At 33.6% G+C, this 72089-nt stretch overlaps 5 protein-coding genes across 14 annotated transcripts in view; 4 read left to right on the top strand and 1 right to left on the bottom strand.

Annotated features, from left to right (window-relative positions):
• The window catches only part of LOC140862206 (putative late blight resistance protein homolog R1B-23), a 2626-nt gene extending 1443 nt beyond the window's left edge, over positions 1-1183 (top strand). Inside the window, exon 1 of the mRNA XM_073265212.1 lies at positions 1-1183. This exon is cut by the window's left edge and continues 1443 nt beyond it. Coding sequence (XP_073121313.1) covers positions 1-1183 — 1183 coding nt within the window.
• Positions 1184-22267: 21084 nt separating this feature from the next.
• LOC140866555 (putative late blight resistance protein homolog R1A-3) lies at positions 22268-25384 on the top strand. The gene has a single exon (XM_073271571.1). It carries the CDS (start codon positions 22490-22492, stop codon positions 25355-25357), a length of 2868 nt encoding a protein of 955 aa, XP_073127672.1. The 5' UTR covers positions 22268-22489; the 3' UTR covers positions 25358-25384.
• A 3446-nt stretch (positions 25385-28830) lies between these two features.
• LOC140866349 (putative late blight resistance protein homolog R1A-10) lies at positions 28831-32329 on the top strand. Its single transcript, XM_073271328.1, has one exon. It carries the CDS (start codon positions 28897-28899, stop codon positions 31618-31620), a length of 2724 nt encoding a protein of 907 aa, XP_073127429.1. The 5' UTR covers positions 28831-28896; the 3' UTR covers positions 31621-32329.
• A 15814-nt stretch (positions 32330-48143) lies between these two features.
• Positions 48144-54476, top strand: LOC140863751 (putative pentatricopeptide repeat-containing protein At3g15200). Of its 10 annotated transcripts, XM_073267381.1 has the most exons (9): positions 48144-48335; positions 48425-48536; positions 48727-48796; positions 48891-48944; positions 49543-49656; positions 50446-52257; positions 52494-52672; positions 53663-53784; positions 54085-54476. In XM_073267381.1, exon 6 carries the CDS (start codon positions 50610-50612, stop codon positions 52167-52169), a length of 1560 nt encoding a protein of 519 aa, XP_073123482.1. In that variant the 5' UTR covers positions 48144-48335; positions 48425-48536; positions 48727-48796; positions 48891-48944; positions 49543-49656; positions 50446-50609; the 3' UTR covers positions 52170-52257; positions 52494-52672; positions 53663-53784; positions 54085-54476. The 10 variants fall into 10 exon arrangements, with proteins under 10 accessions (XP_073123482.1, XP_073123479.1, XP_073123477.1 ...); XM_073267378.1 differs by lacking the exon at positions 48425-48536; XM_073267376.1 differs by having other exon boundaries at positions 48425-48796.
• Positions 54477-62005: 7529 nt separating this feature from the next.
• On the bottom strand, positions 62006-65099 carry LOC140864663 (TORTIFOLIA1-like protein 3). Its single transcript, XM_073268956.1, has 4 exons — positions 64139-65099; positions 63954-64062; positions 62936-63411; positions 62006-62734 (listed from the first exon to the last, which is right to left on the bottom strand). The coding sequence occupies exons 1-4, from the start codon at positions 64946-64948 to the stop codon at positions 62390-62392; spliced, it is 1740 nt and encodes a 579-aa protein (XP_073125057.1). The 5' UTR covers positions 64949-65099; the 3' UTR covers positions 62006-62389.
• Between the last annotated feature and the right edge of the window lie 6990 nt (positions 65100-72089).

Here is a 72089-nt window from a genome sequence, read left to right as displayed (position 1 = left end):
GTTTCCTAAATTTCCACATCATGTTTTAGAGCTTAGGAGCATACGCTACATTGCTTTGACATGTAACGGGGATGTACCTGCATCAATAACAAAGCTATGGAATCTCCAAACACTGATTATCATTCGAAATCGGTCTGGAAGAAGTAAATATCATTTACCAGTGGAAATATGGAACATGACACATTTGAGGCATCTAAGGTGTGACAGAGCTCATTTGCCAGATCCAGCGGGTGTTCACATTGAACATATAGTTTTCGAGAGCCTCGAGAATCTTTCAGGGCTATTGAATTTGATATTTACTAAGGAAGTGTTGCAGAGGATTCCCAACATCAAGAAAATCGACGTTGTTTATGAGTATCGCGGTTTGGGAGTATGGTCGGACTACCAGCTTGAGAATCTCGGCAACCTACATCAACTCAAAGCATTGAAGATACGCGTGATTCCGGAAATAGGTTTGTTCCCGGAATGGATTTCACCCACAAGGTTTGACTTTCCACTTCCGCGGTCGCTTAAAACTCTGACCTTAGCTGGGGTGGGGATTCCTTGGGATGATTTGGCCGTCATAGGCTCACTACCTTATCTACAAGTTCTCAAACTGATGGATCATGCTTGCATCGGGACCGAGTGGAAGCCGAATGAAGAGGAGTTCTGTGAACTAAACACTTTGGTACTTGAAGGCCTGAAGTTGAAGCATTGGGAAGCTGATTCTTGCCACTTCCCAAGCCTCCAGCGCCTCATTATTCGACGGTGCGGTGAATTGGAGCAGATACCATCTGGGATGGGAGAAAGCCTGTCACTCGACATGATCGAGTTGCGTGGTTGTAAAGCTTCTGTCTTTGATTCAGCAAAGAATATACAGAAGCAGCAAGTAAGTAATGGAACTAATATTGGTTTTCGAGTTATTTGCCACGAAACATCGGGGTGGCACGAAGTGTCTCAAGTGGTAAATGAAGTGGTAAATGATGTTCTTTTGCCCCAACCACAGCTTGCATTGTATTGCTCCTATTCTTTTACCAGCCGTTGGCACCGTTGGCGGACGATTAGGGGTGTGATGATATACCTTTTTTGGGCATTTGGTACATGTTCATTCGTACATTTATATGTGGAGCCAAGTATTGTAATTTGGCTTGGATCCATTTTGTTTGTTTACTGTTTTAGAGGCTGTTTAGCTAAATTTATTTAAAATAACTTATAAACAATTATGAATTTTCCTATGTACCTTGTTAATTTAAGTTAACAAATTATGTATGTTGGGTGGTTTTTAGTTAACACTTGATACAACATGCAACGAAAATATTTAAAGTCTAAATAAAAATAAAAACAAATAACAAATTACTTAGATATAATTATGCACAAGTACTAAATAATTGCGCGGTGTACTGAGTCAAAACTTTTACTAGAAAAATTGCAAATCCATAATGTAATTTTTTAAATTTTTTTACCAAACCCACAGGCCAACCCACGCTTGCCTCGGGCTAACCCGCCTATGCCCATGACCTATGAGTTGGAAAATTTTAGACCCAATCGATTAAAATTGTGTTGTCAAGTTAGTCGATTCAATGGTCTAACCCAAATTAAAAGCTCTAGCTGCCAGCATATTTTTAGTAATTATTATTTCATCATTGTATAATTTATTAAGTCGTTGAGTGAAACAACACATTAATCAACAAAAGATATTTGTTCGAATATCTATACTATTGTTGTATTATAAAAAGAGTTATTTGCATCAAACATCCCCGTAAAATATTGAAAATGCACGTTTCTCCCCTGTGAAATTTTAATAGGCATCTTCAACCCTGACCTTTTAAAAAATTAGCACACTCGCCCCTTCAGTTGAGTGATTGTTGCGCACGCGCTCCTCATGCGACTGGGCAAATATTTTGATTTTTTTTTTTGCACCAAATACCCTGTGAAATAATAAAAATGCATATTTTACCCCTATGAAAATAATTTTTAAATCTATTCAACCCATAATACACAATTTTTATTAAAATATAATCATAAAATATTTAGCAAACACTTTTTGTTTTATTAATTTTATTTTTAATTTTTAATTTATTATGATTATATAATTTTTTCTTAAAAATATTATTATTTTATCTTGTTATCATTATATTAGTAAACTTTCTTATTGTTTTCAACTTCTCTATATGCATTCTTAAACGAGATTTAAATATCTAAAAGTATCAAAATATTAAATGAAAATGATAAGTTCATTCATATTACTTTTCAATTTAGGATTATATATTTTTGAACCAAAACCTAAATTTTTTAAAATGGATTGCAGAATTTACATTAAATAATAATACACAATATTTATTAAGATATCACTATAAAATATTTTTCAAACATTTTTATTTTTTTAATTTTTTATTTTAAATTTATAATTTATAATTAATTTATTTCTAAAAAAATTATTATTTTATCTTGTTATCATTATTTTATCAATTCACTTCGTGTTTTCAAATTTTCCATTAAACATGGTTCATAAATAAGGATTTAAATATCTAAAAATACCAAAATATTGAACCAAATGATAATTTCATGAATGTTATTTTTTCGATTTAGAATTATATAAGCATGTTATTTTTTATTATTTATTACAAATTGTGTAATGCATATTATCCAAAAATTTAAATTTTGGTTCAATAATAAATAGTTCTAAATCGAAAGAGCAATATGTTTGAACTTATTAGTTTAGTTCAATATTTTGGTACTTTAAATTATTTAAATACTTGTTTATGAATGCATGTTTAATGGAAAATTTGAAAATACGAAGTGAGTTTAATAAAATAATAATAACAGGATAAAGTAATAATATTTTTTAGAAAAATTTATTAATGATAATAAATTTAAAATAAAAAATAATAAAACAAAAAATGTTTGCTAAATATTTATAATTGGATTTTATTAAAAATTTTATATTATGGGTTGAATATTTAAAAATTATTTCATAGGGGTCAAATATGCATTTTTAATATTTCACAGGGGTATTTGATGCAAAAAAAAAAATATCAAAATCTTTGCTCAGTCGCATGAGGGGCGCGTGTGCAACAATAACTCATTTGAATGGGAGAGTGCGCTAATTTTTTAAAATGTCAGAGTTGAGGATGTCTATTAAAATTTCACAGGGGAGAAGTGTGTATTTTCAATATTTCACAGGGGTGTTTGATGCAATTAACTCATTATAAAAATTAAAAAGCGATTGTAATTACCTTGGTATCATGACCACCCTAAAACCACTTAATTATTTCATTCAAAATTAATCCAGAAAATATTACCCTTTAAAAAAAGGGTAAATTGGAAATAAATCCCTAATTCAAACCTCATGTTTGTGCTCAGTCCCTAGATCAGAAAACCTTAGTTTGGGATCCCTGACACTCTTGAAAAATTATTTTAAGCTCCCTAGCAACTAAATCACACATATTTTCCATTTTTTTAATAATTTCTCTTCTCCTTTTTATGTTCTCTCTCGTTCCCTTTCTCTTCTTCGTTCTCTCTCCTTTTCACTGTAACAATTTCCCAATTTTTTTTCTCTTTTCATGTTGAAGACAGAAAACTAAATCCATAGTCACAGGCAACGTCGACATCCACCGGCGTAGTTGACATCCACTAGCGGAAGCCAAGGTACGAGGAACACCAACGTATTCTTTTAATTATAGGGGAAGTTGCTGAAACCATTTTGATTTTCATCTAAGGTTTGAATTTGTGGTCGTGATTGTGCGATCCAATCGATTAATTGAATAAATTTTCTTGAAATCAATATCTTGTTTTCAGAAAAAGAAGTTTTGTTAGCATTACGTGTTCTGCTATTTTTTATGCCTTTTGGGTTGATTTTTCATTAATGGTTCATCTTAATTGAACGAAAATTGAAGTGAGTTTTAGTTTTTATAGCTCAGGTTTGTTGTGACTGGGAGCTAAATCGTGAGATTTTACTAAATCTTTTGCTTTAGTTTGTGATATATTCAATTTTGTGGATTATTTTTTATTAGAACTCTTTCATGGATGTATTTTATGTGCTTTTACAAATTAAAAATTTTGATATGTTAAGTGTCTCACCCATTTTGTTGGCGCGTATTCTGTAATCAAAATCATTTCTTTGACTACAGGTTGCATGTTATGGAGTGTGAATCGATGTCATTTTCGGTTTGTAGTTGGTTATGTATTGTGACTCTTGCGGAAAATTACAAATTCTTATATTTTTAATGGTATATGTACGCATTTGGTGTTAATCAATTGCCCATTCCAGATGTATTTATTTGTTTGTCATGATGTATTGGGGAGGACCGGGAGGTAGCTAGACAAGGAAAGGGCAACAGGACTAACGACTCATTAGAACTAATTATTATGTGGAACTTGAATTTTTGGGGGAAAAATAACATTTCGATTTTACCATTAGTTGATGCGCATTTGATGCATCAATTCTGTTTCCCATCAGAATTTTTAATTTGTTGAGTTGAATGAAGATAATTAAGATAATTTTATTCTTATTTACTCTGAAGATTCTGTTTTTTATTATGTACTGAGTATTGATTTTTTTCTATTGAATTTTTATATCCAATCATGTGACTTTGATTTTTGCTCAATCTCTTGTAGAAATGGAATCTGGATCTGGATCTGGATCTGGATCTGGATCATAAAAATTTTCATTTCTGGGTAGCTGCGATTATAAAGATGACCTTTATATGATTTCAATTTGTCATGGATTCAACCTAATGGAGTTGTTTCTGAATCTTGAGAGAAAATGTAAGGAGATTACTCCACAGATTGTGACATTGAAATATCTAGCCCCTCATCAGAAGAAGTATGTTACATTGAATGAAGATGAGGACGTCTGTATTATGACACATCTTCATACAGTAAAAAGTGTACTCGGTCCTACGGAAGTATTAGTGTTGCCTCGTTGCCTTGACATTCTTGTTATGTTATTATATTTTGTTCAACTAGTGAGTCATATGTTATTTTGTGGGATTGATGATTTTGGACTTGATTTTTTAGCCAAATACTCTGTGGTGTAGATCTAGTTTCTTGTTAGACATGAATTTTCATGTTTTGGACAAATGATGTACAAGAGATGGTATTACCGAAATATATGTCGAAATGTACCACGTCCTCATGTGTATTATACCACAAATTAGTTTATGTTGTACCATATCTTATGTTAATGTATACCACATAATTTATGATATATTACACCAAAATTAATTCGTAGTTTTCACCAGTTATTATTATTTAACAAACTATGATGATTAGCTCATGTTGGTTTAAGCGTTACGGTACCATGTGTTTGGAACAAATAATATATATGAGATGTAGCACATGCTGGTGTTTATTGTACCACGAAGCAGATTTTATTATACCAGATATTGTTTGAAATAACACCAAATATTCATGCGGATTTTATATCATCAGTGGTGGTTAACACATGTTTACACATTAAATGTATAATTTCATTTTCAAGCAAAAATGTACTACGCATCATTACAAATGGTACTGCGTTTCTGATCACGCACCAATATCACAATGTAAACCATGTAAGATGTTATTATACTTCATGTTCAAGAAAAAATACTACGTATTGTTACAAATGGTACTGCATTTCTGATCACCCACCAACACCACTATGTAAACCATGTATGGAAGATATATCAAATTTAACAAATTCTCATACCACAATTAGACGTTATTATACTTCATGTTCAAGAAAAAGTACTATGTATTATTACAAATGGTACTGCGTTTTTTATCACGCACCAACACCACAATGTAAAATATGTATAGAAGATGTACCAAATTTAACAAATTCTCATACCACAATTAGAGATTATTATACTTCATTTTCAAGCAAAAGTACTACGCATTGTTACAAATTGTATTGTGTTTCTGATCACGCACAAACATCATAATGTAAAAATGTATGGAAGATGTACCAAATATAACAAAATCTCATACCACAATTTGATATTATTATAATTTATTTGCAAGCTAAAGTACTACGTATGGATATAAATGGTACTGCGTTTCTGACCACGCACCAACACCATAATGTAAAATATGTATGAAAGATGTACCAAATTTAACAAATTCTCATACCACAATTAGACGTTATTATACTTCATTTTTAAGCAAAGGTACTATGTATCAATACAAATGATACTGTGTTTCTGACCACGCACCAACACCACAATATAAAACATGTATGGAAGATGTACCAAATTTAATACATTCTCATAACACAATTAGACGTTATTATACTTTATTTGCTAGCTAAAGTACTACGTATAGATATAAATGGTACTGCGTTGCTGACCACTTCATTTTCAAGCTAAAGTATTTTGATTTATACTACAAAATTAGACATTTGATGTGTAAACATGTGTTAATCACCATGGATGATACAAAATTAGGACATTAGATGCATATACAAAGTTGTTTTAATCATAGATGTTACAAACATATACAATAGATACATATACATGTATTTGTTAATCACCATATATGCTACTAAATTAGACATTAGAATGCATAAACATATTATAATCATGATTAATACTAAAAATTTAGACATTTTATGAGTGAAAATATTTTAATCACCATTGATGTTACAAATTAGGACATTGGATACATAGATAAAGTTGTTTTAACCATAGATGTTGCAAACATAAACAATTGATACATATGCATGCATGTGTTTGTTAATCACCATATGTGCTACCAAAATTAGACATTAGGATTCATAAACATGTGTCAATTTCATCATTGATGATATATAATCATGCACTTTACATTATGGTGTTGGTCGTGGTCAGAAACGCAGTACCATTTGTATGAATACATAGTACATTTGCTTTGAAAATTTAGTACATCTTCCATTTAAGTTCATTACTAACATATAACTCATTCAAAAATATGTTTATACATCTAAGGTATATGTAACCTCTATGATCATTAATTTAATGACATATAAGTATCTCAAACATATAAAACATATATTTACACTCAAACATATGGTTATATATTTATGATATATGTGTAACATCATGGTTTTGGTTGTTTAATGTATATTCAGTACCGGTTACATTGTTATGTCGTACTAATGTGGCAAACTGTGGTACAATTAAAACTATATGTAAAACATGGTATTATATACATATATATTTAACATCATGATCTTGACTATTTCACGTATATTTAGTACCAGTTTCATTGTTACGTAGTACTACTGTGGAAACATGTACAATTACGACTACGATTAGTACTAATATATTTAAATATTTTATTGTATACATACATGTGTTACATCATGATATTGATATGTTCACATATTTTCAATACCAATTGCAGTGTTATGTAGTACTAATGTTGCAAAATGTGGTACAATTCAGATTACTTGCGGTACTAATATAGTTAAAATATGATATCATATACATATATGTGTATAATTATGATCTTGGTTCTTTCACATATTCAGTACCAGTTGCATTATTATGTGGTATTAATGTGGTAACATGCGTCACAGTTAAGACTATTCGCAGTACAAATATAGTTAAAATATGGTATCATATACATATATGTAAAACTTCATGATCTTGGATATTTCACGTATGTTCAGTATCAATTACATTGTTATGTAGTACTAATGTGGAATTTGTTAAATTTGGTACATCTTCCATGCATGTTTTACATTGTGGTATTGGTGCGTGATCAGAAACGTGGTACCATTTGTAACTATACGTAGTACTTTTGCTTGAAAATGAAGTATAATAACGTTTAATTGTGGTATGAGAATTTGTTAAATTTGATACATCTTTCATACATGTTTTACATTGGTTTTGGTGCTTGGTCAGAAACGTAATACCATTTATAACGATACGTAGTACATTTGCTTAAAAATGAAGTATAACAATACGTCTAATTGTGGTATGAGAATTAAACATCCAGTCTACAAAAATTAAACATCCACTCTACCAAAATTAAACATCAAACTTCATCAACATAGTTATAAATATAAATTAAACATCCATTTCACCAAAATACAGTACCACCTTCATCAACATAGTTATAAATAGAAATTAAACATCAATTCTACCAAAATACATTACAAACTTCAACAACTTAGTTATCCATCCGATTAAAGTACAGTACAAAATACACTAACAAAATTCTTCACTTCATTCCCATTTTCCTTAGTCCTTCGCGAAATATTGGAGCAGAGCTACGACTTGGTGCCTCATACGGCCTCTGGATACTAGCTTTCACCTCAGATCCTACTAGTTTTTGAACCATTTCTAATAAAAAATAAATAAAGCAGTGTGTCATAAAGTCATAACAAAAAGCAACATAATTTAATAGATTTCATCGGATTCTCATGCACTGCTTCAAAATCAGCATAATTTAAACAAAATCAGCACGTGTCGAAAAAATATCATCACAGTTTAAATAAAATCATATATGTATTATGAAAATTGAAAAACAATATCACTACTCCAATTCAGTTTAAGGGGAAAAATTCAACAGAATTGCTTTTCAGCATATTTTTATTTCTTATTTGTTTGCTTCTTCTCAAATCCCGCATATCAATTATTTTCAATATCGGACGATGTACAGTTGAATCATGTTTGAGACATCATCATCATCATGGGGTATCATACAAATTGAACTAATCAAAATTAATCAAAAAATTAGTTGCTCTCCTCATCTCATCTGTCATAACCAACACGTGAGGTGGTTGTGGATGAAAATTAGAGATATGTGATATCATAAAAACTTATCTAAACACATAATAGAGTTACCCTATAAAAAACTATAAAAAAAACTTGGCAGCAAATAAACATTACAACTATTCAAACTTTGAGAAATCTACTCCAGATTTAATAGAGATAGAACTATATAAAACATCCATTATTTTTAAGGAATTTCACTTGATGTCTCAAGAAAATAATGTGGCAAGAAGCCTAAAAATTTGGGCGGCATCTCATTGTAATCATGTACTATGTTAATACTTTTAAAAACTTACACTACATATTCTACTCAATACATTGAATAATTGAGTGTAGAGATCGAAACAATGAAAATTCAGCACAAATAATCACAACAGAGGATGTAATCAACAACAATACACACACAAAATCACCCACAAAATGAAGTAAAACCCAAAAAAAATCAAACAGGTAGAGGCAACTCAAAATAAACTAGCAGCAAAAAATTTAATTCAACAAATCGAACAGAAACTTGTGGAAAATCGAACAACAAGTAGAGACACAAAAAGATTAAAAACTAAACCTTGCCAGGGAAGAGGGATCATCTCTTGCGTGATCGGCCAAGGTGGAGACACAAGATTTTCTTCTGCTCGGAGCAGGGGTGATCATCTCTTGCTTGCCCGATAGCTTTGGTTTTATTTCTCCGAAAATTTAGGAAGGCCCCATGCTCATCCCCTTCGAACTCTGCACAATTTGTTTATGGCCCCAAACTAACCCCTCTTCATTGAATTCTCGATTTTGATGAAATATCATCCATCATTTTTTTCTCTTCTATCTTCTTAACAAGAACAATTTTTTCTGATCCAGAAACTTCGCGGGCACCACTCTGCCTCTCTTCTCCGACACCCGCAGGATCATATCCACTTTTTCCAATCTTAAAGATTCCAATCTTGAACTCAACCTACTAATTTTGTTCTCGATCTATTTTTCCCTACAGTCCCCTCTACTATGCCGTTAAAACCTCTGCAATTTTTTTGAAGGGTCTTCTTCAAGAGCCGAGAGGAGCGGTGAAGAAAAAAGAAAAAAATATGGAGAATGAAGGATAACACTGTAGCAACGCGATTCGGTGATTTGCGATTTTTCGATGGAATTTTGGTTTCGGCCGAGAAGAGTGACGATAGAGGAGGGAGAAATATGGGCAAGGTTAAGGGGGGAGAAGCAAGGCCACAACCAGGTATACGAAAGGAATCGTGTAGGATATTAGATTAGGGAGTGCAAAATAAATTTTTGCTTGTGTCAGGTAGTTCAAATGAAAAATATCTGACCCAGGGACTGATTGACAAGTTTTGTTTGTGAATGGGGATTTTTTCCCAATTTTCCCTTAAAAAATGACTATTTTTTAAAGTTAATTAATACACTAAAAATCAAATAAAAACTTTTTTAAAAAACTATCATTTTTTAAAAAACTAGTAAGTTTAACGTGCGTTACACGTGATATACGATATTGTAAGATAGAATTTACAAGAATATAAAGAACATAAAATATTTTTTTTTCAATATATATATATATATATAGTTTCTTTGCCCACTACCATGCACACCAAAGATGTGACACTATTTTATTGGACTTACAATTTACGAAATCTTTATCACATCCAATAAAATATTGTCACATCATAGGTGGGCATGGTAGTGGGCATGATAGGTGGGAAGCTGAAAAAAACTCTCTCTATAAATCAGAGATCCGGGTAATTAGATTTTAATATTCAAATTTTTCAAAGGTAAAATATTTTTTGATTCACATATATAATATGAATATTAAAATCTAAGTACCAGGATCCCTGATTTATAGACCATTTTGATATAATCTCTTTGAAAAGTTAACAAAAAAAAAGTTACAAGTATAAAAAAACACATAATATAAATGAGAATATCAACCATAGACACGAAAATCAAAACAAAAACTTAATTTCACACAAATTGAAAATTATTATTTATAACACATAATATTAAAATAAAAGATTATTCATAATAAATACGTCGATGTTTTAATGTCCAACAAATTCTCAATTCTTGAACCTCGAAATATGTTGATGTCATCCATTTTCGTCATTTGGAGAAATAAATTAAACACTTAAACAAAAATTTAACATACATAATAAATCAAATGCAAAATGAAAACTAATTTAAAGAAATAAATTAAACTCAATGACTATATAAACAATACACAATTAAACTTTTCATTTTTAAGATATATTCTAAAATTATTATATATAACACATAATATTGAGAATAAAATATTAGTAATAACAAATACGTCGACGTTTGGTTGTCCAACAAAATATCTATTCTTGACCTCGAAATATGTTGATGTCATCCATTTTTGCCATTTGGAGAAAACAAATTAAACACTTTAATTTTTATTTAACACATATGTACAATAAATTAAATGCAAATTGAAGACTAATTTAAGGAAATAAATTAAACTCAAGGACAATATCGACAATACACAATTAAACTCTTTATTTTTAAGATATATATTATAAAATTAGTAAATATAACACATTTATTGAGAATAAAAGATAATTTATAACAAATACGTCGACATTTTATATATTGTCCAAAAAATTCTCTATTCTTGAACTTCGAAATATGTTGATGTCATCCATTTTCGCCATTTCGAGAAAAAAATTAAACACTTAAAAAAAATTTAACACACACAATAAATCAAATGCAAATCAAAGACTAATTTAAATCAATAAAATAAACCCAAGTAGAATATAGACAACAATAACGATACACAATTAAACTCTGTCATTTTAAGATATATTAGAAGACTAATTTAAGACAATAAATTAAACCCAATGACAATATAAAAATACATAATTAAACTCTTCATTTGTAAGATACATTAGAAAATTCGCATAATATTGAGAATAAAAGATTAGTCATAACAAATACATCGACGTTTTACTATCCAAAAAATTTTCCATTTTTGAACCTCGAAATATGTTTATGTCATCCATTTTAACCATTTGGAGAAAAAAAATTAAACACTTCAATAAAAATATAACACACACAATAAATCAAGGAAATGCAAATAGAAGACTAATTTTAAGAAATTATAAAATAAACCGAAGGACAATATAGATAATACACAATTAAACTTTTTTTTTTTAAGACATATTAGATTAGATAAATAAAAATTTAACACATACAATAAATCAAATGAGTGTGTTATTATACTCCAAAAAATGTCAATAACTGATAGGATCGAAAATGTCTTTCTCAGTTATATGGAGTTCAGATGGGTTAGTAAATGAATTTTTGTCTTTCTCGTGTGTCTATGTTAATCAACCAACTTAAATCAGTGCGGAAGAGATTGATTAACAGATCGAACACTCTTCAAATGGATTGGATAAATTTGTGAAGTGAGTGAACGTGTTAGGCAGAAGGGAAATAACACAGTGCATTGTTTCTGAATTTTCGAAGCTCAATCTCCTACGTCACCCCCTTCTTCCACCTCGGAAGGATTCAATCTCTTCTAGAAGACTTTGATCTTATACAAGAAATTTGCACAGATCCAATGTAAGATTGGACTTACACCTCTGCCTATCTCAGAACTCCTAGACACTCAAGAACACAGCCCTTGATTGTTTCTTGTTACAAAGGTAGTGTTTTATAGAACACTCAACTGATCTGATATAATCTTACAACTTGATATTTCTGATCGTGTATTCTCTTCTCTTTCTGTAGCTCTTTCTTTTTTTTTTCTTGCTTGTCTCTTGTATTTATAGCCTCCAGAAAGTATCCGTTAAGATGTCCAACAAGTATCCTTAAATTGCTCTCAGATATTGACTTTCTGATTATTTGTTGGCAACGTTCAAATATTCATTTAATGCCTTTTGTGTTTTAGCACAAAAGCTCCTTGGTTGTTGAGCTAATCTTCAATTGATCTGCTCCTTGTTTCTTCTGCCTTTTCTTCTTCAATTGATCTGCTCCTTGCTTCTTTTGCCTTTTCTTCTTCAATTGATGACTTAGGTAATTTTTCAAACACCGAAACTTAGATCTTGAATTCCTAACAATTTCCCCCTTTTTGGTGTTTGATAAAAGTAAGAAATTTATCTGTCATTTTCCCTCTTTTTGACAATCGCATCAACTGATGATATTTTCCTTTTTAGTCGTTCTATCTGCTCTTAATTTCTTTTAATTTGTTCCCCCTTAAAAGGTGATTCCAAATGAAGTGTTCATTTGGATGAATTGATTGATCTGGTTGTTTGATTTGTCTGGTCTGGTCCAATCTGATTTGATCTGACATTGATATGGTCAAACTCATCTAGTCTGGTGAAGCTTTGATCTGGTTTGGTCCGACTTTGATCTCGTCGAGCTTTGATCTGTTCTGGTTCATAGTTGATCTAGCCTCTTAGTTGATCTGCATCATTCCAATTGATTTGGTTCGTTTATGATTCAATCTGATCTTTTCACTTGCTTATATATCTTGATTCACTGTTTTCTGGGCAAAATGATAAACATGAAAGTTGTAGCTCTTTCCCTTGGCTTTCCACGAAATCAAGAATCGCTCGATTTTGAGTTCGTATGTGAGATATATACTCGAAATACTAAGCTGTGTCAGAAATTTTGTTCTGCAGAACTTCTGTGCAGATCTCGAAAATTCATCATGCTTTATCTTCTTCTTACACTCCGATTCAGATTGAACTTCTTGAAGATTATTTGTAGATCATTGTCTTAGATTCGTAACGAATACTAAATCATCCCGTTTGGATAAGCGAGCTGTAAGTTATGGCCAAAATACCAGAGCTAGTCTGTTTGATCTAGTTGTTGTAACTTTGATCTGGTTTGCATCCAGATCAATGTTGCGACCAAATTTTTGCCTTGATAACGTCCGAATTAACTCATCTGGTCTCTTTATTACTTGTATATATTTGAGTAAGCTTTCCAACCATTTTGGTCTCAAGTCATTTGGATCACCGAGCTATGAGATGTGATCGATTTACTGAACTGCGCCAGCTTAAGTTATTTGATCTGCTCCAATCTTATCTGGATTCTTATCTCTTGCTCTGTATCTTTGAGTTGATATGTTACCTCCAAGTTGATCTTGTTTCTGTTGGATACATTGATCTGCTTTGCTCAGTTCTTCTATTCTTCTTCTTGACTGATCTGCTTTCTTCTTCAATTAAGATGCCAAGAGAATCTTCATTCCCCCTCAATCTATTGCGTTTCTCTCCAGATTTTGTGTTGTGTGGTGTGTTCTTGTGATCTTCAAAATCTCTTTTATATGTAGATGAAATCCCATCGAGCTTTTATTTTTCACAGTTCTTCATCTAGTTTCCAAGATTGGTGCGGGCTCGCATGCTCTTCGTAGCAACAGCGCTATCGCGCTTTGGAGGAGCGCTACTGAAGCGCTGTCGCGCTTCCAAAGAGCGTTAGGAGCTCTATTGCGCTTCTAAGGGGTACTAGTAGGGCTATCGTGCTATTGAGGGGAGCTAAAAGCGCTATCAAGGGGCGCTATCGCGCTAGCAAGGGGCGCTACTTTCTTGTTATGTTGAGCGACAATTTTCAAAAAATCATATCTTTTAATCTAGCCGTCGGATCAAGTTGAAATTTGGACAGCAGATTTAAAACATCTTAAATTCATTATGAACGGTAAAGATTGGATTTTGTTGTCTCTAACATTCTCAGTAATTTTCTGAAGTTTTCTTTACTGTAATTCCTTTCTCAATTCTTCTCAGTACTTGTCACCTGCAAACACAATTAAAAATATGCTATGGTACCCATATCTTATGTGGGTCCTCGATGGATTAGTCCTTTAGGGACACAATTAAAAATATGCTTTCTTGTACATTGTGATGTGTGTTCTGGTGATATAAATGATAAATATGATATGCATTGTGTCGTGTGTGCATTGGATATGTCTGTCTAGATTGATTGTACATGTTAGGCCTCCAATATCTCTTTTGAACGGATCTATTTTTGAAATAAGGTGGTCTATGTTGTACCTTCATAGAGTCTTGTCTTGCTTGACTATATCCAGAACGAACTGGTCTATTTTTGATCCGGCTTGAGTTAGAACTCTCTGGTTCCACATATCCCAATCCTCGATTGTAAAGAGTTTTTGGTTGAGATATAGATGAACTGAAATGATTATCAGGTTCTATATTTTCATATATTGTGCTGGACTTGACAAATTTCACATAATTTGAAGTGTTCTTGTCCAGACAGGATTGAGTAATTGGCTCAGCTTGTTTGCAGTCCTTGTCACTAAATCCGAGACCTGTCTTGTCTCCAAAATATTTTTGTGACTCTTGCATCTCAGTTAACAATGCTGATGACTTATTCCAGGTGATGGTCAGCTCAGTCAGTCTTAAATTTTCTGATCTTAACCGCTGACTTTCAACTTGTAGCTTATCATTTTCAGTCTTAAGCTTGGCAATCTCTGCTTCTAGACTGATTTTCTCAAATGATGTTTCCCAATTGGGTTCAGTTGAGCAGTCCGACAGATCATTTTGCTTGGCCTTAACTTCCTCAAATGCTAAGCACAGTCGTTGATACTCATTACTCATGTCATGTAATGCATTTGCTAAATCTTCTTGTGCAAATTCATCTGAGTTGAAATCAAATACCTGTTCACTGGAGAAGAGTTGATCTGATGATTGATTGCTGATAGATGGTTGGTCACTTTTGGCCATGAGGCAGCTATCTTCATAATCATCAGAGCTTGATGAGCTAACTGAATGGCAAGATTCCTCAATAAAAGCGATTGGTTCAGTTGAGAAACGTTCAAGTAAGTCAGATGGATGAATTGGTTGACTTGTGCTCTCTTCATCATTTGATCTGGAACTGTCTGAGAAGGAGAGTTCTTTAAGATCTTCATTCAGTGGACTCCTAATCTGCTCAGTCTCCTCATCTACTCCAAGCTTGATCAACTGCTGCCAAAGATCTTTAGCAGTGGATCATGTCTCAATAGTTTTGGCAGTACAGTTGTCCATGGTGGTGTACCAGAAGCTTTTAGCAATCTCACTAAATGCGGCCATTTGAATATGTTCAGAGACGAGAAAGTACCTCGCTCTGATACCACTTGATAGGATCGAAAATGTCTTTCTCAGTTATATGGAGTTCAGATGGGTTAGTAAATGAACTCTTGTCTTTCTCGTGTGTTTATGTTAATCAACCAACTTAAATCAGTGCGGAAGAGATTGACTAACAGATCGAACACTCTTCAAATGGATTGGATAAATTTGTGAAGTGAGTGAACGTGTTAGGCAGAAGGGAAATAACACAGTGCATTGTTTTTGGATGTTCGGAGCTCAATCTCCTACGTCACCCCTTCTTCCACCTCGGAAGGATTCACTCTCTTCTAGAAGACTTGATCTTATATAAGAAATTTGCACAGATCCAATCCAAGATTGGACTTACACCTCTGCCTATCTCAGAACTCCTAGACACTCAAGAACACAGCCCTTGACTGTTTCTTGTTACAAAGATAGTGTTTTATAGAACACTCAACTGATCTGATATAATCTTACAACTCGATATTTCTGATCGTGTATTCTCTTCTCATTCTGTAGCTCTCTCTTTTTTTTTCTTACTTGTCTCTTGTATTTATAGCCTCCAGAAAGTATCCATTAAGATGTCCAACAAGTATCCTTAAATTGCTCTCAGATATTGACTTTCTGATTATTTGTTGGCAACGTTCAAATATTCATTTAATGTCTTTTGTGTTTTAGCACAAAAGCTCCTTGGTTGTTGAGCTAATCATCAATTGATCTGCTCCTTGTTTCTTCTGCCTTTTCTTCTTCAATTGATCTGCTCCTTGCTTCTTCTGCCTTTGCTTTTTCAATTGATGACTTAGGTAATTTTTCAAACACCGAAACTTAGATCTTGAATTCCTAACAATAACACTCACACTCCTTACTTAACTTAATATTAGACAAAATTGATTTTATAATATCATTTCTTAAATAATAAAATATTGTCTTTAAGAAATTTTACTTACAAAAATTTTGTTTTATATTTTAATTTTCAACAACTATACTTTTCAAAAATTTCAATATTTTAAAATATCGTCACAATATTTTACTATATAATATATATATATATATATATAATATTGGAATTTTAAAATATTTTATTACCAAAATTTTATTAAATTTTGGAATAAAGGAAAAAATTATTAAAATTTAGTATTAACAAAGTTTTTTATAATTTTATATTTTATGATATATCCTCATGTGATTAATAAAATAATTTTTTTAATATAATAAATATTAAAATTAATTTTATCTAATTTGTTTTTTATCTTAAGAAATATTAATAAACGGCAAACTAACTTTGATTTGATAACAATATTTTAAAATTAATTTTTTTGTAGTAGTTACCTATGTTATAAGATATATTATAATTAATTTATAATTTTAATTTTTTAAGTAATAAGAAGAAAAGAAATTAAGTAGAGAAAATTAAATAATAGAACAAAGCAAAACATAAATATTTCAAAAAATTGAAACATAAAAACTAAATTGAAAAAAAAGTAACGATTTTTTGTGTGTGCTTTTTAAATTTTATGAAAAATTGAAACATAAAAACTAAGTTGAAAATAAAAGTAACGATTTCTTGTGTGTGCCTTTTAAATTTTGTGAACAAATTTAACAATATTTTTGGATATCTTAAAAGGGATAGTTTAATTGTGTATTGTCTATATTTTTCTTAGGTTTATTTATTGTTTTAAATTAGTTTTCATTTATTGTTTGTTATATTGGCAATGATGTACTTTAATTGATTGTTTTTATTTTTGGCAAACTCATTGTTTCAATTTTAAATGATCTTAAAAATTAATTCTCCAGAAATATTTTTGGCAAACTCATTATTTCAATTTTAAATGATCTTAAAAATTAAATGTCCAAAAATATTGTTAAATTTGTTCATAAAATTTAAAAGGCACACACAAGAAATCGTTACTTTTATTTTCAACTTAGTTTTTATGTTTCAATTTTTCATAAAATTTAAAAGGCACATACAAAAAATCGTTACTTTTTTTTTTCAATTTAGTTTTTATGTTTCAATGTTTTGAAATAGTTATGTTTTTCTTTGTTCTATTATTTTAATTTTCTCTTCTTAATTTCTTTTCTTCTTATTACTTAAATCTAATATCTAATATATCTTAAAAGGGAGAGTTTAATTGTGTATTGTCTATATTGTCCTTAGGTTTATTTATTATTTTAAATTAGTTTTCATTTATTGTTTGTTATATTGGCAATGATGTACTTTAATTGATTGTTTTTATTTTTGGCAAACTCATTGTTTCAATTTTAAATGATCTTAAAAATTAATTGTCCAGAAATATTTTTGGCAAACTCTTTATTTCAATTTTAAATGATCTTAAAAATTAAATGTCCAAAAATATTGTTAAATTTGTTCATAAAATTTAAAAGGCACACACAAGAAATCGTTACTTTTATTTTCAACTTAGTTTGTATGTTTCAATTTTTCATAAAATTTAAAAGGCACACACAAAAAATCGTTACTTTTTTTTTTCAATTTAGTTTTTATGTTTCAATTTTTTGAAATAGTTATGTTTTGCTTTGTTCTATTATTTTAATTTTCTCTTCTTAATTTCTTTTCTTCTTATTACTTAAATCTAATATATCTTAAAAGAGAGAGTTTAATTGTGTATTGTCTATATTGTCCTTAGGTTTATTTATTGTTTTAAATTAGTTTTCATTTATTGTTTGTTATATTGGCAATGATGTACTTTAATTGATTTTTTTTTATTTTTGGCAAACTCATTGTTTCAATATTTCACAGGGGTGTTTGATGCAATTAACTCATTATAAAAATTAAAAAGCGATTGTAATTACCTTGGTATCATGACCACCCTAAAACCACTTAATTATTTCATTCAAAATTGAACCATAAAATATTACCCTTTAAAAAAATGACTATTTTTTAAAGTTAATTAATACACTAAAAATCAAATAAAAACTTTTTAAAAAAACTATCATTTTTTAAAAAACTAGTAAGTTTAACGTGCGTTGCACGTGATATACGATATTGTAAGATAGAATTTACAAGAAAATAAAGAACATAAAATATTTTTTTTTCAATATATATATATATATATATATATATATATATATATATAGTTTCTTTGCCCACCAAAGATGTGACACTATTTTATTAGACTTACAATTTACGACATCTTTATCACATCCAATAAAATAGTGTCACATCATAGGTGGGCATGATAAGTGGGCAGCTGAAAAAAAATCTCTCTATAAATCAGAGATCCTGGTACTTAGATTTTAATATTCAGATTTTTCAAAGGTAAAATATTTTTTGATTCACATATATATATAATATGATATTAAAATCTAAGTACCAGGATCCCTGATTTATAGACCATTTTGATATAATTTCTTTGAAAAGTTAACAAAAAAAAGATACAAGTATAAAAAAACACATAATATAAATGAGAATATCAACCATAGACAAGAAAATCAAAACAAAAACTTAATTTAACACAAATTGAAAATTATTATTTATAACACATAATATTAAAAATAAAAGATTAGTCATAATAAATACGTCGATGTTTTAATGTCCAACAAATTCTCCATTCTTGAACCTCGAAATATGTTGATGTCATCCATTTTCGTCATTTGGAGAAATAAATTAAACACTTAAACAAAAATTTAACATACATAATAAATCAAATGCAAAATGAAAACTAATTTAAAGAAATAAATTAAACTCAATGACAATATAAACAATACACAATTAAACTTTTCATTTTTAAGATATATTCTAAAATTATTATATATAACACATAATATTGAGAATAAAATATTAGTAATAACAAATATGTCGACGTTTGGCTGTCCAACAAAATATCTATTCTTGACCTCGAAATATGTTGATGTCATCCATTTTTGCCATTTGGAGAAAACAAATTAAACACTTAAATAAAAATTTCACACATGTACAATAAATTAAATGCAAATTGAAGACTAATTTAAGGAAATAAATTAAACTCAAGGACAATATCGACAATACACAATTAAACTCTTTATTTTTAAGATATATATTAGAAAATTAGTAAATATAACACATTTATTGAGAATAAAAGATAATTTATAACAAATACGTTAACATTTTATATATTGTCCAAAAAATTCTCTATTCTTGAACTTCGAAATATGTTGATGTCATCCATTTTCGCCATTTCGAGAAAAAAATTAAACACTTAAAAATTATTTAACACACACAATAAATCAAATGCAAATCAAAGACTAATTTAAATCAATAAAATAAACCCAAGGAGAATATAGACAACAATAACGATACACAATTAAACTCTGTCATTTTAAGATATATTAGAAGACTAATTTAAGACAATAAATTAAACCCAATGACAATATAAAAATACATAATTAAACTCTTCATTTGTAAGATATATTAGAAAATTATTATATATAACGCATAATAGTGAGAATAAAAGATTAGTCATAACAAATACATCGACGTTTTACTATCCAACAAATTTTCCATTCTTGAACCTCGAAATATGTTTATGTCATCCATTTTAACCATTTGGAGAAAAAAAATTAAACACTTCAATAAAAATATAACACACACAATAAATCAAGGAAATGCAAATAGAAGACTAATTTTAAGAAATTATAAAATAAACTCAACGACAATATAGATAATACACAATTAAAATTTTTCTTTTTAAGACATATTAGATTAGATAAATAAAAATTTAACACATACAATAAATCAAATGAGTGTGTTATTATACTCCAAAAAATGTCAATAACACTCACACTCCTTACTTGATTTAATATTAGACAAAATTGATTTTATAATATCATTTCTTAAATAATAAAATATTGTCTTTAAGAAATTTTACTTACAAAAATTTTGTTTTATATTTCAATTTTCAACAACTATACTTTTCAAAAATTTCAATATTTTAAAATATCGTCACAATATTTTACTATATAATATATATATATATATATTTATATATATATAATATTGGAATTTTAAAATATTTTATTACCAAAATTTTATTAAATTTTGGAATAAAGGAAAAAATTATTAAAATTTAGTATTAAAAAAGTTTTTTATAATTTTATATTTTATGATATATCCTCATGTGATTAATAAAATAATTATTTTAATATAATAAATATTAAAATTAATTTTATCTAATTTGTTTTTTTATTTTGAGAAATATTAATACACGAAAAACTAACTTTGATTTGATAACAATATTTTAAAATTAATTTTTTTGTAGCAGTTACCTATGTTATAAGATATATTATAATTAATTTATAATTTTAATTTTTTAAGTAATAAGAAGAAAAGAAATTAAGAAGAGAATAAGAGAATAGATACAAAGCAAAACATAACTATTTCAAAAAATTGAAACATAAAAACTAAATTGAAAAAAAAGTAACGATTTTTTGTGTGTGCCTTTTAAATTTTATGAAAAATTGAAACATAAAAACTAAGTTGAAAATAAAAGTAACGATTTCTTGTGTGTGCCTTTTAAATTTTATGAACAAATTTAACAATATTTTGGACATTTAATTTTTAAGATCATTTAAAATTAAAATAATGAGTTTGCCCAAAATATTTCTGGACAATTAATTTTTAAGATCATTTAAAATTGAAAAAATGAGTTTGTCAAAAATAAAAACAATCAATTAAAGTACATCATTGTCAATATAACAAACAATAAATGAAAACTATCACAGCTTCGATTAGTTAATGTGGATGACAGATTGTTCCTGGTTTACCCTTTAATTATCAGAATATATCAAAAACATCTTAATGTGGTAGCTTTATTGAGACACCCGAGTGAGAGAAGTCCAAAATATGTTGTAGCACAATACAAACCGTATTAATCAGTAAATCCTATTGTGGCTTTCCTGGTGTAATATAGGCTGATGTTGACGAACAAGTGTTTTCAAGTGTATTAATTAATAAATCTTATGGCTGTTTTTTGGGCTGTAATATAGACCGACGATAGCAAACAAGTGTTTTCGGGTGTAACATAGACTGACCTCGGCGGACATGTGGTGGCAGCTTTCACTTTTTAAATCAAGTTCCTAACATAAAATCAACGCACTTGGGTCATTCATTATAACCACAATATCTCATATTTTAATTTCCTCTATTCTGATTGAACCTCCAATATTAAATGTTTATGAATTATGAGCTGTTTAGTTAATTCTTGAACATGTTACGAACAACTTAGCAGTGTCTGAAACAATTTGACTCTAAATCATTTTAAATCCAAATAATATAACATTATAACTTCTATCGATTTTGACATAATCACCGCACTTATTGCAATTATTTTAACCAAATATAACAATATAATATAACGTCTATCGATTTTGACATAATCACCGCACTTATTGCAATTATTTTAACCAAAAGCACGTTGGCATAGAAGTCAACACGTTTAAGTCTGCCCAAAACCAGTTAATATTACAAAAAATAAAAATAAAAAATTACAACTATATATATATTTATCCATGACACATCATGCAAACGTTTACTTTCTTAACAAATTATTTAGTGATAGCGCCTCATGCTTTTACCGCATTGAAGCTTAAATCTCAGAACCAAGCTGCTTCCACTTGTATCCCGTTGTGTAATTGTATATATTTTTCTGATCCATCCATCCTTCAAAGCGTTTACTTTCATCTATATATTCCAGGTTTTCTTTGGTATCCTGAGAGGAGATCAATTTAGACATGGCGTATGCTGCTATAATCTCTCTGAAGCTAACCCTTCAGAACACTCTCCTACACCCTCATAGATATTCCATTCCTTGTGAGAAGAGAGATATCGAATCCCTCTACGAAAAACTTGGAGTCTTGCAGCGCTTCTTGGAAGAGTATCCATCCCATCAAAGAAACGAAAATGAAACTTCTTTGGAAACACGAATCAGAGATGCAGCTTATGAAGCAGAAGATGTAATGGACTTCCATATAATCTATCCAGCTTCCGAGGGCTTCTTGTCCTTCGTGATTAAGTCGAGCAATTTTGTGATGCATCTTGTTGCTGCGTTTAAGAATGATACACATACCTTATACCAGAATAAGGAGATGATGGGGCGAACCAATATTAAGCTAATGGTGAAGAAAGTTGATTCCTTGATTGCAGAGGTGATGATGATGATCAAGGAACAAACGGGGTTGGAGATACAAGGAAGATCATCAGGACGTTCCTTCAAGTGGATAAAGATTGGCAAATTAATTCGTGAAGATCATGAAGATTTCGAACCTCGAAATGGTTTACATCAGGATTCCTCAAGACTTGTTTCGAGTATAACCAAGGACATAATGGTGGGATTTGAGGATCATTTGATGGAAATCAAGGATCAACTTGCAGAAGAATCGTCCACACTCAAGATCCTCTCGATTGTCGGGATGGGAGGTATCGGTAAGACTACTTTGGCAACACATGCTTATAATGATCCATATGTTGTAAATCATTTTGACATTCGTGCTTGGGCCACTGTGTCTCAATCATATAGCATACGAGATATCCTGTTAGGTATGCTAGATTCAATGAAAATATTGACCAAGGAAATGCTAGAAGCAAGCGATGCTCAGTTAAAACTTTTCATGTATAAATACTTGAAGGATCGAAGATATCTCATCATAGTAGATGATATTTGGGACACTAAGGCCTGGGACAGCTTGAAAATGATGTTCCCAGATGACAACAAAAGAAGCCGAATCATGTTGACTACTCAGATTGCTCATGTGGCCGAGTACGCTAGTCCTTCTGGGACTAGTCCTCTTCAGATTAATCCTCTAAAGGACGAACAAAGTTGGATGCTACTTCGTGCTAAAGTTTTTGGAGATGAACCTTACCCTCTCAATTTACAAGAAATCGGAAAGACAATTGCACGTGATTGTGGAGGACTTCCCCTTTCAATTGTGGTAATTGGTGGAGTACTTTCAAAGGTAGAGAAAACACAAGTAGCGTGGCAATCCGTGGCTGAAAATGTAACTTCATTTGTGTTTTCTAGTGGTGATCAATGTTCAGGCGTACTAAGATTAAGCTACAACTATTTACCTCAATATTTGAAGGCATGCTTTCTTTACATGGGAGTTTTTCCCAAGAGTTATGAGATCGGTGTTTCCAAACTCACCAAGATGTGGGTTGCTGAGGGTTTTCTGAGCCCAGATGAGGGTCGAAGCCCTGAAGATGTGGCAGAGAGGTGTGTGGAAGACCTGCTTGATAGAAACCTGATTTTAATATCTAAGAACAACTTTAAAGGCAAAATCAAAGCTTTCAGGATCCATGATCTCTTGCTCGACTTCTGCTTGGAAGAAGCTAAGAAGGAGAAGTTCCTCCAAATAATAAAAAGCCGTTTCAGTCTATTTCCACCTGGTTTAGCAACTGAGCGTCGCATAAGCATTCATCCAATGAGGAAATTGGTGCACTATCTAATTCCTTTTCAGTTCGTGTCATGTACTCCATATGTTCGCTCGCTTATATGCATAGGACAATGCTCTATTGACCCTGGTATGCTTTCTGTATTCAAACTACTCAGGGTACTGGATGTTACTCAAGTAGAGTTTCCTGAATTTCCACATCAAGTTTTAGAGCTTGTGAACTTACGCTACATCGCTTTGATATGTCATGGGAATATACCCTCATCAATAACAAAGCTATGGCATCTCCAAACACTAATTATTGTTCGAAATTGGCCTGAAGAAAGTAAATATTATTTACCAGTGGAAATCTGGACCATGGCACATTTAAAGCATGTAAGGTGTGACGGAGGTCATTTGCCAGATCCGAGCGCTGCCAAATTCGATATAATTTGCAGAAAAAAATTAGTTCTTGAAGACCTTCAAACTCTTTCAGGGTTGTGGAATTTGGTATTCACTGAGGAATTGTTGCAGAGAATCCCGAACATCAAGAAAATCGAGGTTAATTACAAGTCTAGCCACTTGAAAGAATGGTCCGACTACCAACTTGAGAATCTTGCCAACCTACGTCAACTCAAAGCATTGAAGATACGTGTATTTTTTCCAGTCATAAGTTTGTTACAGGGATTGAATTCACCCACAAGGTTTGAGTTCCCACTTCCAGCCTCGCTTAACACTCTGACCTTAGCTGGGGTTGGAATCCCCTGGGGTGATTTGGCCATCATAGGCTCACTGCCTAATCTTGAAGTTCTCAAACTGGTGGATCATGCTTGCATCGGGACCGAGTGGAAGCCGAATGAAGAGGAGTTCTGTAAGCTAAAGACTTTGGTACTTGAACGCCTCAAGTTGAAGCATTGGGAAGCTGATTCTTGCCACTTCCCAAGCCTCCAGCGCCTCATTATTCGACGGTGCGGCGAATTGGTGGAGATACCATCTGGGATGGGAGAAAGCCCGACACTTGACATGATCGAGTTGAGTGGTTGTCAAGCTTCTGTGTTTGATTCAGCAATGAAAATACGGGAGAAGCAGCATAGCTATGGAAATTATGGGTTTCAAGTTATTTGCCCCGAGACATCGGTTTGGGACTCAGTGGCTGAAGTGGTAACGGATGTGTTTTGGCCCCCTCCACGGGTTATAATGTTTATACCAGAACCTTTAATTAAGATAAAGTAATAGTCATTAAAAAATAATGTTATTAGTTATGAGTCAATTTATTTTTTCATTACAATTCATTTATTGGATCGTACTGAAGCATTTATTTTCGTCACCATTTTTGGAATAAATCATCTTCAAAAGTCTCAAACATTTATAGTTAATCTCAAGTCTTGGATCCAGCATGCAAAGAACGTTTGATCAAATTTAATTTAGAATATTGTTTGTGCTACTGTTTTTCGTAAACAATTATTGTATCTTTTATAAAGTGCGAAAAAATCGTTATATGAGGAAATAGTCTTTCCCAAAATTTTCAATATTGATTATCATAGTGTGTTGTTTGCTAGGAGTTTCAGTAGTCAAAGGTAAGATTGCTGAAGTAGATTTGTATAACGTCTGTGCCTATCAATTTAGAAATTGGAAACCAAAACACATGAATATGATATAGTTGATATTTTTATTTAAATATATAATTTATGGTTAATGACTACAAGTAGAATAAAAAATTAGAAAATTAGAAGATCTAAAAAAGACATATAATTTTATTTAAACATATAATTTGTAGCTAATTGCCACGTGTAGAATAAAAATATTACTTGTTGTGCGGTTTAAAATATTTGAGTTGCACCATTACCATCAGCTATAACTTTTGGTAAAGAGGCAAACGTTTGATCTTACAATTATCTTGTAATATTAACAAAAAAATAGTGTGTAATAAATAAGTTAAATATATTTTGTAGGAAATCAAATAAGAAAAAGGAGTCACGTAAATAAAAAAAATTTAAGAGAATATTAATAGTATTTTATTTTTTTTTAATATTTGAAAGAGTGCATGATATACTTATAATATTAGTGCAAGATATACTTTCTAAATAAATTAGTTAAGTGAAGAGTATCATAAATAAACTATTGAAAGAGAAAAACACATTAATTATTTAATAATGAGAAAAGATTAGTCAAGTAAATTCACAAATGAACTAACCTATTTATATATGTAATAGATTTAAATGTAAATAAATAAGTGCAAGATATAATTTTAAAATAATAGTTAAGCGAAGAGTCACATAAATAAATTATTGAAAGAGAAAAACACATTAATTATTTAATATTGAAAAAAGGATAGTCAAGTAAATTCACAAATGGGAAGACCATGAAGCGAATCGCTTTAACCTTGGCAAAATCTATATGTACAAAAATAATTACAAATTGGGTTACAAAGTTCTTAATTGTCTTTGATAAAAATCTTTTAAAAATGTATTTAGGATAATTTTATAATTTTAAATCTATTTTATAACCCAATGTTTAAATCCTTAAACTTATTTTATGCAGTTATTATTTGTTAATTATAGTACATATATTTAGGGAAGAAGTGGGCTAATTGAAAGATCCTTCTTCTTTTTGTTCTATTTTTGTGGGTGTGTTTTTTTCCCTGTTGATTTCTGCTTGCATTTTCTGTTACGTTCTTCCTATGTTTTTTCATTAATTTTTATCTTTAAGAAAAAAAAAAAAGAAAGATCAATCGGTTTTTCCGTTCTTGTTATTTCTTCAACATTTTTTTTCTATATATTTTATACAATCTTTATATTTAAAATTCTATTTATTTTATACAATCTTTATATTTAAAATTCTATTTACATAATTTCAAATTGTAAAATCCTTTTTTCTAAAAAGAAAATTGTTGCCGCCTCCCAGTATTCCCATATCTTAATTAATTCATGTCTCCTAATTAAAAATAATAATAATTATTATTATTATTAGAAAAAACTAAAAAAATAATTGTTAAAACTGTGATAAGTTAATTGGTAACTTAAAACATGGTACAAATTATGTTAAGAAATCTTGGGGCATATTAATTGAGTTATTTGCATCAACCACCCCTGTGAAATATTGAAAATGCACATTTCTTCCCTGTGAAATTTTAATAGGCATCTTCAACCCTGACCTTTTAAAAAATTAGCACACTCGCCTCTTTAGATGAGTGATTGTTGCGCACGCGCCCCTCATGCGACTGTGCAAAGATTTTGATATTTTTTTTGCACCAAATACCCCTGTGAAATATTAAAAATGCATATTTGATCCCTGTGAAAATAATTTTTAAATCTATTCAACTCATAATACACAATTTTTATTAAAATCTAATTATAAAATATTTAGCAAACATTTTTCGTTTTATTAATTTTATTTTTTATTTTAAATTTATTATGATTATATAATTGTTTTCTAAAAAATATTATTATTTTATCTTGTTATCATTATTTTATTAAAATTTCTTCTTGTTTCCAATTTTTCCAATAAAAATGCATTCATAAACGAGATTTAAATACCTAAAAGTACCAAAATATTAAATCAAAATGATAAGTAAGTGACAAGTACCATACATTTTTAATTTTATTTATTTTTATTTTAATTTTTAATTTTTAATTTTTAATTAATTTATTTTTAAAAAATTATTACTTTATCCCGTTATTATTATTTTATCAAATCACTTCTTGTTTTCAACTTCTCCATTAAACATGATTCATAAATAAGGATTTAAATATCTAAAAATACCAAAATATTCAACCAAATGATAAATTCATGAATGTCACTTTTCGATTTAGAATTATATAAACATGTTTTTTTATTATTATTTATTACAAATTGTGCAATGCATATTCTCGAAAAATTTAAATTTTGGTTCAATAATATATAGTCATAAATAGAAAAAATAATATGTTTGAACTTATCAGTTTAGTTCAATATTTTAATACTTGAAATTATTTAAATACTTGTTTATGAATGCATGTTTAATGAAAAAAATTAGAAATACAAAGTGAATTTAATAAAATAATGATAACAGGATAAAATAATAATATTTTTTAAAAAATAATTAATTAATGATAATACATTTAAAATAAAAAAATAAAAATTAATAAAACAAAAAATGTTTTCTAAATATTTATAATTGGATTTTATTAAAAATTTTGTACTATGGGTTGAAAAGATTTAAAAATTATTTTCACAGGGGTCAAATATGCATTTTTAATATTTCACAGGGGTATTTGGTGCAAAAAAAAAAATCAAAATCTTTGCCCAGTCGCATGAGGGGCGCGTGCGCAACAATCACTCATCTGAAGGGGCGAGTGTGCTAATTTTTTAAAAGGTCAGGGTTGAATATGCCTATTAAAATTTCACAGGGGAAAAATGTGCATTTTCAATATTTTGGTGCAAATAACTCCATATTAATTTAATTCAAGGGGTTATAGTGCTCTGTGCAAATTTAATTTGACCTGTTCTAGGAATCTGGAACCCATATGCTCGAAAGTGTGGCTAGCTTATGCTAGTTAACAAACACTTCACAAAGGTATATTATATAAGATTATAATTAACAAAGACCAACTTGTAATTTGGTTCCATTAAACACTCCACATGTCTTATTTTAAAACAAAATTATAATTAACAAATACCAACTTGTAACATATTCCCATGTCCAACTTTTGCAGCTGCTAGCCATGTTAAATGAGAATTTCAATGAGAACCAAGTATCCTACCAATTTTGTCCAAGTGAGTAAACATTAGAAATGGCATATGCTGCCATACTTTCTCTTAAGCTAACACTTGAGCAAATCCTGCTGCATCCAGATCGACATCCGAATCCTCACGAGAGGCAGCTTATGGATTCTCTTAATGAAAAACTTGGATTCCTGCAGCAGTTTTTAGAGCAAGTTTCATCACATCAAAGTGTCGAAACCGTGGAAAGAAGAATCAGAGATGCAGCGTATGAAGCGGAAGATGCGGTAGCTCTCCATCAAATTGATCCACACCCTTTGAGCATGGATGTTGTTGCTGCTCAAAATTCTGTAGGATCCAAGTTCAATAATCATGGAAAGGAGACGGAGAAGAATTATTTGTTGACTATCGGACAAGAAATCGATTACATAGTGCAAGAGGTAACAAAGTTTAAGGAACAGTTGGAAGTATATACCACACAAGAAAGTGAATCCTCAGTGGAAAAGGAGACAGAGATTGACAAATTCCATCATACAGATGATTTTGACCATTCCTTGAATTCTTCATCGAATCTTGATTCGAGTATGAGCAAGAACACAATGGTGGGATTCGATGATTACTTCATTAGAATGAAGGATCAGCTTACTGGAGGACCATCTGCACTCAAAGTCATCTCAATTGTAGGGATGGGAGGAATCGGTAAGACTACTCTCGCTGCGAATGTTTATAACGATTCATCTATTGCATATCACTTTGATATCCATGCCTGGACAACTATATCTCAATCATATTGTACACGAGGTATCATTTTAGGCCTTCTAGGTTCTATGAAAATGATGACAGATTACATGCATCAAGAAAGTGACGATCGATTAGGCCATCATCTGTACAAAGCTTTGAAGGGAAACAGGTATCTCATCATAATAGATGATATTTGGGATACTGATCCGTGGGATGAAGTGAGAAGGATGTTTCCAGATGATAATACTGGAAGCCGAATCATTTTAACCACTAGGATTAGTAAAGTGGCTGCTTTTGCTAGCACTTCTGGTTTTGTTTATCAGATATCTCTGTTAAGTAATGATCAAAGTTGGCTACTTCTTCGTGCTAAGGTTTTTGGAGATGAATCTTGCCCTTTAGATTTGCAAGAAACAGGGAAAAAGATTGCCCAAAAGTGTCAAGGACTTCCCCTCTCGGTCGTGCTGATTGGTGGATTACTCTCCAAGGTAAACATGACCCGAGAAGCATGGCAAAATGTTGCACAAAATGTGACTTCGAGCGTTGATCAATGCTTCGAGATACTAAAGCTGAGTTACAACTACCTTCCTCACTACTTGAGGGCTTGTTTCCTTTACATGGGAGTTTTTCCGGAAGATCATGAGATCCCTGTCTCAAAACTCATCAAGTTATGGGTTGCCGAAGGTTTCTTGAATCAAGATCAATCACAAAGCATGGAAGAGGTGGCAGAGAGGTGCTTGAACGAACTAATTGAAAGAAGTTTGATTCTACCGTCTAAGCGAAACTCTGGAAAGAGATTGAAAACTTGCAAGATTCACGATCTCTTGCGCGACTTTTGTGTTACAGAATCAAATAAGGAGAATTTTATGTATGTAACGAAAAGATACCTCAGTGTGTCCCCAAACAGTTTACATTGTCTGCGTCGTATAAGCATTCATCCAATGGCGATACTGGATAATCTTCTCGTTAGCTCGACACCATCGGTTTCATTTGCCCGTTCCTTCATAACTATAGGAAACCACAAAATCTCATCAGAATTGTTTCTACAATTCAAACTCCTCCGAGTATTAGATGCCATCCAAGTAGAATTTCTTCAGTTCCCATATGAAATTTTGGAACTTCTGAGCCTACGGTATCTAGCTTTCACATGCAAAGAGGATATGCCAGCATCAATATCAAAGCTTTGGAATCTCCAAACGTTAATTAGCAATCAATACTCGAGTTCAAAGCAAGGGAAATTCTTGCCATTTGAAATCTGGAGGATGCCACATTTAAGGCATGTCAAGTTCAAGAAAGCTTATTTACTCGATCCAGTTGCCGTCAAATTCAATCCTAACGAGACATATTTCGTTCTTGAAAACCTCCAGACTCTTTCAGGGATATGGGATTTGAAACTCACTAAGGATGTGTTGCGGAAAATCCGAAACATTATGAAACTGAATATTATTTATGATTCTCGACGCTGCAAGGAAAAGGGTTGGTCATACTATCAATTTGAGAATCTTGTGAACTTGCATAAACTCCAAGCTTTAAAGATCAGTTTAGTTCCAGGCACCAATTGGTTGGTTAACTGGACTTTGCCCCCTTTGTTTAACTTTACTTTCCCACCCACACTGAAAAAGTTAACTTTAAGAGGATGTGGGATTCCTTGGCATGATTTAGCCACTGTTGGTTCGCTGCCGAATCTTGAAGTTCTCAAACTGAAAGATCATGCCTGCCTAGGGACAACATGGGAACCGAACAAAGGGGAGTTTCGTCGACTACAATTCTTGCTACTTGAAGATTCAGATTTAATCCATTGGAGAGCTGACTCTGGAAACTTTCCATGTCTTGAGCATCTCATTCTTCAATGGTGCTTCAAGTTGTTGGAGATACCATCTGGGCTGGGAGAAAGTTCGACACTTGATACGATCGAGTTGAATGGTTGTAAAGCTTCTGCTTTTGATTCAGCAATGAGCATATTGGAGACACAACAGAGCTACGGAAATGAGAGCTTTCGAGTTGTAGGCCATTCTAGATCCAACTTTTCTTACAGAAAAATGCATGCATTTAACTGATGTACGTCAATGTGCGTGATCTGAATTTATGTGAATTATTCAATTTGCTTAATTTTAAGCAATGCAATTGTTTCAAGCCCAATTTGTATGATGTTAGTTCTTATAGAAAAATGCATATATAGAAAGTAAAAAAAAAATTCAATGGTTATGTTCTCAGTAATCTCATTCTCACATGAAGCTAATGAGTATGAAAATACTTTGTGTGTGCTGCGTGCATGTATATTCCGAAATCATTCCAGCCTAACATAGACACTCAAGCCTAAGATGTTGATTACTAAACAAAATTATTTTTTTTTCTAAACGAAATTTTTAATGTAATAAAATTGATACACTAATAATTATCTGTAGTTAACTAAATTTCAACCAGTCTTACATAACCAATTGGTTTTCAAAGCTTTGGAATTTTCCAAATACACATCAATTAAACACAACTAGGTGACTAGCTAGGTCATTTTCGAGCATGCAGCAAATGTAGACTTTAAAAAAAATTGAAATGGCATAGGGCACCCATGAACAAGACCGCCCACAATATGTTCGGCAAAATGTCTGTAACGCATATGACATGATACTTGCCTCGTTTTAGTCACAGCCCGAGCTGATCCCGGGAGGCAGGAAAGATTCTCTAAGATAGTGAGACTGCTAGTATTTCCGGGTCGATTCGGTTACGGCCGGAATTAGGATTAGAATCACCGAATGGAAGCCATTTTGTTCTTTGTTTTTATATGAAAAATGTTTTCGGAAGTTTGGTTTATAAATATCCAAGGCATAATACTTTTTGGAGCATGTATTTTCGAGGAAAATGTTTTTTCTATTCTAGAATTTATACTTCAATATTTCTATATTCATAAAACGTCTCAACTAAATAGAACCATTTGAAATAGTGTTGCGCAGGGAATCGAACACCTGACTACTGGCGAAGTATTCACCTACTTCACCGACTTGACCACTCATTGATACTCATCAATTGTTTTGTTGCTTAATTAGTACTAGCAAAAAATGCACATGCTTTGCGTGTGTAAAAGAGAAATTTTTTATATTTTTTTTAAAAGTAAAACATGGAGGAGTGGAAGAGATTTAGTGGGTAGTTGATAGGAAAGGGTAATTGTGGAATAAATAATTTTGGTGTCCTCAAGGTAGTTATTCTAGTGTGCTCAACTTTTATATAATAGTATAGATGTGATAACAAAATCGGCATGTACAGATGTACTAGACAATTACACAAGACGAATCATTTTGAAACCAATTTTCTGCTCATTTTAACAAAATCCCACTAAATTATAACTGCAATTATTTTAAGGGTTAATTGCCAATCACTCCCTAAACCAATTTATAATTAATTATTTATAAATCCCTACATAAATAAAACTTACTTTCAACTCCCTAGAGAGAGAAACTTTTGTTTATAAATACCAATTATACCCTTATCTCTTAAAATTCTTTAAAAAAAAAATGAGAGAATGGATAATAATAAAAACAAAACCAATCCAAATAGTATATATATAAAAATTCAAATTAAAATCAAAGAACATAAACCATATTATATACATGCTTATGTTGATACAGGAGCAAGTATGTGTTTAGGAAGCAAACATATACTTCCAAATCATTATTGGAAGAAATATGATAAAGGATTAAAAGTTCGAATAGGAGATGGATTAATAATCATGCTTGATACAGTAGCAGAAAAATTAAAAATAAAAATTGAGGAAACAAAATTTGTAATACCCATTATATACCAAATAGAATCAGGAATGGACATTATAATAGGAAATAACTTTTTAAGAGAATATCTTCCTTTTACACAATTTGAAAATCACATAACTTTAAACAAAGGATCATCAATGATTTATATTCCTAAAATACGAACAGCATTTCGTGTAGGAAATGAAGGATTTACAAAGAATTTTCATAAACAAAATACAAATCCAATATAACTAAAAATAGAAAATATTTTAACAATTAATCATGAAAAAGAAATCATGAAGAAATTTCATGATATTTGTTCTGAAAATCCTCAGGACAAAATTAAGAAAAGAAAATAATTCATTGCTTCAATAAAACTTAAAGACCCTAATATCACAATCCGTGAAGCACCAAGAAGATGCAACATGGATGATGTAAAAATATTCGAAAAAGAGGTTCAAGAATTACTAAAACTTAAGATAATCATCCCAAGCAAGACTCCACACTCTTCACCAGCCTTTTATGTCAGTAAGAAAGACACTGATAAAAAAAGAATGGTAATTGATTATCGAAAAATGAATAATGCAACAATTATGGATGGATATTACATCCCAAACAAGAATGATTTACTATTTTATATAGGAGGTGTAGTGACCATGCATGGAATCACCTACTAACTGGTAACTAATAGCATGCATTAAACTTAATACAGCAAAATACTTAACAGAGTAAAAACGTGCGGAAACTTAACCATAATTTACATATCAGCTTAGTAATATAATCCAGGCTTAAATCTGTAGTGATACAACCATATCGAAATTCTTAAAAGTAAACATTATACAGCTAATAAATCATGCTGTATAAAAAAAAACTCCTCAAAGCTCCTGTTCCCTAGTCCTGCCTTGAACTACCAGTTCCGTCCATCCTGGGACTACCCCATGGAATAGGGTGTCCAAGATAACAACTAGGACGTGAGCGCTACGCCCAGTACATAGACATGAGTAAACATATGTATATAATGCATGCAACATGATGACTGGTAAAAGATCATCTGAAAAGTCATGCTCAGAACCGGCGCCATATGAGTGCTGTCACCGCACGGATCAACCTCTGGGTGCAACCACACTCGTCTAGTACACCAGAGTAGACAGACATAAATGCCCCCGCCGTCGCGGTACCCTCAGTGACAGACTATCGAGTATAGAGCTGAGCGGCTCTATAATCAGGTATAACAAGGTATAGGCTCAACGTGTATATGCACATGACATATGGATATAGAAAACGGTAAATCATACATCATGCCATATAATAATGCCCAATAAATGCAACATATAAACATGTATACTCGCTGGCAATCTCAGTCAATGTGTACGTACCTCTAGGCTAGTTCAAGTAAAGTAGATCCTAGGTTCCAAGCCTATATTCAAAAGTTCACCGTATCACTACACAAGTTCTATAAGCCTTAACTAAGCTAATAAGTACTCCCAAAACTTAAATAGATTCCCGGACCATACCTTCGTTCGAAGTAAGCCCTTTGAAGTCGCTAGTCCCGGATGACTATAACCACACCTTGGTTATTCCAGAACCTCTATTATAACCGATAGGGCCCTCAAGTGTATAACTCACACTATATAACTGAAAAAAGAAACTCGAGAATTCGTAATTGAAAATGAACTCTGAACGGCCCTATTTATAGCCAAATTTCTCGGCCAGGATCGGAACTTCCGATTTCAGGATCGGAGCTTCCGATCCAGCTCATTGCGTGCATGTCTGCCACGCCAGGATCGGAACTTCCGATCTACGATCGGAGCTTCCGATCTGCTCTATGATCGACACTTGTCAAAACTCGCGACTGAGTCATCGATCATTTCTGGCAGCTGGGGATCGGAACTTTCGTTCCAGGATCGGAGCTTTCGTTTCGATCGGAGCTTACTATCTAGGATCGGAGCTTACTATCCGGGATCGGAACTTACTATCCGGCCCAAAATTAAAAAGCTCAAATTTTACTTCTGAAGTCCAATAACACTCCGAAATTGGTTAAATACCAACCCTTAATCATGTTTAACATATTATTATCTTAAAATGGTATCTGGGTTACTACATTCTCCCCACCTTTAGATATTTCGTCCGCGAAATAACATCTAAAGACAAATCAAGATAACAATATTAAACATCAAACCATGTCTTATTACAACAACGGTAATTACATCTTACATGGTAATTAAAAATACAAAGCAAACAACTCAGGATATTCTGCTCGCATACGACTCTCAGTTTCCCAAGTTGCTTCTTCAACGCCTCGGCGCTGCCACTGTACCATCACAAGTGGTATAGTCTTGTTCCGAAGAACTTTCTCCTTCCTGTCTAGGATACAGATTGGTCGTTCAACAAAAGACAGATCTGGCTCTAGCTGAATATCAGTAGACTGAATCACATGAGATTCATCAGCTATGTACTGTCGAAGCAACGACACATGAAAAACATTGTGTATACTGGAAAGAGATGGCGGTAAAGCCAAACGATAAGCAACATCTCCGATCTTCTCCAATATCTGGAAAGGCTCAATGTAACGAGGAGACAACTTGCCTTTCACACCGAATCTCATCACCTTCCTGAAAGGTGATACTCGCAGAAAAACATATTCACCAGGATCAAACTGAAGTGGCCTACGGCGAATATTTGCATAACTGGCTTGTCTATCTTGAGCAACTTTGATCCTATGCTTGATCAAATCTACCTTGTCTACAATCTGCTGCACCAATTCAGGACCCTCGACTTGCCGTTCCCCGACTTCATCCCAGAATAACGGAGTACGACACCGTCGACCATACAATGCCTCGAAAGGTGCCATATCAATACTACGATGATAACTGTTATTGTAGGCAAATTCAATCAAAGGTAACTGATCCTGCCAAGATAAACCAAAGTCCATGACAGAAGAACGTAGCATATCCTCCAGCGTACGAATAGTGCGCTCTGACTGCCCGTCAGTCTCCGGATGATACGCCGTGCTCAAACTCAGAGTGGTACCCAACGCCTGCTGAAAACTACCCCAAAAACGTGAAGTAAATCGTGGATCTCTATCACTGACAATACTCACTGGAATCCCATGTAATCGTACAATCTCCTGGATATATAAGCGTGTCATGCGATCATAAGAATACTCCCGGTTATAAGGAATGAAATGTGCTGATTCTGTCAAACGGTCAACGACAACCCAGATAGCATCACACTGACGTGAAGTCATAGGCAAGTGGGTAACAAAATCCATAGTCACGTGCTCCCACTTCCATTCGGAAATCTCAAGATTCTGCAGTAATCCACCTGGTCGTCGATGTTTAGCCTTGACCTGTTGACAAACCAAACATCTCGAAACAAATTGATACACACTTCGCTTCATCCCCTTCCACCAGAATCTAGTTCGCAATTCCTTATACATTTTCATACTTCCAGGATGAACTGATAATCGACTCCTGTGAGCTTGAGATAGAATATCATTCCTGAGCTCCGCAACATTAGGTACAACCACTCTATTGGATAGGCACAATAAACCATCTGCCTGAAAATGGAATCCAGATGTATTAACTCCATTGGCTAGACGTGCCAATCGCTGAGTCTTAACATCAGATATCTGAGCATCTCTGATCCGAGAATACAATGCTGGCTCAGATAGAATAGTATACAAACGAATCCCATTCCTCCCTTTCTTGTGCTTGAGCGTAAAACTCAATGAACAGCACTCTTGAATCATATGAGATATTTCATTAGTCTGAAGTGCAGACAGTCTCACCTGCCGACTCAAGGCATCAGCAGTAAGATTAGCAGAACCTGGATGATATTTGATTTCACAATCATAATCCTTCAGGAGATCCATCCAGCGTCTCTGTCGCATATTCAACTCTGCCTGAGTGAATAAATACTTCAAACTCTTTTGATCCGTAAATATCTCAAATTTCTCGCCATAAAGATAATGTCTCCAAATCTTGAGCGCAAATACAATGGAGGCTAACTCGAGATCATGCACTGGATAGTTATTCTCATGCGTCTTCAACTGTCGAGAAGCATAGGCAATAACATGTCCATGCTGTGTCAACACACATCCCAACCCCTGACCAGAGGCATCAGTATAAACAACATAACCTCCTGATCCAGAAGGTAGAGCTAGCACAGGTGCAGTAGTAAGAAGTCTACGCAGCTCGTGAAACGACTCCTCACAATCCGAGGACCAAATGAAGGTAACATCTTTCCGAGTAAGCTGAGTCAAAGGCCTGGCCAACTGTGAAAAATTCTCGATGAACCGACGGTAATATCCTGCTAGACCCAAGAAACTACGAATCTCAGCAACCGTTGTTGGTCGAGACCAGTTCAGCACTGCCTTTATCTTACTAGGATCAACAGATATTCCTTCACTATAAATCACATGACCGAGAAACACTACACGATCAAGCCAGAATTCACACTTGCTCAATTTCGCATATATCGTAACGTCTGTAGAACAATCCTCAAATGTTGTGCATGCTCATCCTTGTCATGAGAATAAACAAGAATATCATCTATGAAGACAATGACAAATCTATCCAGATATTCTCGAAATACCTGATTCATCAGATTCATAAAGACTGCCGGTGCATTCGTCAAACCGAATGGCATCACCAGAAACTCATAATGCCCGTATCTGGTCCTGAAAGCAGTCGTAGATATATCTGAGTCTCGTACCCGCATCTGATGGTATCCAGATCTCAGATCTATCTTCGAATAAACAGAAGTACCCTGTAGTTGATCGAACAGATCATCAATCCGCGGCAAAGGATACTTCTTCTTGATGGTGACACGATTCAACTGCCTGTAATCAATACATAATCGCATCGATCCATCCTTTTTCTTGACAAACAAAACAGGTGCTCCCCACGGAGAAACACTCGGACGAATATATCCCTTATCAAGCAGATCTTGCAACTGCTGTTTCAATTCCCTCATCTCTGACGGTGCCAGACGATAAGGTGCTCGGGATATAGGCGTAGTTCCTGGTACTAGATCAATACCAAATTCAACCTCTCGAACCGGAGGAAAACCAGGAATCTCATCAGGGAATACGTCAAGAAACTCGCTGACAACCGGTAGCTGATCAATACCCGTACTTCTCATGGACATATCAACTGCATAAATGAGGTAGCCCTCCCCACCTGACTCCAAGACATGACATGCCTTCAGAGCCGAAACAAGTGGCATCGGAGGTCGCGCACCCTCACCATAAAAGTACCAGCTATCACCCTCAACGGGATGAAACTGTACCAGACGCTGATAACAATCCACAGTAGCATGATACAAAGTCAGCATATCTATTCCCAAAATACAATCAAAATCCGTCATCGCTAATATCATCAAATTAGCCGATAACACATTACCCTCAAATTCCAGAAGGCAACCCATCACTAGACGCTTAGTTACTACCTCCTGCTCCAACGGAGTAGATACAACTAAATCCATATCTAATGATACGTAAGGTAATCTATGTCTCTTAACGAAGCGACTAGAAATAAAGGAATGCGATGCTCCAGTATCAATTAATACAATTGCAGGAATACCACATAACAAGAAGTTACCTGCCAACATGCAATCGCTTCCCTCAGTAGCCTGCTCCTGAGACAGAGCAAACACCTGCCCTTGAGTCTGGGGACGATAACCAGAAGAACTCTGTGGTGCTGGCTGCTGACGTGGAACAATAGAAGCCTGAGATCCAACCTGTGATCCCGATCCACTAGCAGAACCCATACGCTGAGGACAATCTCTCTGCAAATTGATACACTAATAAATATCTGTAGTTAACTAAATTTCAACCAGTCTTACATAACCAATTGGTTTTCAAAGCTTTGGAATTTTCCAATGACTGCAAATCTCTATACATCTTCGTACTTCCGGGGTGAATGGAATACGGAGATGTATGAGCCTCTGTCAAGATCTCAATCCTCAACTGATCAACGTTCGGTACCCACATACGACCACGGTACTGAACGATACCATCAACAACTGTATAGAGAAGCCCGCCCTTGGCTTCATCTCTCTGCCTCAATCGCTGCAACTCCTCATCTGCAGGCTGTCCAACTCTGATACGATTTCGAAGATTCGGCTGTACCACTAACACTGCCAAACTCTGTGCCTGACCACTCGAGTACAACTCCAGCTCGAATCTCTGAATCTCCTCCTGAAGTGGCAACTGAACTATCACACAAGATACCACTGAAGTCTTCCGACTCAACGCATCAGCCACTACATTAGCCTTACCCGGATGGTAGCTAATGTCACAGTCATAATCCTTAACTAATTCCAACCATCGGCGCTGTCTCATGTTCAACTCCTTCTGTGTGAAGAAGTACTTGAGACTCTTGTGGTCTGTGAAAATCTTGCACTTCTCACCATACAGATAGTGCCTCCAGATTTTCAAAGCAAAAACTACTGCTGCTAGCTCCAAGTCATGCGTCGGATAGTTCTGCTCATGAATCTTCAGCTGTCTCGACGCATAGGCAATGACTCGGTCACTCTGCATCAATACGGCGCCCAACCCAAGCTTAGACGCGTCCGTGTAAACCACTAACTCCTCATGTGGAACAGGCATCGCCAACACTGCGCAGATATAAGTGCTTTCTTAAGCCGATCGAAGCTCCTTTGACAGTCTGAACTCCATATAAACTTCGCATTTTTCTTGGTCAAGGAAGTCAAGGGTACTGCAATAGAAGAAAAACCCTTTATGAACTTTCGGTAGTAGCCTGCTAAACCCAAGAAACTGCGAATCTCTGAAGCATTCTTCGGAATTCCCCAATCCTGCACTGCCTGCACTTTCGTCTGATCCACCGCTATCCCATCTTTCGAAACTATATGGCCAAGAAATGCCACCTGCTCTAGCCAAAACTCGCACTTACTGAATTTCGCATACAGTCGATGCTCCCTCAAAGTCTGCAATGCTGTCTGCAAGTGCTATCTATGCACCTCAATACTCCTCGAGTAGATCAAGATATCATCAATAAAGACTATGATAAACTGATCTAAGTACGACTGAAATACGCGGTTCATGAGATCCATGAAGACCGCTGGAGCATTGGTCATCCAAACGGCATTACTAAGAACTCGTAATGCCCATAGCGTGTTCGGAAAGAAGTCTTGGCCACATCTGCATCTCTGACCCTCAACTGATGATAGCCAGATCGCAGATCGATCTTAGAGAAAACCGAAGCTCCCTGCAACTGATCGAACAAATTCTCAATCCTCGGCAGTGGATACTTGTTCTTCTCAGTGACCCTATTGAGCTCTCGGTAATCGATACAAAGTCTCATGCTACCATCATTTTTCTTCACAAACAACACTGGAGCTCCCCAAGGATAAAAACTAGGACGAATAAAGCCCTTCTCCAACAACTCTTGAATCTGCTCCTTCAACTTTTTCATCTCGGTAGGAGCAAATCGATACGGTGCCTTAGAGATAGGCACAGTACCTGGTATCAGATCAATACTGAACTCCACCTCTCTAGCTGGTGGGACTCCCGAAACGTCCTCCAGAAAGACATCTGAAAAGTCACAAACCACCTCTATATCTGACAATGATCTGCTAGGTGGTTCTGATGAAGTGACTACACTGGCGAGAAACCCTTGGCAACCACGTCTCAATAACTTTCTCGCACGTGTATAAGAGATAACAGGCGAGATCTCACTGCTCGGAGATGCATAGAAAACAAACTGGTCGCCTACCACTGGTTTCACTGCCACTGTCCTCTGCCGAAAATCAATCACTGCTTCGTTGACTGACAACCAATCCATACCCAAAATCAGATCTAATCCAATCAACGGTAAAACCACAAAATCTGCTCTGATAGTATGTCCCTGTAACTCCATCTCCAAATCTCTGCAGACGCTAGTGGTAATAAGAATCTGACCAGACGGCATAGTGACATCGTAACCTGTAACAGCAACCTCAGGCTTGATGCCTACCCGCCTGATAAACTCTAGGGAGATGAACGAATGCGTGGCTCCTGAATCTAGCAACGCAAACGTGGAATTTCCTCCCACTAGAATTCTCCCTGCACGCAAAAAATCCCAACAATCGCATACTAAACTTACTTTTCTCCCAATACGAGTTACAAAATATTTCTCTTAATTAAACACGAATAAAATGAACATTCTACTCTAACCAAACAAACAGATAATTCATGCAATTTAAAATCATGAAGTAAATTCCCAAAAATTTCTTAAAAGAAGAAGTTTAGGAAATACCGGTGATTAAGGAGGTATCTGGGTCTGCCTCCTCAGCCTGCATGACGAACACCCGCCCAGTGGTGTTCTTTCTCTTCGGGAAGTTATATGAAACATGCCCTGGCTCCTTGCAAACATAGCATACATTGGACCCCACTAGACACTTCCCGGTGTGCGGCTTCTGACACTGCGGGCAGATCGAAACTCCTCCAGTATTAGGGGCCCCGCCCCTCTGCTGCTGCTGTGGCTGACGCCCCTGAGGCCTCTGCTTCTGTCCCTGCTGATTCGGGCCCTTAGACGGCCCAGTATACGGCTTCTTCGCAGGAGGCTGCGAAGTCGCCCTCTGATACCCTGGCTGAAACTGCCTCTTACTCTGCTGCTCTCGCTGCATCTCTCGCCTCCCTTCCTCAGAACGTAATGCTCTGCTAACTGCCGCCTCATAAGTAGTGACATCCAACATGCGAACGTCATGCTTGATGTCAGCCCGCAAACCATCCACAAATTGCCTCAACTTATCCGGCGCACTGTCAGCAATAAGAGGCACGAAACGACACCCTCTCTCGAATTGGGTGATGTAATCCACCACAGACTTGTCTCCCTGGCGGAGACTCATAAACTCCCGGATCATGCGACTGCGCACATCCTCAGTGAAATACTTGGCATAGAATATGCGTCTGAACTCTATCCAAGTCAATGTAGGTAGATTCACACCTCGAACCGCACCTTCCCACCAAGAGGCTGCATCACCTCTCATCATATACACTGCACACTTCACCCTCTCAGCATCAGTGATCCCCATGTAGTCAAATATGGACTCTAGTGATCGAATCCACCCCTCAGCAATGAGTGGATCAGTGGTGCCGACAAACTCCTTAGGTCCCTTCTTCTTGGACCGCTCGGCAACATCCTCATCGTGTGTGAGCCTAGGACGTGCCGCCTGCTGCTTCAACAGAGCAGTAATCCCAGCCATCATATTCGCATTGGCCTGCTCCAATGCTGAAAGCGGATTCTGCGGAGGTGGAGGTGGAGGTCCCCCGCGTCTGTTAACCTGTCTCGGAGGCATTCTGCACCACCACATATTTCTTTACGTAAATCGCAATGCATAACTTAAGGGTTCTAAAACTTTTCTAACATGAAAATCTTAAATCATTACATGTGCTCCTTATAATTCATAAGAAAACATTTAAAACTTACAGACCGATAGTGAGATGTCTGAGCTTCACGTGGCAGTAGGACACCCTCCAAGGACCGCGCTCTGATACCAAATGAAACGCCTACTACTAATAAATGCGGAATTTTTTTTTTATAATACTACTATACATACATGCCCATACATATATGTATATAAAAATAACCTACTTTTTCTTAAATAACCTGAAAAATATTAAATAAATAAATCCTTAAAAATGTTTTATGCATCAATTTAAAATAATAAACGATGCTGCTGAAAAATCTTATATGCGGAAACAATAATAAAATAAAACATGTTTCAAAATTCAACATAATATACTAAATAGCTGCGACGGTCACGGGATCCACTGCTCCGTGAGCTCATAAGTCCTCACCACCGGTAGGAGCTATATAAACGTCATCATGCTCACCTGCACCATATAAACGTAGTGAGCCTAGGGGCTCAACATGTCTAATCCTTTATAACAAGGTTAAAAATAATGCATCACATAATTACTAATACATATACATGTACATGAGCATGCATGAAAATATTTTCATCACATCATAAAACTGCTGAATCATAAACTGTATCATAACCATATTATTTCTTCATCATATATAACATAATTGAGCAATGCTTTTGAAACCTGCAGATGGTCCTATCCATAAGTGTGACGCTCATGTGTCGACTGATCAGTCTCCTGAACCAACATACGTGGCGGTGATAAATCACCTCCTATGGTAGTAAACTACCGCATAAATCATATATCATATGGTGGATAACCACCCTTATGTCACACTACTTCAATTTTCATCAAGAAAATATTTTTGCTCAACTCATACATAATCATAATCATAATCATATCATATAAAATTTCATGAATGCATGCAATAAAAATTGTCCGTAATATATATATATTTAATTTATTTTTCATAATAAATATACTTATACTTAAAATATAAACTTCATGCATAAAAATAATTAAATATATATTTTGGACTTAATTATTTTTCATGGGTTGGTCCAGACTGCTGATCACTCATTTTAAGCCCATTAAACTTAAATAAGAGCCCAATTATCATATTTTAGCCCCAATAACTTAACTAAACTTAACTGGGCCTAAATAAAACTATTTAAGCCCATTAACTTAAATAAACCCAATAAGACACTAGACTGGCCCAAAAATCCTCTGACTGACCCAAAAATTCTCATGGGCTCCCAAGCCCATAAAAATCATTGGGCTAAGTTAAATAAATTATTTAAAGCCCAAAATAAAATTATTTGGAAGCTCAAATAATTTTATTTCTAATTAATTGGCCCAAAAACCAATTAAAATCTTAAACACTTAAAAATTAAAAATACTCGAGCCCGGCCCACCTAACCCGGACCCGGACCGACCTAAACTGACCCAAAAATTACCAGACCCGATCCAGGCCCCAAGACCCGACCCGGACCTGCCCAAAACCCTAAACCCGTTTCCCTCTTGTTCCTTACTCTCGGCTGCGACCAGCTTCTGTTCAGAGGCATTGGCCACCATACTCCGGCCACCAAATGGCCGGAGAACCACCACCTACACCTAGAAGACTTCAAGACGTTTCCAAAAAGCTAAAAACCAGCCCAAACGGAGTCCTAACGAAGGAGAACGAACCAAAACAAAATCTGCCTAATTTCTGCTCGTGCGCTGCGCGATGCCGGACTTCCGGCCATTCGGCCGCCCAACTCCGACCATCACTGGCTATAGAACTACCTGAGATAACTTCCTCTATGTATTAGGGTTCTAACCCAATTGGAATCACCCTCAAACCCATCCTATACAGTGCACACGAACCATTCTCCCAAAACCGCTCAAATTGCGACCTTCTATGCAACCAGAAGATATTGTTTCGGTTCAGACCAACCTTGGCTCAAACCACTCAAACCACTCGACCCTAAGGCACTCTAGGACACCTCTTGACCGAGCCCCAGCCTCTGGACCATACCATGCTTGGCAAAAACGTGAGTCATGACCAATCAAGCAAGAACATGCATCAATACAAGGCACACATGCATAAACTCGAAATTTCCATGAAAAATCTGAAATAAAACACATCATGCAAGAGTAATAGCTTATATGGTGGCCAAATAAAAGTTTTAGACATGCTTTAGACGAAGATAAATGAAGAAACGAGACAATAATCGCGTGTACGGCGCTCCGAGACGAACGGATCTTCTTGATTTCTTGAAAACCTAGAAGGCTTTGGCTATGGTGTGAAACTTTCTGATGAAACGTGAGGAAGACGATGAAAAAATATGGGGGAGGCGGCTAAAGATTTTTAATCGGTATAGGGATTGATTTTTAGGTTTAATTTGAGTATATATTGGTTTAAATAAATAATAATAATCAACATAAAGATAATATACCAACAAAACTTTATTTAAAACTCCTAATAATAATAAAAATCTGATACTAAAACTCAAATCCCGAAATTAAGACTTAAGAGATTTTTAAAAATTAATAAAAGTCAATAAAATGACTTATTTTGGCTAAAAATCAACCCTTAAATAAATATATAATTAAATACTAAAATTTTCTTGACAAAATACCTTAAAATATTATTCTTAGGCTCATAAAACTCATAAAATATTTTTGGCTAAGAATTTTGGTATCTCGTCCGTCCACGGTCCCGTCTACGCGATCAAAACCAATAATTCCTTAAAAATCTAAAAATTCTAAAATAGCGGGTTAAATGCTAAAATAAATTAAATCATGCATATAATTCACATAATAACACATATTTAACCCAAATATAAATTTTAAATAATTATTTTCCTTAATTATGCATGCAAATTTACGTATTAAAATTTTCGGGTGTTACAATATAGATCACAAAAATTAAGTGAAATTAAAAAATAATGATAATATTGAATCAAATTTTAAAATTTTAGCGAAAAATAGGTACATTATTATCTATATCGTTTGTGTATATTTTTGCACACAAAAGACTAAGATAGTGTTTGACGGAGATTTTAGGAAGCACTTCTCATCTTTTCGTTAACAAAAATTTTGAAAATTTTATTAATGAAATGTTGAGAAGTGTTTCTTAGAAGCTCTACCAAACACTACATTATTAAAAAAAAATAGTGATAATATCATATCAAATCTTCAAATTTTGAACGAAAATCATCATTATATATATATATATATATATATATATATATATATATAGTTTTTTTCAGCTGCCCACCTACCATGCCCACCAATGATGTGACACTACATGGTAGTGGGCATGGTAGGTGGGCAGCGGAAAGAATTAAAAGATATATATATATATATATATATATATATATATAACTCAAATTTTTAATAATAAAACTTAAACTTTAAATTTTTTTACCAAAATTTTATAAAAGTTTGAGATAAAACACAAAATATCTTCAAATTTAATATTAATAATTTGTTTAATTTAGATTTTATGATATATTTAGGATGATATTAACAAAATATTAATTTTTTAAATACACGAATTCTATTATATTATTTATAAAAACATCCCTAATGATTGACTTGTAAATATGACCTAATGAAAATGAAAAACAACATCAACTTTTTTTTCTTTTTGTTTATCTCATCTCTAATGTAAAATATATAGGTTTATATTTTTGTATGTATTTACTAATTTTATTTACATCAATACGTGTATAATCATGAAAAATACAGGAACATTTTTCTCATACATTAAACATGAACAAAATAAAAAGCTTTTATACATTGTTTTTCAATGATTTTTCTTTATTTGTGTGAAAAAAAAAATTTAGGTCTATGTAATTGAGATGGAAAGATTATGATAAAAATCTTATAATACATTATTATGTTGATATATTTTGAAAACCTAATTAATCATTATATATTATTAAGAGAATTTGTGGAATAATAATATCATTTTATGGGTTTAGGTAATAAAATTAAGCTTGTCAATGATCGAATAAATTCTAAAACCTAATTTTAATATGATTAAAACCTAAAACTATGAATTCACTCTTGTTAAACAATGTGATGTTTATTATATGATAATTAGAAATTTAGAATGAATACGAATATAACTAATGTGATAAACGAATTATAAAATAACATAATAATATTTATGTGTTTAATATTACTAATGAATGATGATTAAGTCAATAAATTTTCTAATCAAACGAAATAACAATTCAGTAAAAAATTAAGTGTCATTGTCAATTTGATAAGATTTATTGTGTTTTATTTTTTAATTTTGTCGGATCAAATATTTATTATCCTTCTCGTGAACTTTGTAAAAAACTGATGTTATTGTCTAATTATTTGATAAAATTTATTGATAACTATTTATAAGTGTTGAATCAAAATAATTAAGTCAGATAACATAATTGTGTATTAAAAATATGCATTAATAAATTTGTGAATATAAAAGATATAAAATACATATTTGATTTTTATAATAAAGTATGTTAAAAACATGTATTTGAGAATATCAATATTTAAACCATATAAGATGGGCAATCTTTAATTCTTTTTTTAGATCGTGGTCAATAGGGGTGTTCATCGGTCGGTTCGGTTTTAATTTGTCTAATTTCGATTCGATTTTCCGGTTTTCGGTTTATAAAAAAAATGTAATCCGAATTCAAACCGTTCTATTTCGGTTCGGTTCGTTCGGTTTTTGTACTAAAATGGACCGGTTTATACGGTTCGGTTTGATCGTTTTTATCATTAATAATACATAACATAATAAAATAAACATAAATTTCATCAATCATGCAATTTAAATACCCCAAAACACAACTTAAAGTTATAGTCATATAATGAAGAAAAAAATAACAAACAATACAAGAACAAACATCCAACCACAATCTTATAATATTTTTTAAAAAAACAAAACAAATTTTAATACAAACATATGGTTATTTCGATTTTGATACAAATATTAAAACTAATAATATAAATACATTGTAAAATATAATATGTTTTTTTACATGATTTCTTAGTAAAAACTTTAAAAATAAAGTTTAAATGACTTAAATAAACAACAATCAATTAAAAATTACATAAACATCAATCAATTAATCAATTATAAAGTACATAAACAACAACAATGAATTAAATAAACAAAAATTAACTAAAAATTATTCAAAATAATTATTTATTCACTAAATAAGTAAATATCATCTCATAAGATATATAATATAAATAAAAAAATTATATAAAATTATTAATTTAATTTAATTTTTATTTTTTCGGTTGGTTTGGTTAAAACTTTGGTTTTAATATTTATATTCGAATGACAAAATATGATTTTCGATTCGATTTCATTTTTTATTTTTTGAATTTGAATTTTCGGTTTTTTCGGAAATATGAACACCCCCTGATGGTCAATCTTTAATTCTACTTATTATAGAAAGAAATAAAAGAAAAGAAAACCCAACCCCCAAACTCGTCACTCTCCATCTCCCTCCGGACAGCTGTGATATTGTAGCTTCTCCGCCGTGCTGCCGCCGTGCCGCCGCCGCGAAATAGTTGCTGTTCGGTTGCAGATCATCTTAGCTTCGAGTACTGAATCTTTTAAAGTCGATTTCGTCAATTCAAAGCAGAGGCAGAGGGGTTGTGGGTAAGAATTCTGCAAATTTCTGCCTTACAGCATCTCTATTTTCAATCACTTTAACTGAGATCTATATGTCTTGTAACTGGACATGGCAGGTGTTCTAGAAGCAAACTTTATTGAACCGATTCACAACAAACAAGATTTTGAGAAAACTCCAGATTTTCAAAAGCTTGAAGACCGCCTGAAAAGAATGACACTAGAGTGCTGGTTAAATAGTTATTTGGAACAAATTAGAAATGGTTTTGACTGATATAGATGGCTAGTGAACAAACAACTATTTCAGATTTAGCACCTCTGTTTTTCCCTCGTTTACTCCATGATAACTAAGAGATTAGGAGCAATGCCTTCTTTGCTAATTTGTAGTCGCTATTTATATATTATGGATTTAATGTTTTAGGTCTCTCCTTCCCTCGTCATTGGATTTGAAGGCCTGGTTTTAAGCTTCAATTTGACACCATATGCAAGGGGTAAGCCTCGTATTCGAGTTTTTTCGAGAAACCTAGGTCGCGATTTAGTTGTTTTATGTTTTTTTAATTAATTTTTCCATCCGATTATTGCTAGGGATAAAATATTTGAATCAGAGATGAGTTTTGTGGGATGATCACATTTTGAGAGGTAATTGGATGCACGAAAACTTAGCCTTAGTTTGATTATTATTAGCTTCAAATCAGAACAACTTAATTGCTTATTGGATGTTTATTGAGAATCTTTTTGTTTAATATTTAAATGTTGAACAACTTAAATTGAATACTGAGAATAATCAAATCACTTAAAGTCATTATCATCGACTGTGAACAGCTCACAATGCTCATTGTCTTTGAAGTGGTGAAGTTCATTTGTTTTTTGAATTTAAATATATTATATGCTTCCTTATGATTGAGAAGCCTTAAATTTTTGTATATAGTTTTTATTGGAGATGTTTTTGCAATTCTTTTTCTAATGGCTTTTCGAATTTTGTATTGGCTCTGGACTTATCTTAAGTTGAAGTATTAAGATCGATTTCAAGACTGAAATTATTGTCATGATATTATTTATTGGGTATCATCGTATTGGACTGTTGGCATATGACAGATATTTGATGATCAATTTTATGGTTTTGTTCTTGCTGTGTCGTGATTAGTGAGATTTTGGGTAATGGATTTTATATTGATGTTATTTTATATGGTATTTGAAAGTTTAATATAATATTTTGGGATGTTCTTTTTGTTATTAGGTTTGCCATTTTTTTTATGCACGATATCCACGTGATGTCTAGGGGGCTGCTTTGTTACTATGCTTACCTGCCAGAGAACTTCAATCAGTGGACCATTCTCCCCATCTAATCAGAGTGAGCTATCATTACGCTTTCGTATTTTACTCACCCAAAATTTGAATGAAAGATTTGTTTTTTGTCCTATGCTTCTCCGGAAGTGGAATTGGTCCAACACTGAGGACGGAAGATGGTGATAGAAATGGTTGTCAAAGGAATTGAGAAAGTTAATACTTTTTGTGTACTTTTACTAATCAAGAAGATTTCTCTCCACACCTGAGAAAAATAAAATGTATATTTGGTGGCAGTCTAATATATATGGTGTTTCAGAGAGGTAAATTGGTATCGTTTCCTTATAGCTCATGTCATGAGATTAATCAAGATGTCTCTCTCCACACAAAATTTTTGCTTAAAAAAGATGCATTGGTTACTTGCTCATAAATTTATCAAAATGTTCAATTAGTATGTATCTTGTTCAATTTCTTAAGTAAGAATGTTAGAGCATGTGTTTGTTACTCGATGATTGTCTTATGTGATGAAAGATCTGGGCCGGTGATCTCCATCTTTGGCTTTCTTTTAGGAAATCCCACCCTGTATCCATAGATAATGAATTATATAATTGGTTAGCGGAAAATGTTCTTTGTTGGCTTGAAACGTTTGGCTTGAAAACACTAATCTGTCTCAACTGTTTTAGTTGATGTGTAAAGACATGTTAGTCATGGATTCGGGGAAAAACATAAAAAAGTTAAAAAATTAAAGACTCGTGGATATTTTTAAATTTTTATTCTTTTATAAAATATAAATATAAAAAAATAGAGGGAAAAAAATGAACCCTATATTTGACCATGGTCACCAATTTCTCTGCAGCCAACCATTGAAGCTCCTCCATTGCCGCAACCATGACACCGTCGTTTGCGCCTCTAGCACCGCATATCTATGCTTGAAGATATACCTCAGCTAATTGCAGTCAATGCTTATGGACCTTTATTGAGTGATTTCTTCACTGGCAAGCTTCAGCTTCAACTTTCATTATGAATTTCACATTCAGGCGATTGACAAAGTTATCCTGGAACCTTCATTGTTTACTAAAATGTCCTTACACAGTTCACGCCATATACAAACCATTTATTTCACCAAAAGTCTGTTTTTCTTCAGTACCTATCCAACATTACCATCAAATTGATTTACATGATTTTACAGCTGATCACAAACCCACAAATTCATCTCAGCAAAACTCATGTGGAAACTCCACTAATGATGAGGCTCTCGGGATTCAAACTGTTCTTAATCTTCACTCATATAATTATAGGTCTTTGGAAGAAGTGGAGCAATGCTTCAGTCGATGCAGTATGTCCTTGTCCAAAGACTTGGTTCTCAACGTCCTAAGACGGTATCGATCTGAATGGAGACCAGCATACCTTTTCTTCACATGGGTTTGTAAAGTCAAGGATTCAAGTGGATTTTCCCCTGATACTTGCATCTACAATGAAATCCTTGATATTCTTGGGCGAATGAAACAATTTGATGAATTTTTCCGAGTGTTTGATGAAATGTCAAGGGAAAGGCATTTGATTGATCAACATACTTTTGTTATTATGGTAAGTAGACTTTCTGGAGCCCATAAAGTTGATGAAGCAATTGAATTCTTCCACAAGATAGAAGGATTTGGCCTTGAGCGTGACTTGGTTTCATTTCAAACACTTCTGCTGTCATTGTGCCGGTATAAGCATGTGGAGGAAGCTGAGGTATTATTCCGAACTATGAAAAGTGAATTTAGGGATGATATTAAGACTTGGAACATTATCTTAAATGGATGGTGTGTGTTGGGTAGTTTACGTGATGCGAAGAGGTTCTGGAAGGATATTTTGGCATCAAACTGCAAACCGGATAAATTTACTTATGGGATTTTCATCAATTCATTGAGCAAATCTGGAAAAATCAGCACAGCGAAGAAGTTGCTCCTGACAATGTGGGAGAAGGGCTGTGTGCCAGATGCAGCTATTTGTAACTGTGTTATGGATGGATTGTGTTTCAAGAAGAGGGTTCCAGAGGCTCTTCAAATTTTTAGCGAGATGAGTTTAAAGGGTTGCACACCGAATGCATCTACTTATAATTCGCTTATCAAGCATTTGTGCAAGATTCAAAGGATGGAAAAAGTTCACGAGCTGTTGAATGAGATGGAAGCAATGGGAGAGAGTTGTTTACCAAATGCTTTGACTTATCATTATTTGTTGAGTTCCGCAAAAACACCAGAGGAAGTAGATAAGGTTTTGGAGATGATGGAGAAGAATGGATGCAAGCTGCTTGCAGATACTTACAACTTGATCTTGAGGTTGTTTATGAAATGGGGGAATGAAGCGAGAGTGAAAAAGGTTTGGGATGAGATGGAGAATAGTAGAACAGGACCTGATAGTCGATCCTACACGATCATGATCCATGGACTATATGATAATGGAAGGATCAGGAATGCGCTGAAATATTTTAACGAGATGATGATAAAGGGAATGATGCCAGAACCTCGAACCAAGTTACTAGTGGATGATATCAACTCTAAATTGAAAGAAATAGACGAAGCTGGGAAGACGGGGTGAAAGAATGGCAGCAAGAGTCCTTGAAGCTTGCTATTGATGAAGAACGATACTCATTTGCTTTATATAAATTTTGCATATCGGCATCGAGGTATGCAATCTGTTATGTGTTTCACATATGCAATATGGTTGAGGAATTTGGAACTCGTCTTTTCCCCTTCTATGAAGGTTCTGCTGCTGGACGCCAAGTGTTTGTTGATATGTTTCTTTGATCATTCTTTTATTGAGTTCTTTAATTTCATCCCTCAAAAATTGTATTTTATTTTTGCTTTTATGGCGAATCATAAACTTTGTATCTTAACTCGAGTAGCCCTGTGCTTTCTTCAGGTTTTTGTGGAAATTGGTATGGCTGAAAAAGACAACAGCATGAACCTTTGAGTGTCAGTGATCCTGCGCCGAAGGAAGACATGATATCCTACGTTATGGCGTTGGAAGTTGCTTTGTTACCATGCTTACCTGCCAGAGAACTTCAAGCAATTGACCGTTCTCCCATCCTTCTCATCAGAGTGAGCAATCAGTTAGCTTTTCGTGTTTTACCACTCGTAAAACTTAAATGAAAGATTTGTTTTTTTCTTTTATTCTCCGAATATGAGAATGGGTTGAACACAGAAGCACTAGGAAGATGGTGATACCCCTGGTTAACGTAGGAATTGAGGAAGTCGATACTTTTTCTATGCCTTTGCTACTAGAATCTAGATGACTTGCTTTGAACATTGATCTAGTTTCCTCATAACTTGTGTTCTGACATTTTATGAGAGAACATTGATCTGTTAGGTAGCAATAGATTGCTACCTAACTCCTAACTTCCTCATACCTAATATACCAATCCTTTTCACCTCAGAGTGGTAAATTGATCTAGTTTCCTCATAACTTGTGTTATGAGATAATCTAAGCGATGCCTCAAAAGTTTTTACTAAAAAGAGAGAGAGAGAGAGAGAGAAATGCGAGAGCTATTAGCTCATAAAAGAATCGTGTGTTGAATCTGTGTGTATCTTGTTCAGTTTCTTGAACAAGAATGCTTGAGGAAGCAAACAATCTTTTTGCTCTATCCATTTCCCGTCGTAAACAATATCCATCTATCAAGGAACTGTACGTGACAATATCAGGCGAAACATCTCTTTTCTTCATGCTTCTCAACAAATCCTCTGCCTCATTGACCACCTCTTTCCATCGGCCAAAATTGCACAGTCCCTGGATCACTGAATTGTAAGTAACTACATCAGGAGATACCCCTTTCTCGATCATCTGGTACAATAATCGGAGTGCATCATCTATCATCTTATCTTTACAAAGACTATCAATTATCGTGTTGTATGACTTGCCATCAGGTTGGTAAGTTCCTTTCGCCAAAATACCCAGCAAATCACGGGCCATGAGAGTGTAACCAGCTTTTTTCAAAATTCATCCTCATCCTGTATTCGCGGTTAATGAATTAAATGTATACTGAGTTAGCTGCACAATGTTCCTTGCTGACTAGAAAAGGTCACTTTTTTCAGTTGTTCTTTAGTTGATGTGGCTTTATGCTAGAGATTTCATGGAGGCGGCAAAAAAGCTTCAGCTCTACTTTATCAGCTTGCAGCGAGATGATCCGCCTACAAGAGAAGAAACCTTAAGGAAGGTAATGTTACAGCCATAAGTTCACACAAGAACAATGATTATTCCCAAGGAAGAAGTATAAACAAGCTACAACACACTTAAAAAAAAACAAATTTGCCTTCCCTCCATACAGTCTCCTCAGTATTGATTCCCATTTCCTCAATCTCCCCTTCTAACGGCCCTACTACCCTAATGAACCCTCCTTTTTATACTCAGTATAAAGGTTTAAAAGGGTGTGTGCCCATAACAGAAAACATGAGAAAGTAACTATGATTCTTATGATGAGATTTTAAGGACAATCGGATAATAATATTATTTTCAGGAGATTGCTATGATGGAAGAAGAGTTGAAAGTAAAGGCCGAGTTGATTAAGAAGCAAGAGAGACTGATTCAAGGATGGAGATCTGAATTGAAAGAGCAATTGGATAAACACAACACTGAGTTAGAAAGAGTGTAAACATTGATATCTCCGTAGTAAATGTTTTTCTATGCTTGGGCGTATATTGTTTTCCCATTCCATCAATGTGCCGCATACCTTCAACTTGAACTTTTGGGACAAGCAATTTGAAGATAGTATCAGAGCTAGGGGTCTTAACTTGGAAACGTTGGTGGGAAAAAGAAGCTCGTATATTTCTTAACTTTAACTTGAATATTAGTTTTGAACATTTGTTCTTTATTTTTTGCTTGTAAGACTTCCGGGCGTTGATTGTGCTATTACCCGTGAGTTCGAGCTTCGGTTAGCTGAAATTATTTCTGCTAGTTGAGGTACTGCATTGAGAAAGGATATGCGTGGCGTCGTGGAGACTCGGAATCCCACTCCTTGTTTTAAAAAATAAAATAAACCATCTAAATTCTTATATATATTAAAAAAAATGTAAAACACCACAATTTTTTTTTTTTTTTTTTAAAAAACACTATACGCTAGAAATTAAAATATATTTATATACGTATCTAAAATGTGGAAGATAATAATATATTACAGATTTACTAAAATTTAAAGTAAACTTCTCCGCGCACGTCCCTAAAGAACAAGACAGCTTATTTGTACGAAGTTTTGTTTTTGTTCTTTAGCGCGAGAAAACTTGAAACTGATATAATTAAGTAAATACAAATAAAAATTCTCTTCATGAACTAACCCTCATGTTTAGTTGGAATTATAATGTATCATTTTATTATTTATTTATGTTACGTCAATCAAACATTGCGTATAAAAGTAAGATATTAACCTTAATATATAATTTTTATTTACATTTATTAATTATTAAAAAGGTAAAATTATTATAGGAGTAATTCATATTTAAGCTCCGTTTGGACATATACTTATAAAACATATTTATAAAAAAAATTTAAAAAGTTTTTATAAAACGTTTTTAAAGTTGTTTTAAAAATAAATATGTGTTTGAAAAACTATTCTATATATAAAAACATTTTAACATTTTAAAAGTCATGTTATTCATTTTTGCCTTTAATGGTTACGAGTTAAAAATATATAAAAATACCTTTAGGGTGCGTTTATTCAGCTTGATTACCATAAGATGAGTTTATTAATCAAATCTAATCCATTGTTTACTTACAAAAAATCATTTTTCTTCAAATCTCAAGGCCTGTAATTATACATTGATTTCATGAGATTTTTCATCCTTAATTACATGAAGTATAACATATCCTTCACAATATTTATGAAAAAAATTCTATAGAAATCCTAATATACCCTTCTTTAATTATTTTGTTTTCCTCCCAATTTCTCATATTTTTTATGACTCATTTTATCAATTTTATCTATTTTTAAAAAATACATAATTTTATACTCAATAATTTCGATAAGTAAAAATGACTCACATTTGAATCAATAATAATTTACAATATTCAACAATAATTCAATCTCAATTATATGAATACAAAATTAAAAATAATATTATTTATCATAGGTGGAGGGTAAAACTGTAAGTCGTCCATCAATAATTATTTCAATTCCAAAATTAATAACTCAAAGTAAACATGTTATTGTGTATCCATTATTATTCAACATCCTTCAAAATCATTTTAATAGTCCAAGTATGATTTATCCACATGTAATCAAATCTCATAAAGTAAACGCAGTCTTAAAGTGTTCTTTAAAAAAATATACTTGGAGAACACTTTTTAAAAAATAGTGCATTTTAAAAAAAAAAATTATCCAAACACACACTTTAAGTTTTCTTCATTTATAAAATACTAAAAACATTTTTAAAATACATGTCCAAATAAAATCTTAAAAACTTATTCCAATAATTCGATTTCACGCACATTAAAATATTCAAACTTGGACAACTTAAACAATTTACATTTAAATTGCTTGAGTAAAATACATTTAATTAGACACGCATTTAAATATTCTTCATTGAAAAACAATGTAGTTTGTGTTACACCGTGTATATCATATTAGAAGACATCGAAGAAATCAATTATCCCCGAGATCGATATCCATGGGATTATTTTATTTTATCTCTGATTCTCACATTAAATTTTATTTTATATAATATATGTGTGATACAATAACATATAATAAATCAATCATTAATAGCAATATGTTTCACGGGACAGGTAAAAATAAAGAATTTGCGCTAGTAGTTGCAGAATGTGAAGTGGTCCTACTCTCTTAAATTGAATGACATGCATGATTCTAAAAGTAAATATAAAGTCCCATTTAATTAAAATGTAAAACAATCGATATCATAAAATTGGTATTTATATATACTATATATAAAAAATGAGCGTGCTAGAGAGTGAGGAAACCATCTTTTCATCTCAAATTGCCCTTTTCTATTTTTTTTTTAAATTTTAACATTTCAAATTATAGTTTAGTCTCTTAATAATTTTTATAATTATATTTTAGTCCCTCAATAATTTGTATATCACATTAATAAAAAAAATATTGTATAAACACGTATCGTGTACACCAATACACTAGTTATTAATTATTGTTGTCCCTGCCGACTAATATAATAGAAATTAATCACTTTTGTTACGACCATATATTTTCACCATTATATTACTATTATTGATATGATCTACAAATTAAAACCAAAATTGTATTGCCTCGATACAATTTTAATTCTTATTCAATAGTAACTATTCAATTGTTGCATCAATTTGGTGTCACAAATGATGAGGGCATGTTAATAGGTCTATTGAATTCAATAAAGAGTGCTTGTAATAATGATTGTTTTTTATGAGCAAGGCCTTGTTTGCTCTTCAAGCATTCATTGTCTCTGTTTCCTTTATCGGTTAGTTTGTTTTGTCTTTTAACAGCCTAATTAACAATTCAAGAAAATGATTGACCTTACTAACTATAATAATAAAATATGCATATACATATATAGAGACTTGATCCCCGCACCCTAGGTGCGGGAAATCCGTGCACACCCGTGCTCAAAATAATTCCGATTGACTTAAAATTTTTATGGTAGGATCGTTTTAAAAATACGAATCCAATGATATATCATATGCTACAAATTTCAATCTCGATGGCCGGAATCGTGAAAATGACCAAAAGTTGCACATTTAACACTATTTCCAGTCATCTTTACGATTCCGGCCATCGAGATTGAAATTTGTAGCATATGATATATCGTTGGATTCGTATTTTTAAAACGATCCTATCGTAAAAATTTCAAGTCAATCGAAATTATTTTGAGTACGGATTCCCCGCATCCTAGGGTGCGGGGATCAAATCTCTACATATATATATATATATATAAATATCATAGAATATTAAGACAATATTTGCAACATCTCTATAATCGTGTTTTTAGATATTGTAACTACTAAATATTGTTACTTGACAAAAATAATGAAAACAGATTTATATGAGATCATACCATAGATCAAATTTGTAAGACGAATATTTTTTATGAAAAAAATATTACATTCCTTTACAAACATGAACTAGGTTGATTCTTCTCACATAGGTACGCGAGATTGTCACACAAAATGCCTACTAAAAAAGTTGTTGAATTAATGGTTTTTTTTAGAGTCATTCCCAGCTAAATCAATTAACATATGATTGGGCGTTTACTTTGATGATTAATCCGATATAGGAAAAAATACACTAAATTAAAAGTTCTTTAAAATAATAATAATAAAAAAACGAATTCTTAATTTTTTTGGTTGAGGTTGGACACCTAATCCATCACACATTAATCTGGTCGTGAACATCTAATTTATAACAAACTCACTAATTAATTGCGTATAGCTCTGTTGATCTATAGTAATAGAACATAAACAGAGAGGAGAAAAGGGGGCCCTTAATTTATTCATTTAATTTTCATTATTAAATTGTAAAATTAGGCTACCGGAAATTAATTGGCTCGATGATTATGGATTTTATATCCGAGAGCCGAAAGCATATATTATTAGTTCACTAGGACTCATAGTTGATGTGTCCTTTGATTCATAAATAGCACAGATCTTCATGCGAAACCTTTCAGGCAGTGATCGAGCACTTTGTTCACAAGGTGTTCATTTGAAACATCATTTCCTATATCGATTGCCTCATTCTCAATCTTACTTAAGCGGCGTTCATATTCGTCCGTTGTCTCACTTTCATCTATTCTCAAATTTTCAAATTAAGTAGTGAGAATCTTCTTTTTAATTCTACGCACGCTTTCAAATCCTTCACATTGCTTTTGAAGTTTTTCCCAAGCCTGTTTAGCACAAACACAATTTGTAATTAATGCAAACATATTAGAATCAACAGAGATAAATATAACATTAAGGGCTTTAGCATTCTGGTTTGAGGCTGCTGTTTCATCAGCATTCCACTCTGTTTCTGGTTTGAGAAGAAAATCCCCCTCTTCATCAGTTTTTTTCATCAGTTGTTCTCGGTAGGGTGTAAGAGAATCATGCTACTCGTGAATAGCTCGTGAGTAGTTCGGTCAAAAGCTCGAGCTCGAGTATACAAAATACGAGTCGAGCTCGAGCTTGAGTAGTATGATACTCGGGCTTGACTCGACTCGTTTGCACCTGTGGGGACCTCGGGTTGCTAATCTCATCTTAAGGGCAATTAACGATTAATAAAACAATTAATCAGATATTAAAAGAATAAATAAACCAAAAGCTAAAAAAAAAAATTTTAAGAGCCTCGCTCGATCGGTGACATTCACCCGATCGAGCGAGCTATAAAATCGAGCTCTCAGGTCTGCACATATTTTGGTCTCGCTCGATCGGTCAAATCCTATCGATCGAGCGAGCAAGAAATATTCAAGTTTTTGCCCAATAAAAACAGGCCTCGCTCGATCGGTAACATTCACCCGATCGAGCGGGCTCCTTTTTCAGAAAATGTCTGCAATATTTTCTTGCTGTCAAACCTTGCATCATCAGTCCAAATGCATTCAATATCAACTCAATTCATGGTTTATAAATTCTAAAACATGCATATCAACATGTATAAAGTTTCAAGTATCAAATCATACATTTAATACATCAATCGAATAGCGTAAAAACATGTAACGATAAGCTACACTAAGTCTCAAAAGTGAGCTTAAATCACAAGTTTCATGTCAAATTCAATACTATCTATCTACCATTCTTCAGCTTAAATCCGAGTCCACACTTGCTAAGTCTCTCCCCCGAGCTATCAACGTCATCTCAGACTAGCTCCTGCCCCATCTATTGCAATGCACACATACAAAACAAAGCAACATCCGGATAAACTCCGGTGAGAAATCATCTCAATATAAGCAACATATCAAAAGCGTTAAATAAATCATTTCAAATAACTCTAAACATAACGACTCACGAATAGAGTAATTAACACTTCGAATAAGAATTGATTCATATAAATTCGTTGCCATCAAAATTCATAAATGATCTTGACATAGATATCCATCTATCGAAGTCGTCTTAGAATTGAAAATAAGATCGCCTCAGATCTTGGCATAGAATCAATTCATATCATCATCGTATCATAATCATATCGACTCAAATCAAAGATCCACTACCTGGGATGGATCGACAACATCAAAATCAAATCAAAACAATAAATATGTATGTGGTTTTGGCGGGACAACTCAAGAATAATCGTTCTTGAGTTTCAAAATCCCTGACTTGCGATGTCGTCATTATACCTTCGTATTTCTTCTGTTTTGAACGCTTTAAATCTGAAACATAGCATCAAAACATTCATATCAATCTTCATTCTAATCAATCATTTCAGAATCGAATCACAATCATCAATATATCGTCAATCAACATCATTTCAAACCTCACATATTCTTCTTTGGTTCGAATTCGGAGTCTTAAGTCGTTAGCCTTCTAACTAGTCGGAAACTGAGAAATAAAATTTCTATATCATCGATAACATCTAAAAGAGCATCTCATCTCAGTCATAGGCTATCAAAACGGCTTTAAATCATCAATCGACGGCGTAGCGATTCAAAATCGAAAATCGACGAAATATCGAAATCAATTCGAACTTCATTTCAATATTCATATCAACAATAATCATCACATATCAGCTGAATAACATCATATTCCCAACATATCAGAAGTCTAAATTCAAGATACAAGCTGTGAAAACTCATTAGAATTCATACGGCTTCAAGTAACAGATTCGACGTCGATACGGAAAGATAGAAACATTCAAAACTCAAGATTCATGCTCAACGTCTGATCTTTCCAACATACTGATTTCTAAATGTATGTGAAACATCAAAATACTTACATCAAATCGAATTCCTTGTCGCAAGGATTTCAGAACACTTTTCGGAATTGAAATCGGACGATCGGATCAAAAGTTAGGGCGTTTTGAAAATCATGAATTCAAAAGAAAAGAAGATGGTCTCGACTTCTGTTCAGAATTTTCTGAATTGAGAAATGAATAACACGTATCATGCTGATATTTCTGATTAAAAATCGGATATGTATTGCATATTTGCAATTTAACCCCTCAAGTCTTCATTAATTGCAATTCAGTTCTCGGCCTTCGTTTTAATTCAATTTCAATCCTAAATAATTTAAGAATATTAGAATTTAAATCGAAACCCTAAATATTCCCAAATTAAATATACTTGGATTAGAATTAAATAAGTTCGGATTAAATCAATTAATCCCGGCCTTTTGCACATTAGTCCTCGAAACTTCGATATTTGCAAATCAGTCCCTGATCGGGTTGTATCTTCAAAATTAATCTTCTTTAATTCCCGAAACATGGAATTTAATCTTAAATTCCATAAATATTCAAATCGAATATTTATTCTTTTAATTTAAGAATTCTCGGAATTTAATTCTCAAAATCCGTAAATTCTCAAATTAAATATTTTCGGCTCGAAAATTAAATCTATCATTTCCATAACTTCTCAAATCAATATTAGCCCATAATATGGAATTTAATTCTCAAATCCCATAATTAATAATTTAATATTTTCAGGCCTTAGAGCACCCCTTGTTCTCGGTGGACTCCAGCCATGTAAGACACATTGCCAAGCTTGTATGTATATTTGCAATTCAACGACCATTCCATGTGTTTTTCACTAGATGCAACATAAAAGGAAGTGAGAACATTTGATTTCATAGAGTACTTTGGTCTCCTGGTTGAAAAGGTGGAGCTTGAACAAGATGACATGCCACTGAACCATTTTGAGGAATCACAAAAGACACAAGTAAAGAGCTTCTTCGATAACTTGTTATAAAAGAGCTTATGAGATAGACTTATCCAAGGAAATGAAAAAAATATGTCTCCACCGTTTTGGTTCGAAAGATGAAGCATTAGTTGATCACGTATGTTTATTTCGTCCAACGCTTTGACTCAGTTACTACAAAGGACCCTAGTCTTATCCCATGGATGCTTCCGAAAACATGTTAGTTTCTTTAGCTATACATATGTCAGCTGCATAAAAAGCAGGTACATTATTGTGCTTGAGTGAACTCTACGTGCCTTTATTTTTTTAATTTTAGAGGCTTGATTGCGTATTTGGGGGACAAAGGCTGTCTTTGTTGGGGAAAGAAAAGGAAAAAACATTGGTCTTATGGAATCCAATCTACTTTCATGTCGAGTGGGTGCATTATGTTTTAGAAGGCTGGCAAAGTGGTCTCTCATGGTCAAAAGGAACAATGATGTTCGGTTGCAAGTCACTGGTCCATTGCAGTCTACAAACTCTCTTTGTATTGTATTGTATTGTATTATTCTAGATATATCAAGAGTTGTATTCTAGGTATTTTTGTGCAAGATGTTAGTACGAACATACGTTAAGAAACAAACCATGTGAATTTCATCAACACTTTTTTGTAATCAAGTCTCCCACTCACATAAAGGCAGGACCCAAGTATTTTCTCTGTATTTAGAAACAATATAAAGGTTGTGGAGGCATCAAAGTTTTAATCTCATTCCAATCAATACATGTTGAAAACCAGCATTCACATATTTACATATCACTCAAAAAGGAGATGACCTTTAGTCTACAAAGAATGAAAACATAATCTCAATGAATAAGAGAAAACAGAAAAGGGACAGAGAGAAACCAAGAGCATCCCATCCTTCATCGAGGATGTTTCGATGCCGCTTCTGTTCCAGTATTTTTCACCGAAAATAGTATGCTATGAAACCATACTAGTTGTGACATAGAACGACGTCAAGATATCGTTTATCATCAAGCTCGACGAGTATCAGCCAATGGGTTCTTAATAATCCCCAGACCACCTTGGACCTGATACCCTCGATTTTCCAGCCTAGGCACGGTATCATCTCCAATCCTATCGATGCCACGTGCTGCAGGGGTTCCGGTTGAGGAACGACCTTCTGTTCTTCTCCACAGCTTCCAGGTCAAGAAATTTGTACCTGGTAACTTGCAACACATGGATCCAGCAGCATTATTTTGTGACATCCTTCCGGTTGAAACAGCTAAATCAAGTGAAATTTCATCCAAAGCCAGCTCCAAACCACGAACACGCGCCTCCAGAGATTGCATACCAATCTGTGAGTTCCCCATAAATTTCTAGACATGCACGGAATAAAGAAATATCAGGACAATGCTGTAGGAGTACACAATGTGGGAACTAAATTTGGATATCTAGGATCTCCATTATATATCAGAATTACGAATCGAAACATGTTTCATACAATTAAAGACATCTGGAGAAACTTGTAGTTGTAGAAGCCAGTGACATGTAAAAGGAATCTGATAAGTGATAAGCACCTGGAGAAGGTCTAACAAATGGGACTGCTGGTTTTCAATCTGAACAAGTTGAGTTCGGATCTGAGTCAGGTCCTCGCATTCTCTCTGGTTTTGACAGGCGTCTCCGGTCTCATCGAACAAGGCCCGTCTGGTCTCGGGCTTCTCAAATTGTTTGCAGTCCCCTTTATCCAGTGGATTATCATCAGAAAGAGAGCCGCGGGAAGAACCAGTAGCTGGGATTGGAACAGCATTTTCAACGTTCCCATTCGAAGTCGGTTTCTTGAGATCCAGCTTCCTAAACATGGCCGGCCGACTTTTATTTTCATTACCACCAAATGTAGTTCTTTTTCTAGCCGTGGAGACCGGAGAGTTATCGGACAAAGGTGTTGTTCTATAAGGTGGGGTTTCAAGAGGGATCCTTCTCCTAACATGTGGCGTCGGCATCGTAGAACCAGTGGACGATTTGGTGACAGGAGGACACACATCGTTAGCCTTTTCTGTACACAAACCAACAAAATAAGAACTGAAGTCTATAAAATTACTGGAACAGTAAAAAACAATCTTAAACCACCATTCCACCAATCTACAATACAACACTTGAAATTGACAAAAGTATTAATTGTGGGCCAAAAGGCGTTAAAAAGATGCTGGACAGATGAGACCTATCAGTATTGTAATCCAAATGAAGGCATGCAATTAAATGAAATCAGAAAGGACAGAATAAGAGGAAGAAGGACCATTCCAAACAAATTACAGAGTCCAGCAAATTTAAGAAAGAACAATTTCACAATGCCACTGATCATTTTGCATTGGCAGACATGGAAGGATCCAACAACCGACAGTAAAAGCAAATGGCAGGCTCAACAAATTTTTTGTTAAAAAAAAATTGAATCTTTCATCAGTTTCCATTCATCTCTTCAAGAAAACAGAGTCTAAAAACATTTAGATCATGAGATCTGAAAGCTTTAATCAAAATGAATCAACAAGAAGCAAATTTCTGTCAAGAATTATAACAATTACAAGACAAATAAAATACTACCTTTAGCCGATGATTGGGATCCGGGTGGCGGCGATTCGGCTCCGGATAGATCAGGAATCTCCTTCCAAGCCTCTATTAACAGATTCATGGCCTCCCGTGCCGCCTTCACCTGATCAAATTAACACACATTGCATCACACACATCAAGAAATCACAGTTTAACTGAATTCTTTGTTAGAACCAAACCTTGTCAAATTTCTTAGCTTCAAAAGTTTTCAAGCATGAATCCTTGTACTCCGACAAGGAGTCTTTCTCCACCGCCACAAATTTTACCAATGCCTCGGCCGCCGCTTTCCTCGCAGCCCAATCATCGCTACTCAAGGAATCCACCAAACACACGACCAAATTCTTGATCAAAATCTTCCCACAATTACTGAACACTCCATTCAGTCCAACAATACTGCCAATCGCCGCCAGAAGGGCGGCTTTTGCCTTGAAACTATCACATTTCCCCAGTTTCTGAAGCCTGGGCAACAACCTTCTCAAGCTCCCAACGTCTACACTTCGGGATCCTTCGATTATCGCAGCCAAACATAATGCTGCCCCGGTTTGAGTATGTATATCCTGCTCGGTGAAGAGAGATTCGAGGAATGGTTTCGTGAGTGAAGTAAATGGAGGGTTTGTGACGTGAGAGGAGAGGGAGAGGGCAGCAGCGACGCAGGCGGTGCGTACGGAGGAGTCCGGATCTCGGAGTCGGCGCACGATGGAAGTGAGAATTTTGGAGAGGTGAGGGGAAAGGGAATTTCCATGATTCTCAGACAGAACGGAGACCAGGCGGAGGCACTGGCGGCGGACGGGGGACTTGTCGGACGAGTCGGTGGCGGAGATAGATGACAGGAACGACGGGAGAGAAGCGGCGGAGAGGGTTTTGGCGATGGATTCGAGCTCAGTAGCCGCGGCGGAATGCGTGTCCCGGTCGGAGAGCTTGTGGAGGCACGTGAGCACGCGGTGCTTGAACTCGCGTGCCTGCGCTTGCTTCGAATCGGAAGCGTGCATGTCTGGACGAGTGGCGGTGAATGTACGTCGGGGATGTACGGATTCAAGATCCTGGCGGCGCCGCCGGTACCGCCGGCTGCATCGCGGTGGCCGGGAAAGGCGTTTGAAGAGGTGCGGGACTTGAGTAGTTCAGCTAACTTTTCTTCTTCTTCTTATAAAGACGCTTCCTTCTGCGGTGGTTTATTTCGTCAAACGACGTCGTACTGGTTTTTGCATTAACTTTTCCAACTAAGAATTTATTGTTTAAATAAAATTAAATATATCTATACATTATATATTATTTTTTTATTTTTAAACAAAATATGTGAGTGATTTATGTCCTGAATAAATATTGTGATCTAATAAAGATGTAAAACATAATAGGAGAAATTCAATTTCACGCACATTAAAATCTTCAAACTTGGACAACTTAAACCATATATACAAAAATTTAAATTGCATGTGTTAAAATTTAAATACATTTAATTAGACATAAATTTAGCTTGTGTCACACCATATATATCATATTAGATTAGTTCCATCAGAAAAATTCTCAACATTTTTTAAGTTTTAACTGATCGTTCGTTCTTTTCAGAAATCTCAATAATATAGAAGACGTCGAAGAAATCCATTATCACCGAGATCTCGATATTCATGGGATTATTTTATTTTATCTCTGATTCTCACATTAAATTTTATATAATATATTCGTTTGATACAATGATATATAATAAATCAAGCATTAATAGCGATATGTTTCCCGGGACAGGTAACAATTTGCGCCAGTAGTTGCAGAATGTGAAGTGGTCCTATTCTCTTCAAATGAATGTCATGCATGATTCTAAAGTAGATACAAATAGGGTTGGAACCAGGAATACTGGAAAAAAAATATCAAATTATATTGATATCGTATCGAAATTTTTTAATATATAGACATTTTTTGATATATTTAATTTTTTTCGATATTTATACAATATCAATATATATTTTTTTTATACTAAAATTTCGAAATTTCAATATCGATATCGATATGAATTTTTTCATAATATGATATTTTTGTTCTGCTGTACCGAAAAATTATCCCTAAATATAAAGTTCTATTTAATTAAAATGTAAAACAATCCATATTGTAAAATTTGCATTTATTATTAATTATTGCTGTCCCTGCCGACTAGTATAATAGAAATTAATCACTATTTATTACAACCATTTTCACCATTGTATTACCATTATTGATTTATTATGATCTACAGCTTAAAACCAATATTATATTGCCTCGATACTATTTAAAATTTTTATTCAATAGTGTTACTATTCAACTGTTGCATAAATTTGGTGTCATAAATGATGAGGGCATGTTAATAGGCTTATTGAATTCAATCAATAGTGCTTGTAATAATGATTGTTTTTTTAATTTTATGAGTAAGGCCTTGTTTGCTATTTAAGCATTCGTTGTTTCTGTTTCCTTTTTCGGTTAGTTTTTTGTCTTTTAACAGCCTAATTAACAATTCAAGAGAATGATTGACCTTTACTAATTATTATTATTATTAATAATAAAATATGCATATACGTATATATATATATATATCATAGAATATTTGCAATATCTCTATAATTATTTTTTACATGTTGCAAACACTCACTAAATATCGTTATTTGATAAATAAAAAACAAAAACAAATTAATATGATATTGTCTCACATATCACTTTTGTAAAACAAATATTTTTTATGCACACAAAGTAACTACTAAAAAAATGGTTGAATTAATGGGTTTTTAAGCCATTCCCAGCTAAATCAATTAACATATGATTGGACGTTTACTTAATTTGATGATTAATCCATTAAAAAACACTAAATTTAAAAAGTTCTTTAAAAATAATAAAAATAAAAAATTGTTAATTTTTTTGGTTGAGGTTGGACACCTAATCCATCGCTCATTAATATGGTCGTCAACCTCTAATTTATACCAAACTCACTAATTGCGTATAGCTCTGTTGATCTATATTTAGTGCATAAATAGAGAGGAGAAAAGGGGGACATTAATTTATTCATTTAATTCTCATTATTTAGTTGTAAAATTAGGCTACCAGAAATTAATTGGCTCGATGATTATGGATTTTATATCCGATCATTTGTGGTTATGAAGTAGTTTTTCTCTATAATTGATAAAATATTATTAGATTTTATTTGGAGAATATGCATTGTTCATATTTTGACACAAGATGTAATATTAATATTAAATGGAACGAAAACATATTAATTATTGATTGATAGACACGATCCTTCCAATGAAAATGGGTCCCAATAAGTTAAAATGTCACACACACACACATATATATATATATATATCAAAATATTTATTGAATTTGCATACAAGCCAAGATATATTACAAGACACCTGTGGGCATTATTGCTTGAGAGAGACCTCAGCACCAACCCCCCATGTGCATTTTTTTTGCATAGAAAATCGAAGAACTAACACATTTTAATCCAAATACAATGAAGCAGTTAATGTCTCAATTAATTATATAAGTATATTATATATATATATATATAGAGTTCTTTTATGGTGTCCAACACTATATGCACACTTCATGTCCATCATGTACAAGTCAACTCATCTATTGTACCGGTCAACTCATCTATTGTACATAGTGGGCATGAAGTGGGCATATAATGTTGGGCATATAATATATATATATAGTTCTTCTATGGTGCCCAACATTATATGCTCACTTCATGCCCACCATGTACAAGTCAACTCATCTATTGTACCGGTCAACTCATCTATTGTACATGGTGGGCATAAAGTGGGCATATAGTGTTGGACACCATAAAAGAACTCTATATATATATATATATATATATATATATATATAATAATATAATGATGCAGGTGTTGTATGTATGCACAGTCTTTTTTCATAGTTTTTTGTTAGTCCGTTTGACTTAATTAATATGTATTTAGTTAATAAAATATTTGTATTTTTATAATTTTTTTCGTGGAATACGATCATATACATTTATATATTATAGTTCGTAAATTTTGGTAATGTGATGATTATCAAAATTGATAGGGGTCATGTGATTGTGTTACAGTTGACTAGGATAATATGATAATTGTCGAAACGAATTTGTAACCAAAACACAAATGAACAATGAATGAGTCATATATATCAAGAGACCAACTTTTTGAAAGAGTGGGTGCCCGGTGAGCCAACTTGTGGCTAAGGGCTTTGATGACTCTTTGTATAAACAATCTTTTGTTTAATATAATTTACACTTTTATTAATGACAATGACTTTATCTTTCTTCATATTGTTATATTGTGATATACTATTGTTGTTTTGATAAAGACCTTGAATATACTATAGTGTATGTAAGATGTGGTAGAACATGGAGATGTCTATCATGAAACACATCTTATAGTCACTGTGTATTCTAAACTGTTCCTAGTCGATTGAGCCGTCCGATAATAAGGATAAGGATCGCTCGAGTTTGAGACTAGCATTTGCGATGCAGAGTACCACGTTTCATTGGTAAGGAACATAGAGATGTTCGAAGCATGCAAATGGATATTCATACGATTAATGATCGAACTACCCTATCCGGACTTTCCAAGTGGTTATCAGTTATCGAGTGGATAAAGTCCGCGGTTTTGGTTGTACACCATTAGTCCTTACTACTTGAAACATCATTGAGACTCTATATGCTAGTACTGTGCTTTGACTCGTTTACCGACTCTATTGGGGTCATCAGGTGTCGAGATTGGGTACAGTTACGACACATATAGGAGTCGATGCTTTGTTGTCAAGGATTCACCACATACTTGCGAGTGTGGATATCCTATGCGATCTGAGGAGGTATTAGTGTGACGAATCTCTGGCCAGAGTACATGATGTGTTTTAAGAAATGGTTTCTTAGTAGCACATGCGATGTCACTATTTGATCTTCAAGATGTATTGCATAGTTATCGAATCTCGAACGATTCTCGATTTACCAATGGTTGTTGATTCGATCGGGATATATGGATGAAGGGACCGTACTGTACGCTAACCAAAATCTATTGGTTCTTGCAGGCACTATTAGTGATACCTAGGGAATCATGGGGCGATGTTTCTAGGCGCTCTTACCATGATTCGATGGGCAAGTCGGAAATTGTTGTTCCGAGTCACAAGGAGTTGTGAGCCCACGGCTAGCTGTATCTCTGAACCATTGAGGGTCACACAGAGTAATGGATTTTTAATCCCCGTTGAGATAGTTAAATTTAAAGAGTTAAATTTAATGAACAAAGAAGTTGGACTTCTTATTTAAGAGTAGAGGAGTAAGATTTTCTAAAATGACATAGGGATGGGCATTTTTGGAAATCACTGAATTCGGATTCAGAAAAATTTATCTTGACTTTAAAAGGTGCAGAAATGGTTTCTGTGCACATTGGTGAAATTGGTTTATCAATCGGAGTCATGATGAATTTTATATTAATTTCTGAACATGCGGGCTTTGCTTGTCGGGCTTGAACTTATGACTAATGGGCCCTAAGCTGTTAGCGGCCTACATTATAAATAAGTTATTGCAGTACAGAAATTACACACAACAGGTCACAAATTTTCGAAAAACCTAGTATTTTTCTCTGACAGTGGCCGCCCCCCTCCCCTCTGCTCGGAAAAATCCAGTCTGTGAATTTTGAATTACAGTCTGGTTTAACGGATCAAATTCGTTAATTCTCTTCGTAGAAACTTCTGATAGATTTTCTAGTGCAATCTATCAGAAGGATTAATTATCCGTTCGTGGACCTGATTGAAGAACAGTTCGTCCATCAGTTCCAGGGATATACAACAAGAGCAGAGCAATCTGTTGGTGTCCATAATCTCGATTCGAGATTGGAGGTAAAAATTTATAATTGTTATTTAATTTTTACACGCACAATTTAATCGTAAAGTTTTGATACCCATTATGGAATCGTTCCATATAAAATTTTTAAACTTCCGCTGCACCGGGTATCAATTCTGATTGATCTGATCGTCGTTCACCATCAGTGGTATCAAAGCCAGGTTGCTCAGATCAAGCGATTAAATTAATCGATTGTACAAAAATTTTTAAGCCTCGGTTTTTGAAACAAAATAAATATTTTAAAAATAAAATTTTTTTTTTTCGGGCAAAACCCGGGCAGCGATTGGATCGCTGCCCGGGGGGGGGGGGCAGCGATCGTCGCTGCCCTAGGGGCAGCCTGGCTGCCCGGCCCGAGCCCCTTTGGGGCGCGGGCAGCCCGGGAGTGTCCCGGGCGGCCCGCGAAAAATTATTTTTAATTTTTAAATTAAAATTTTAATATGTTAAAATTCTATTTTGGTCCGATCGAAAATTGTTTTTGATTGGTCCACGAGGCGTCGGATCGAATTGTTCGAGTCCGAAAATTTTAAAATTGATTTTTGGATAAATTTGAATTTTTTGAAAATTTTAATATTTTATCCGTTAAATTTAATTTTGAAATTAATTATTTTTGGTACAATTGATGATAAGATATGATCTTATGGATATATTGAGTAAAATATGATTTTATGTATAAAATTGGATTTTATAGATAAAATATGATTTTATTTGATAAAAAGATAAAATATGATTTTGTATGTAAAATAAGATTTTATATATGAAATATGATTTTATCCTTTTAAATTTAAATTGTCATTGCATGTTATCAAATAAATTAATTTTGAATTAAATGTTATTGGATAAGGATGATCGATTGCCATGACCAATTTTGTAGGTGTATGTTAGGAATTTACATTTGTTTTTATTGTTGTTGGATTTATTAATGGGTCTGGTTTATGGCCCAATATGAATTGTCATATGTAATAAAAGTGGGCTTGGTTTATGGCCCGTTCCCACCCCTTAAAAATGTATCCCCTACTTGTCATTGTTATTTATTGTAAATACATTAGATTTAGTGGGAGATGAAGATTTGAAGACGGAGGTGGGCCCAGCAGACAATAAAGACAGAAAAAATGTAAATTGGAAGCACAATGTAATAGGATTGCATTGCATACTGCATATTACCTAGGATTGGACTAAGACTCGTGATTGACAACCACGGGTCGATTAAAAATGGAATCGATCATCCTATATAATATGTGATATTATTGTTGTATGCATGTTTTAGACAAAATTGTGTGAATCCGGCAAGCATAAAAAATTTTAAAAATAATGAGACAAATTTTCAAAATTAAAATCCCTCATTTTAAATATGATTTAAAATTGATATCAAGATAAATAAAGGAAATTTAAATTTGTTTAAATGTTCCTACCTTTCATCAACGATCAATGTATGAGATGCTACCCGCGGATACGGTCCGGCTCATATTATTGGGGGGGCCCGTTCGTCGGAAAGCTGTACATTGGATCAACACATGTTGTAAGTTGGGTGGAACTCCCATGGGATCGTCTCATATTATTGGGGGATCCACATGGCGACCGTCCATCACAACTTAATATTGATGGGTCATCTTGACATGTCACAATAAACGGCGTCATATTATTGGGCCCTTATTGGACATGAGATAAAAACGTGGAGGTTGCTTTGGAAGCAATTGGGCTCTACCTTTTGAAAATTATGGTTGGATGATATTATTCGGGACCATAGTTTGTCAATTGGACTCCATGTTCTCACTAAGGAAAATAGTTTCCCGTTTTCACTAGAGGGTAGTGAAATCGTTAAAATAGTGGGAGTGAGATTCATAAAATAAATTTCGCCTATTTTATGTCTTAGTAAATTACTTAAACAATCACTGATATTTGTCTGTTTCTTTTCAGTATTTCATAAAGATGAATTCGCGTAATCCACTTTTTTCGATCCTCGAACAAAATAAATTGACTGGCGCAAACTATACGGAATGGTTCCGTAAGTTGAAGATTGTCTTGACTTCGGAGAAGATGCTCTACGTGTTAGAAAAATCTCCTCCAAAGGAAGCACCAGCTGACATAAGTCCGGAAGAGTTAGCCAAACTTGATACATGGTGGGACCATGATATCAAGGCCAAATGCTATATGCAAGCCTCGATGTCTGATGAACTCCAGAGGCGATTTGAGGACACCGTGAATGCTGCTGACATTCACGTACAACTCAAGGAACTTTTTGGGGCTCAATCGAGGGCTGAAAAGTTCGCTAC

The sequence above is a fragment of the Henckelia pumila genome, chromosome 4 (genome assembly GCF_033568475.1).
Source record: "Henckelia pumila isolate YLH828 chromosome 4, ASM3356847v2, whole genome shotgun sequence".
NCBI classification, from domain to species: domain Eukaryota; kingdom Viridiplantae; phylum Streptophyta; class Magnoliopsida; order Lamiales; family Gesneriaceae; genus Henckelia; species Henckelia pumila.
Note: the sequence above shows the minus strand (reverse complement) of the source record. Positions and strands in the feature narration are given on the sequence as shown.

Excerpts from the sequence above, each read along its gene's own strand:
- LOC140866555 (XM_073271571.1), top strand. The coding sequence starts at position 22,490 with ATGGCGTATGCTGCTATAATCTCTCTGAAGCTAACCCTTCAGAACACT.
- LOC140866349 (XM_073271328.1), top strand. The coding sequence starts at position 28,897 with ATGGCATATGCTGCCATACTTTCTCTTAAGCTAACACTTGAGCAAATC.
- LOC140863751 (XM_073267385.1), top strand. The coding sequence starts at position 50,610 with ATGAATTTCACATTCAGGCGATTGACAAAGTTATCCTGGAACCTTCAT.
- LOC140864663 (XM_073268956.1), bottom strand. The coding sequence starts at position 64,948 with ATGCACGCTTCCGATTCGAAGCAAGCGCAGGCACGCGAGTTCAAGCAC. Across the intron at positions 63,412-63,953 it reads ATCCCAATCATCGGCTAAAG|AAAAGGCTAACGATGTGTGT; the intron begins GTAGTATTTTAT and ends GTTTGTGTACAG. Across the intron at positions 62,735-62,935 it reads ATTTGTTAGACCTTCTCCAG|AAATTTATGGGGAACTCACA; the intron begins GTGCTTATCACT and ends GTGCATGTCTAG.